Source organism: Copadichromis virginalis, linkage group LG19 (genome assembly GCF_057382275.1).
Source record: "Copadichromis virginalis isolate Kocher_CV1m ecotype Utaka linkage group LG19, C_Virginalis_male_GT1.1, whole genome shotgun sequence".
NCBI classification, from domain to species: Eukaryota; Metazoa; Chordata; class Actinopteri; order Cichliformes; family Cichlidae; genus Copadichromis; species Copadichromis virginalis.
The window spans coordinates 34,298,858-34,370,946 of record NC_140636.1 but is presented as its reverse complement, the minus strand read 5'-3'; the positions used below and the strand labels follow the sequence as shown (position 1 = coordinate 34,370,946).

The 72,089-nt window shown below is 43.3% G+C and overlaps 1 protein-coding gene and 1 long non-coding RNA gene across 3 annotated transcripts in view; one reads left to right on the top strand and one right to left on the bottom strand.

Annotated features, from left to right (window-relative positions):
• The window catches only part of LOC146686640 (uncharacterized), a 2,503-nt gene extending 580 nt beyond the window's left edge, over positions 1-1,923 (top strand). The window contains exons 2-3 of the long non-coding RNA XR_014916708.1: positions 893-1,024; positions 1,111-1,923. This is a non-coding gene — a long non-coding RNA (uncharacterized LOC146686640). The remainder of the gene's footprint in view (positions 1-892; positions 1,025-1,110) is intronic.
• A 25,698-nt stretch (positions 1,924-27,621) lies between these two features.
• On the bottom strand, positions 27,622-71,384 carry esrrb (estrogen-related receptor beta). Of its 2 annotated transcripts, none has more exons than XM_085441303.1 (8): positions 71,060-71,384; positions 67,471-67,539; positions 57,970-58,379; positions 52,247-52,372; positions 43,335-43,445; positions 42,688-42,849; positions 33,789-34,058; positions 27,622-30,899 (listed from the first exon to the last, which is right to left on the bottom strand). In XM_085441303.1, exons 1-8 carry the CDS (start codon positions 71,107-71,109, stop codon positions 30,655-30,657), a joined length of 1,443 nt encoding a protein of 480 aa, XP_085297429.1. In that variant the 5' UTR covers positions 71,110-71,384; the 3' UTR covers positions 27,622-30,654. The 2 variants fall into 2 exon arrangements, with proteins under 2 accessions (XP_085297429.1, XP_085297431.1); XM_085441305.1 differs by having other exon boundaries at positions 52,256-52,372.
• Between the last annotated feature and the right edge of the window lie 705 nt (positions 71,385-72,089).

The following is a 72,089-nucleotide window of genomic DNA, read 5'->3' as shown; positions in this document are numbered from 1 at the left end:
TAACTTAAAATGTTATTGTTTGGCTTTTTTTTTTAGTATTTTATTTGTTCCTGAGTAAATCAGTTTGTCTGAGATTAAAGTTATAGTTTTTACACAGCTGAATAAACGTCAAGCAGACAGCTGATTATCAGAAGTGTGAGATGCTCCAGAATATACTCCAGTGTCCTGTTATATTTTAGATAGCAAGGAGTTTATTAAACTTCACCGAAACAATCTGCAAATTTCATTAAAATTTAATAAACTATCATCTTGTCTTTATTTTTAGTTAGCACAGACCTTAAACACTTAAAGCTGTAAGCTAATGGATGATGATCTGATTAGTCGACTAATCGCAAAAATAATCGGTGACTAGTCGACTATCAAAATAATCGTTTGTGGCAGCCCTACTGGGCACTATTGATTGACTTTGTTGGTGGAAAAACTGCATGGGCACAAAAGCCAGCTTGGCACAGATACTCCAATTCTCTCCTTGTGCAGAAAAACGCATGATTAAGGCCCAAGTGACATGTCTAAAAAGTCCTGGAGAGAGAAGAGGAACTTGCTCCATATGCTGCCCCACATCCAGAAAGTATGGCACTATGTGGTTCTGCATCACATCCAGCAGCCTCTAATCACTAGGGTCTATAAACAAATGCCACAGCAGAGTAGAGCGACTTAAAAGCTGCAGTGTACACTGCTTTGAGCAGTTCAATATACAATATACACTTTTACATGTCTATCATTGCTCCAGGCTTTCAACTATGTTGTCACCCATGATATGCATCAGACATGGATCCAATGCTGTGTGAGATATAACCATTGGGTAAAGGATGGGAGCCCTTGAGCTTCATGATAAGCACTGTCACAGAGACATAACATATGTATCTATGCTATGCTTTGCTTAACGCTCCAGCAGGCTTTGGCTGGCTTCACCTGGGGTGGCAGGTGAATTCCCCTGTTGAGTACCAATCCCCACGGGAGAAGGGATCAAAGCATGGTGTCTGAAGTAATGCAGGGAATAAGCGGGCACGAATAGCCAAAACAGGTACATCTCTAGGACTCCGAAGTCTCCAGGGGGGGGATCTCAAACCGCAGATGGACTTACTGATCATCTGACTCCTTCCTCCTCAGGGTGATGGAAACTAAGCAGCCGTTAGAATGCAGCCTTCTCTCCAGATGGGTGGATCACAGGTCAAATCGTCCCAGACAACTGACTGGGGACATTTGGGTGGCTGGTCCCAGGGGGACAGCACGGGACAAGAGGGAACCTGCCTGAGACTGGCAGCTGCAGCACTCCCTCCTGGCCTAACACACCCGAGGGTGTACCTGCTGCTCGACTTGTGCCCCAGTGGCATGTGACAAATGGTGACATGCTTCCGCTCCCTGCTTTGTTAGATCGGTGGCCCTGATTGAAAGCAAAGCAGCAGGCACCTCTCACACCCATATGTCTGCAGAGGATCGGAGAGAAAGGAACGCAAGAGGGGGCAGACTCATCTTCAGCTTTAGCGAAAGGCTCAGACAAATGAAAATAAAGTGATATCATTCCAGTGCATAAACGTATGCAATTTTCTGCAATAATGGGGTAGTGAAGATGAGCATATGCACTGCCATCTTTTTATTTACATATGGATGAGTCCACTTTTGTTTTCACGCACACTACTCTCTTCATTAAAATGTGCAGCTCAAGTGATTCAAAGAGGGATCATATTTCACAGAGGAATGAGGAGAGTTCCAAAGGATTTTGAAGAAATAAAACAAGAAAGGAGACAACTGAGCCAGGCCTTCCACTGAAGTTCAGGCAGCCTTTATTAAAAGTGCAGCATGATTGATAACCTGTCAGTCATTGGAATAATCACCACCAATCCCAACTCTCGCAGCCAGCTCAGCTTCCCGCCCTCATCCTTTATGCCCCTATCACCCCGAACACATCCACTTGCCATTGAAAACCTGTAATTGAATGAGTTTTTGTCATTATTGTGATTAATCATATTAATTTGAACTAATTAAGAGATGGTTCGAAGTTATGACAATTAGATTAATGAAATTAGTTTTAACTTTTTTTTCACCCAACCCAATAAAAAAGGGAAAATCAGACCACGACTGTTATGAAACAGTTGGCAATCTGGATTTTGGGACTAATTGAATGTCTGATTTTATTAATGATGAAATTTATAAAAGTCCTTGAGGGGGAAATTAACGCGGATTCAGCTGCTAAGAGTGGAAAATTAATTAAAATTCCTGGAGATATCCCTGTCATTAAAGGCACAGGCCCTGTTAACCCTGGTCCTACTGTGAATAGCTAGTGTATACACAGGGGCTCTCCACTGTGAATGGAAGGAGATGTGCATATATATATTTTAGGGATGACATTTTTTTAACCTTTGCATAGTTAGGCTTCTGTCTGCATTAGAGAGCCATTACATCCCAAATGTAGAAGACTATCAGTAAAATCAGGCCATACTTAAAACTAAAGTACCATTAGCTATAAATGTCCAATACCAAAATCAATAAGAAATTAAGACATATTTAAATTGAAGCTTCTCATCTAAATTAGTCTTTGTTAGTTGTGCATTTTTAGCCATATCATTTACTTGGTTTAGTGCTCTGATTTAAACTCAGTACCTTAAAAAATACAGTAAAACACAGCAATGAAATAACAATTGCTATGGGATTTTCTAAGGAAGCTGTATACAGAAATTCATCCATAAAACATAAATCAAAATTCTGGCATCTTTGGTGTTTGATTCCAAATGTCTCCCAAACCATTGCCCTTAGCGACTTATTTTCTCATTAGCTCTTATTATCTTTGCTAACAGGCTAAACCAAATAAGATAAACAGTGTGAAAAACAGCTAAGCCTGATGCTAATCTTGTGTTAGCAATTAGCTCAAAGCCCTTACTAAAGCAGCTAGCAAGAATGTAAACTTAGCATTGTTTTCTCTTACCTGTAATATCCCATGTGTCTTTTTAAATGTTGATTTATGGTGCTTATATTTGAAGTACATTTCTATTTAATTAAAATGTACCTGCCGTCTTCCATTCTGGATGTTTAACATGCATTTAGCTATGATTCAGGTTGGATAAAATGCCTGCAGACAGAAGAAAAAAAAAGTGACTGGCTTGTTACAGCATCAGTTAGTCATGAGAAATTAAAAACAAGCACTGTACAAAGATTGAACTATCCCTCCTTTCACCCTCGAGTCTTAATTTTTAATATTCCAATATTTACGAGGTAAGGATTGCACTTACCTCTGCTCACTGTCGTCAAATAGAAAAGTTAATTTCTGTGTGAGTCAAACTGCAGTTTTTTGGGTCCTTTCCAAGCAAACTCTGTCCTGTTGCTTGGCCAGTGCTTGTGATTGACACCCAGGTCAACCCCTGCCACTCTAGGTGCAGTGGGGGTCTGACACTTGTGTTGCACGGGCTCTGCGCGCTCCTTCAGCTCTGCATATTCACTAGCCTGTCTCCCTCGCTGCAGGCCAATTCATAATTAACAGCTGTTGGCTTGTCAAGAGTGGCCCTGGCCGTGGCACACACACATATATTTATATTCACTGTGAAGACCCCCTTGCCATGGATGGATTTCAGAGGCCATGAACCCATTCTCTTTCCCTGAATGATGGACACTCACCTGAAAGCTCAAACACATACTCAGTCAACCTGCTCTCGCCATCCCACCTCCTCCACTCCCATCCCTCTCACTTCCTCTCTCTCCTTCTCCCTTCCTCTTGCTTCCTTTCTCATTCAGTTTCCCTCTCTCTTTTTCTCTCCCTCCCGCTCAGCGCCTTCTGCCATCATGTCAGGAACTTTTGCATTAGGTCCAGTCTGGCTGGCTCGTGAGGAGGCAATATGAAAATGAAGCGTGGCCATGGCTGGCCCTTTGCTGTGTGTGTTTGTCATACCTGTTTAGCTGAAGTTGAAATGTAAATATAGACCGCGGGAGATCTCAGCAGCGATAGGCTGCTTGAAATTCTAATAAACAAGTAGCTGTCCACCTGTAATAAATGATACCCATAAAAAAAGGGTGATTCCTTGAGCAGATAAAGATGAAAAGTAATTGTTTGTGCTCACACAAAATTAATCAGATCAAAACAGGGGCAATCATTTTAAAGAGACACCAGACCCATAAAAAAGGCAAAGCTGTGATAAAATAGTGGCTATCAGGCATGCAGTCTGGAGGTTAGCATTACAATAATATGGAGGGCCGGTATTCATGTGGCTGGAGATAGGATTATTGCATATATTCAAAGAGGGGGGAAATGTTTATGGTACATACGTATACAAGCAGAGGGTCGCAAAGACATTCAAGGTACAAGGTCATGAACAATAGGGAGCTTTACTGCAAGGAGGATATAATTGTATTCAAACTGATGCCAATAAAGTACAATATTAATACAAAACAGTTCACAGGAATAATATTTAGATCCCTTTTAATATGATTAAAAATGACAATCTAGCTTATTTACGACTGAGAGCAACTGATGAACAAGGATCGATGCATTACATAAATAAACTTAATGATTATTAGGGGGTGATCATTTATCAGGTGACTTGCAGTCAATAATTTATCAAAGGGTAACTGCAAGGTTATCTTTCTTAGTATGGTGATATTTGTCCATCAAAAAATGTTCAATTATGTAAAAAGAAGCCTAATTTGAATGAGGCTTTTGACATGTTTGTTTTGCCATGGCTGCCATCACTTCTATTGAAACTACCACACTTGCAGTGCCAGCCAGGGGTGTTCCCCTTACCCAGATGCTATATTGATCAGCACACACAGCTCGTGCCATTCGGTCTGAGGGCCCAGATATGATAGACCACCTGGAAAGGGAAGAGGCAATGCAAACACGGTTATTTTCACAGCTTTGATATGCTAAACACACAAAAAACCCACTGCAGAAAAAAGGGGCCAATTTCTCAGTGTTTAGCAATACAAATGGTGAGGACATAGAGGAGCTCTGTTCAGCTCTTATGCACTGGCTGTGGTCCTATGCAATGTGTTTACCAGGGCAGTGGAGAGAGACCCTGATGCACACAAATAACATAGAGCTCTGTGCCCACTGGCCACCTTGGAGACCATCCATAATCTATTTCTGGCATGTGGAACGTTTATTTTGTACAATATTGTCTATTTGAATTGCTACGTTTTTCCTGCCTGAACCTTCCTTCTCCTGTTGATGATCTTTTGCTTGGGGGTCGATCGGCAATTTCCAGGGACAGCTTTTGAGCTAAGATGAACCTCAGAACGAATCGCAGCTTCCCCAGAACAATTCTGACCTACTTTTTTTGCCCTTTTGCGTGCAAAGCTGCCAAACTAAAGTACAAAGAACTCTTAGGGTGTCAAATAGAAGAGATCAACAAGTCCTCCATTTAGCAGCTGTCATAACTGAGTGGGTGATGAGGCTGAGGTTCCTTGGGAGGGTATTGTACAGTATGCTTTGGCAAGTGTCTCTTTTAGTTAGAGGGAAAAAAAATTTGCGCTTGAAAGTGAGCGAGCCAGCACCCGAAGGCAGCACTTGTGTGAAACTCTTAACATCGACCAAATTCCCTGCTCTCTTTATTCTTGTCTGGCAGGTTGTAATGGAGTTAATTGTACAATAAAAGCTATTCTCTAAATCATTTCCTCTCTGTCCATACAAGATTGATCACGGAACCAATCCTTTCTACTGCTGTAATTTTCATATTTAATGAGCGTGACTCCAAAACTATTACACTAATTAGTCAAATCTCACATATCGGTAATGATGCTCGCAGTAATTAATATTGTATTTAATTAAAAAATGACCCATTTCAATAGCTTGCATGCAGGCATTGCCGGTTGCCTGGTTTGCCTGCGGGTAGGAGGGGATGTTATGGGTGTGTGTGTGTCTGGGGGTGGTGTGGTGGTGGGGGTTGGGCTGTTGTGCAGGGGCAGTGGAGATGGATAGAGAGCTTGAGGAGATGGGGAGAGATGTGTTGGGGTGGGGTGAGTGGGTTAGACAGGTGTAGGTGTTGTGAGCTGCTCTCCCTCTAGCTGTGCCATTGCAGATTTCCACTTTTCTGCAGCATATGTCTGTGCAGTTAGCATGCGCTCGAAACCCCCTCTTTTTTCTTACTGAGGGCAGCCAGCCCGCGTGATTTATGTGGGGCCCCTGTTCCACTGTGCATACACTGGAAAATCTCCAGTTTACACAAGAATTGCCTGAAAAATGAGATCTGTGACTGCATTCTTTTCATTAGCGGCTTACGCTAGCGTGGAGCCCGGGAGCCTCTGAGCTCCTAATGATGCACACGCCAGGCCCGTAGCCTCCCAGCTGCTCTTGGGCTCTCATTACCTCCAACATTCATGTCACAAACTCTCTTATTTAATTTCCGCAACAATTAAAAAGGAAAACAGTTGCTAAACTTGTCCTGCTTGAGGCCTCTCAGTGCGGCATGCTCAGCGGCTCAGGCAAATTGTTTGTGGAGCAAATACTCACAGATGCAAACAAACATTCGGCTGCTCATCTATAAAGGGAAACTATAAACAACAGCTGTATTGTGATCTTTTATTCCGTGCAATACAGAGCCAAAAAGAGCTCCCAGGTAGGAAATGACATTAGGATAGATATACTGCAATGAAATTTTATTACCATGGGACTGACTTCACAAATGCACACTTGGAAAGCAAAAACCACGCCTGTCTATCTCTGTAGTGTCAGATATCATTCGCCTGCTCTCCTGCAAACACAAAAACAACATTCAATCTCTCTCATAGCATAAGAACATGCAAAGACCACCCCCCTCCCCCCGCCCTAAAGCTCCCCATACTCCTCCTCCTCTCCACCTCTCCAGCCATCAGTAACAAACAATGATGCTCTCGTCCCGGGCAGCAGTTCAGTTCTCTTATCTAAATAAGATTTAGCCTTCATTTAAACAGGGCCTCCATCAGTTTGGAGAGATGGCAGAGGAATAGTCAGCGGGATAGAAGACCTAGGGCACCTCGTTTTATCTTTATTTATGTCTCTCTGCCTCGCTCTTTTCCCAGCAACAGGACTGGGTGCGCACATGCCACCGCGAGACGCACTCAACAATGTAATTGGGGTGATGAAAAATTATCGTGATTGGGGGCATTGCCTCTCTCTCCCTCTTGCCCCCCTTTTCCCGCCCTGTGCTCCCCAGCCCGCGCCCGCTCCTCCCGACACCCCCACCCCCAACCAGTAATAACATCTCCGGGCCCATCTGTCACCATCTAATGTGACAAAGTTTTTATCGCATGTATTAAGGCGGCCAGATTAAAAAGTAAATACGGCAATCTCACCAGGCCCCTGCGCTGGCAGGTTATGGTGCATTTCACGGTGGCCTGAGCACCTCATCAGTGTTCCACCGCCTGTGCCCCTGGCAGGGAAACAAACAGGCCCCCAGGGAGCAAAGCCTGAGGGGTGGGGTGGAGGTAGAAGGGACCGTGTTGGGTTGTGGTTGGCTGCGAGGGGGGGACGACACAGGGGATGGGAGGTGCTCCAAAAGCAAGAGGATTGGGGTTAAGGAGATGTTAACAGATGCCGTTAATGTTATATGTCTTCTTCCTCAAGAGGTAGGCAGCAGCCTGTACTGTTCCTTTGTTCCTTCCACATTTTCTTCTCCTAATATCCATGGGTTAAGAGCATGGAGGAAACTGAGAAACTGCATGGAAGCAGAAGATGCAGAGGGTCCATGTAGCCAGGTAGAAAAGGTGTTGTATAATTTTAAATAAGGATTTCCTTCAACCTCATTCACAAAAGTGCTGAATTGTGCGTTGATTCCCGCAAACATCTCCCCCTGACCAGGTAATTCCACGATGCTATCAACTGTCCTCCTCCTCCGTGCATCGCTCTGTATCCGTGGTCAGTAGTTTGTTTCCAAAGTAGAGTGTTTTCCATCTGGCCGATCCATTCCAGCTCTGCACTCAGAAGGAACACAATGTGGCTCTCAATACCGCGGATGGCAGATGGGGAACTGAATGCAGTGTGCCTGTCAGATTAGCTTCTGTAATGGCTCATTTGGGCTCCTATGAGGAGATATTAGCACATGTGTTCCATACGTCTGTGCTGAGCTCCACTGCACTACCAGGAGAATCCTTCAGAAACACAAAACGTACATCTCAGGAGCCGCCACAACAAGGGAGACCAAGTGGAACAGAGGGGGTGAGAATTTTCTCAAAATCTAACACCCGTACAAGATTACTAAACAACATTGACTCTAGAAGCCTCTGAACAGCAATTCAAAGCTTGTAAAGTGTGTCCCGCACACTTCGGTGTGTTCATAATGAAGTGGCCGAGGCTGCTTTGAATAAAGCCTTAATGAATCTTAGTGGCAGCAGGCTTGGCAGAGAAGCCGACAGAACAGGATGCAGAGATTGTCAGCTGAGCACCTGGGATAGCTAGGCCGCGTGCTGGGCTGCGTGGCTGACAGGCTGGCTGCTGACAGCACTGTGACAGGTCAGTGTCTGTGCCGGAGCGCTATCTGTAGCCTCCTCCAGAGGGAGAGCCAGCAAACATGTGTAGCTGTCTCTCTGCCTGTCATTAGGGGCTGCTTAGCGAGAGGGCCCCAACGCGCCACTCTAGTTCACAATTAACTTTGCGTGGTGCTGAATGTGACAGACAGTGGACGGTGTGGGAGGATGTCGGACCAGTAGCGAGGACAGGGCGGCCGCTGTGCTGCTCCTGTCCGCAACAGATGCTAGTTCAGATGCCCGAGACCTCGGTGTCACTGACCATTCTCAGTTCCACCACACTCCACAGACCTGAGACGGCACTTGGACAAAGACCAGGAAATTCAGTGGCAGCAAATACTCTATACATGTGTCTTACACTGCATAATGCATTAACTATGCTGGGTAGAACTATAGGCTAGAGTCCAGTTTAATAGGTGTAGGTCAACAAAATAAATTCAGTCGTATGGCACTCTCATGCAGTATCTACACACACACACACACACACACACACACACACACACACACACGTAGGAAAATATTTAGTATACACATCCAGAAATGCATACACTATTATATATTGTACATATATTTATTAGTTTCAGGTTGGCCATTCTTGTATTTTGCTCGTTTGTGTTGTTGTGTTTGCACATCTCTGTTGCTTGTGGGGCTCGCACACAAGAATTTCACTCGCATGTGCTGTGCCAGTGTGCCTGCACATGTGATGTGACAATAAAAAGTGATTTGATTTGATTTGTTTTCTGTCTGCCTGCAGCTGGATTCACTGTATCAGCCTTATACAGACATACTGTATTACTATACAGTAAGGCCTTCTGTGTTATGCCTCAGCAGTTAAATGCACTTAGCGTGTGAGAGTGAGCGTGCTTGCATTTGTAAGGGCGAGCGTGACGCGCTGACAGGCTGCTGATGTCTGCCAGCCAGGCCACACTCTGCAGATGGAGGACACCCATGGTGCTGAAAAGGCCAGGGCCAAACACTTAGTAGTCAATTCACCAGAAAGGAGTCCACCAAGAAAGGTCAAGTGGACACATTACTGCATTCACCGAGGAAGACATCAGCTTTATAGGGCGGAAGAAATCAATTCATAATCTCCTAACTGAAGCTTTTTCTCTGTGTGTGTGCCAATACCTGCAATATCTGTCTCTTTTTAGATGTGTGTATCACTGCTACAATATCGAATGACCTATTGTGTATGTAGTCTTAACGCACACATTTCACAAACACACATTTCCGTCACAACACTCTCCACAGCCAGCTCCTGAGCGTTGCACTGAGAATTTAAATAGCATGTTTGAGTTACTTGTCTTACCTGTATTGACTTTAATACCACAAAGGTAGAAAGAAGTGATCTCAGGTGCTTTTAAAGGTCTCACATGTATATTTTAAACACTGCAATGCAACACACTGAATTGCACAGTACAGAGCGGGAATATCTTTTGTTTTGTTTTTTCCCAAGATCGAGAGGTCAATTGTACTGCCGATTAAGAAAACACCAGCAAATATAAAAATGCTGCAAAGGCACACGAAACACAACTGAAGTGTTTCTGGGGAGACAATAATGTGACGGGACAGCTGCAGAGGTCTGCACTGATACTTGCTCACAAGAAGCAACGGATTCATTGTTGTGAGGTAGAAAAAGATGCAAGGTAATGTGTGTTTTAATCACAATTTAATTTGATTTTAGCCATTCTCTGTTAGCATGTCTCTTCTGCAGTCACATTATTTTTGTTTCCCCAAAACACTTTTGTTGTTTTTGTTGTTGTTGTTTTTAATTTCCTTTGTATTTAAATCAATTTCCATTGTGTTTTTTGTGCCTTTGCTGCATTTTTTCTGCATTGTTGTAGTGCGTTTGAGCTCCATGGGCCACCGTACTAGACAATTTGTTTTAAGGGCTACAACAATGCCACACTAAGATTTGGCAAAGTGTTTTGTGGGTAATGTAGAGGCCACATTTTAACAAGAATGAGGCAAACTTGGTGTAATAACAGTATTTATGTCTTTGCTGCATTATTTTTTTCTATCTGGAGTAACCAGAAATCTTCTAAATTACACAAACCTGCAGTTTGAAATGAGTTTCCATCCTCTCTCAGCTTTGTGAGCTGTTATGTCAAATTAAAATTCTAAGATACGTGTTTATGGCACTTTTGATGATTCATGCCATTTAAAAAAAATCCAAGAAAATATAATAGTCACAGTCAGTGTTTGTTATGTTACATTTTAATGTTGTGCTAATATTAGTCAAGTAAATATACAAATGTGTGTCTCTGCTGGCCACACATACACATTAGATTTCTAAAACGTGTCCAGTCTATCTACATACTGACTACTGATATTTGTCCTCATTCAGCGGGTACATGATTATTGATGGGCAGACAAGGTCAAGAGTCGTCAGGCCTTCCACTTTCTTGTGCATGGCAATTAAGAGTGAATCAGCAGGAGGGAGCGAGGGAGGGGCCTGATTTCAACTAGCCAGTCAAAGTGCCAATCACCTCTATTTGGTTCTCCTTCCTCATCTGTGGATGCAGCTGGTAAAAGGGTGAGACGATGTGTGGTTTGAGTGGTGGGGGATGGTAAGGGGGGGGAGGCTCCTAAAATATGTTTGGCGAGAAGGGGGGTGTCTTTAGGCTTTTAACCTTAGCTTTCTCCCGCTACCTAGCGTCTTTGTTTAGCAAAATGGTATTCCTGATTTAATCAACGCTTCAATTAGATGTGATTGCATAAACACTCCGCTAATAACAGCAGAAAGCCGCTTGTAAGCGGTGCAACATTTGAAGGAGTTTTTCTCATTATGGCAATGAGAGCAATCTTGTTACACAAATGATAATTAGGTGTCATTAGCACATACAAACTGGGTTAATTAGGGAATGGGAGCACAAACACTTGAGGTGGACTGATCAAAGTTCCAGTCTGACATTGTTGGGAGTAAATTCAGCTAAGGCTAGGGCTACAGAGTTATCACTCACATCGGCCATAGAGCTGGACCAAAAACAAAATATGATTACACAGAGAACCATCCATTATGGAATGTATTTTATCATACTCCCAGGCTCCCGCTTATCGTCACAATTTTTTTCCCCTCTTTATTCATGGAATATTCCAGTGGTAATCTGTAGCTGCTCAGAGCATCCCCCACTGCTCCAGTAAGACGGTAGACTCACACCTGAACTTTGATACTCTTTAGAATAATTGCATATCAGCATACAGCATCACTGTGGAGCACACCAAACAAGCTCTTATGCATGGCAAAAACCCCACTGTTTGCATAAGCCCATTTATTATGAGTGATAGCACTGCCTTCGCTGACATTTCGTAAACTGGAAGAGCCTAATCTTGTTTGGGCCTGATACTTATTAAAATACCAGAATAGTCAGGCAGGCGCTGTCCAAAGCAGCACTGACCATGTCCTGATAGCCGTTGTGTTTTTGGTTACAAATAAAAATACATTTGTCTTGTGGCAGGCTGGCTGGCTGGGTTTGTTTGTGTCCGACGTGCTGTCCGAGGTGAGAGGAGCCCCGTGGCTGCCTGCCTCAGTCACATGATTTATGATCCAAAAGCAGCAGTTGAATATGGAAAAACTTCCCGATGGCTGGCCAGAGAGCGAGCCCGTCTTCCAGTCACGTAACCCTTGAATAACGGGCCAGAGGAAATGCTGTCAATATCACATAGAGACGATCGGATGTGCGCTTCTGCTTAATAAAGGTGAGAAAAGAGATTTCTGAGATGGTGGTGTGGAGGTTAGCAGCTAGGGACAGGTGGGGGATAGCTTTGCCGAATAATTGAATTCTACAATGGTTGGCAGATATCTGAATGTGACTTTGTGCGGCTTCAATCCTTTATCCCTTCCCAGTCCGAGTATTGACAGCTAAAAACAACAGCCATTATCTGTTAATTACATTAACATTTTATCAGCAGTGGGTTGCTGGGGTGCATGTCCCGCAGCTGGAAGATAGCTGTCAGTCAGAAGCACAAGCATAGGGGGGAGTGGAGAGGGGAGGGGGCTGGAGGAGCAGACCCTGGAGATGTAGCCCTGCTGGAAAAAGGCCTTCTCTCTGAGCTGCCCTACTGCCCCCATGCCCCTGCCCCTTCAGGCCTAACAGGGAGGGGGGCTGACAAGGGCTCATCGCTACCTCCTCAGTTGCCCTGTCCACAGAAGACAATCCAAGATAACCGCTGACACCTGCCAAGCTATCCAACCCCGAGGCTAGAGGCTCACCGATTTAAGCAAACTACTCAGGACAACGGCTTCAAACACATACGACCTGTGCTTCTCTACGGTTCCCGGTGAAAACCAAAGGTGGAGCCGTTGGCTCTGCAAGCCTTCTGTTACATCTGTAATTGTATCGGACTCCTTTTTAGCTGTCTCTCTGTGTGTATCAATGGACAGTGCACCCTGACTCTGTTGGCCCTGCAACTCTTTTCTCATTACAGCTCTCATATGTTTTATTTATGCCGTTTGTAGAGTGTCCAGCTCTGTCTGGGCACTAACATGGGTGGCAGTGCCAAGCCAAGGTCTATAAGAGCGGGTGCCAGCTAGTGCTGCAGGACTTGGCAGTGTACTCAGTGTGACAGCCTCAGTCAGGGAGCAGAGAAGTAGCTTCGGCTCTGCCGCAGGTCTTTGGGGTGATCCGCAGACCTCAATCGCATTACCCCCTGGCTAGTGGGGACCCTGCTGTGCAGACTCCACCCCTCCCCTTCTGTCTCTGTTTATTGATTGGAAGTTGACTTATAACTTAATATTTTATCTTCTTATTTCCCCCACTGAAGCTGCTTCCTGTCAGAGGGGCGACGAAGGGATCAATGGGAACCTTGTCTGAGCAGGGGAAGGTCCCGGCAGGGGTCAGCCACTGATTGACAGGAGCCCTGCATCCAGCTGGCAGCAGGACAGCTCACGGTCAATGAGAAAAGCCATGTCACTCTGACCATGTTGCGTTTCTGCGTAATTAGGAACGTTTTTACATGAGAGTGTGCTGCAGTGTCTAGTCACTGAGGGCTTAAGGACCAGCGGCTTGACTGAATACACACATACACCATACACCGAACCATATACACACACAAAAAAAATGCTAAGAACCACTGCTGACAAAGAGAGAGTAAGAAAGAAAGAGATATCAAGTGTAGTAATCAAAATGAAAAATGGGTCTCCAGCTACTTTAAACAAGAGCTAATTTATCACCAGAAAGTACGGATAAGTAGCCGAGTTGTTGCCGTTCAGTAAGTACCCGTTCTGCACCAAATTATTCCACCCCTGCTTGCGTGCAACCATAAATCATACACTTCCACACATCTTTTCCTATTAGCAGGCGTGCTAGGCATGGGCGCGTGCTCAGCTACCAAACACAGACTAATAGGCTACAATTTTTAATTTTGAGAATGCAACTCCCCTCCTCCAATCACTCATTCCAAGCACCCACACCCCCAGCTGCTCCTCACATCACAATATTCACATTATCACAGGAGTGTTACACAATCGGGTTTATCACTCCGGAGCTCGGCTGTAAGTGCTGTCCTCCCCCCCCAGGGTCCTCGTTTTGTGTGGTGTGATTGGGGGGCTTCACATTACAGACAGGAGCACAGCCCATGACTATAGATAGAGCTGATCTCTTAGCTCGGGACACAAGGGGAAACACCTGCTAGCACTGCGCTGCACGGACTACACCCATCAATAGAAAGGACCGACAAAGTGGATTTAAAACATCATAGCAAAAACAAACATTAAATCACTAAATGGTATAAAGAAGAATATGCTAAATAATTCTTATGCATCTTAAACTTGAAGTTTGCTTCAAATTATATTTTCATACTTTCGGGAAATAATATTTGTTTGCTTTCTAAATATTACATGATAAGGTAGATGGTACTGTCACAGCTGTCCCATTAGACTGTAAATAAAAGACAGGTGTAACAGTCATCGCTCTTTGTTTTATGATAATAATCAGGGTGCAAGATTTTTGTTTAAAAAAAAATCTTAGCAAACGTTTTTTGTTATTTGCGAGGAAAGTGAGGCTGAGAACCTGAGTACCCTGCATGCACATATCCTAGACAAGATAGCGACACACTAAGGGCCTTTTTATACCCATCATGCAGTACCTCACACAGTACTGTCTGACAAAGGTCGTTCACCTTCCAATTTTCGTCTCCTGGCACGTTGTGCCATGGCTGCTGAAACTGATTTGAAGAGTGTCTCTTACCGTGAGCCTGGTTCTGCTGGAGGTTTCCTCCTGTTAAAAGGGAGTTTTTCCTTCCCACTGTCTCCAAAGTTCTTGCTCATAGCGTGACTTATGATTGTTGGGGTTCTCTCTGTGTTCTTTATATTATTGTAGGGTATTGACCTTACAATAAAAAGCACCTTGAGGCAACTGTTGCTGTGATTTGGCACTATATAAGTAAAATGAAACTGAATTGAATTGAAATAGCATATGAATGCCATTTTACAACATTTCTGCCCTGGTTTCAGTTTTCAGACCACCAAATATGTCCATCTTTTATATACAGTTACTTGTTTGGCTTAGCTTACAATAAGAATAAGAAATGGAGGAAAAAATATAGCCTGACTGAAAACCCATATCTGGCTACCAGCAGATTCAAAGCTCACTAATCAACCAATGGGATGGTGACCTTCTCATCTATCTAACAAATTATTATTAATACTTTAAACTGACTCAAGAAGAGACACAATAGGTTTTTAATTTTATCTCCTGTGTTTGCATATGTTACATGAACTGTTCTGCACACCCAATTCACAACTCCCTCAATAGAATAACAACAGAAGCTAAACAATGGGCAGGGAAATAAATCCATCACACAGGCTAGCAAGTTAGACTGGGAAGTCCCATGGAAGACAGCAGCGCCAGCCCCAGTCAAATGCTAAGGGGACGTTATATGTGATGGATGGAGTCTTTGACTTCCAGTAGAAGTGGCATGATGGCCTGGCATCTCTCTGAAGTGCTCCGTTCGCATTGTGACCAAATCCTGTTATGTCCCTGTTTCATTGTGGTGACAGCATGAGGAATGCTTGGTTTTGTTCTCCCCACTGTTGCTATCCATCATCTGTGGAGAGAGAGAGAGAGAGCACAGTGGCACTTTGCTTTCCACCCCCATCCCACCCCAGCGCGTGCACACACACACACACACACACACACACACACACACACACACACACACACACACACACACACACACCTACACATGCTCACACCTACCCACACATGCACACACCTTTCCCGGCACATTCCTCTCTCGAACTCTCTGTTGAGACATCCTGTCTTTGCCACGGCGCTGGCCCCCTCCTTTTCATCTACACAAGTGTTGTTCAATTACGGGCGGGTGACAAATTAAAGGAAAAAAACCAACAACAACATTAGGTGTCCTGCTATGGTGTTAAGGCCAAAGCGCGACAAAGGAAGAGCTTCAATATGCCTTAGCTCAGATGCTCTACCTCTCTGAGGGTATTTTGAAGGGAACATTTGGAACAACATGGTTCCAAAAGATAGTTGCATGCACTATCAAATTTGATAATCGTTGGTCGAGGTCTCACGACAATGGTGACCACAGCCTTTTAGTCACATGATTTTCATGTCTTGAAGAAATTATACTCATTAAAAAGGTTTTGGACTGATTTACAGTACACCTAAACTAGGCTTGGAAAATGCCCCACAAAGCACAACAAAGCTGCAGGATACCCTCACTTTTTAGGGTCATGGATTCTTCTCCTTCTTTTTTTTCATTAAACTGTAAACATCTGAATCACTTCTGTTTTTCACATACTCCCCACTCCATTTGAGCGGAGCCCTTTTTTTATGGGGGAATATGAAAGGGCAGTAGAGGAGATATATGCTGCAGCTCTATTCAGAAATACTTAGCTTGTAAAGACAGCCTATCCTTTCCCCAATCAATCCACTATTTAAAGGCGGATGTAATTTGAGCTCAGTCAATGTGCTTGGTGTTGAAAGCATCCTGCCTGGGTTTTCCTAACCTGGGGAAAAAAAACAGTGATGTCCAAGCGTCTAATTAAAGCTTGAGTCTCACTTGATCACATTCTGGAGCGGTCATTGGGTGCGTGGGGGTGTAATAGTTTAATTACCCCCCTTTTTCCCTACCCTCAACGTGGTTAAAGCTAATATTTAATTACAAAACAAACAGAAAGCAGAGACCTTGGTGTGCAATCGTGAATCAATGAAGCACAGCCAGGACCTATATTGTAATAATAGGGGAAACTCCCAGCTTATATTGCCGCATAAAAGACTCATAATTAGTCAAACGTAATTAGCAGAACATTACGGAATTATTAGGCTGCAGAGCAATGCCTTTCATGCTTGTGTGAAGAAAAAGCAAGGAGACGACTAATCAATGAGCTAGTCATTGCACAGGCTTATGCATATAAGTGGTGTTTATATACTGGGGAAAACCATCCAGCTCTTTACTGTAATGCAATCTGACCCTTCATAATCATAGTGTTGTCATTTTTTAAAATTAATTTCTTTAGCTTGTGCAATCTGATTTAAAGGCTGATGCTTTATAAAACACCGTCGGAACATTTGTTAGCATTGTCAATAAGGATAAAAGTGATAAAATCCGTCTGTGGATGTTTATTGAGGAATATCACACCTCAGGCAAAGTATACAGATATGCCATTATTCTGCTGCCTAATAAGCACCGAGAACCTGGCACTGCATGCGAGTGTGTGTCAGCGTGGATGATGCAATCTCAAGTGTTGAGATCTTATCTCATAAAGAGGCTTATAAATGTACAACTATCTCATGTCATATAAAGGAGCCCACTGATTTATTCCTATTGATCAACTGCCGGAGGCCGAGACAGCCTCGTAACGGAAATCAACACTCCCTCAAAGCCAAGGCAGTCTGACTGCACAGACACATGTGCACGCAAGTCATCTGTTGGACTGTAAGGATTAAAATGGAAATTATGCATGATTTATCACGCTCCGCTTGCAAGTAACTCCATGGAAAGAATTACAGGATGCATTGCAGAAAGACTGGCGGACAGGTGGACCATACAGAAAGGCATGAATATTGCAGGTGCACGCTACACAACAATCCCATCCCCAACTTTGGTGAGCTTTAAAAAAACAAACAAGTGGAGTAAACTGACAGCCAAGTTTACGAAGTGTTTATGTGACATCACAGCTGACCAGTGCTAGACAATGACCCTCAACCTGTCTCTGTATGGTGCCCCAGAGGTGTCATAAAACCTGGGCAGGGAGCTTTGCTTGGGATGACAGAGTGCCAGGCGCTCTCCCACCAGGACCTAATTTCCCCCTGTGAAAATGGATAGCACGTCCATAGCGTAGCTTAGTTTAAAATGCAAAATGTGGACATTATCTGGCATGGAGATTCAGCGGCATCCATCACACTATGCTAATGCAGCCCAGTGGTTAAGATATTCTAATGTAAGCCACCCTGGAGATGTAGAGGAATTAACACAAACAGAGCAGGGCGGCGGGAACACAGAGGGGTCAGGAGATAGGACAGGGAAGCTGCTCGTGAGACAGGCACTGCCCCACACATGCACAAACACACACGCAACACACACACAGGCTTAAATAAAATGAACCCCATTAATGTTTCTGAGCATGTACACACACACACACACGTTTGCAGGTGCACGCGCTAATACACCTTTGAGGGAATGTCACCTTTGATAGATGTAAACACTCAAATTGATGGAGGAATATTTCAATAGACATAAACATTCTTCAAACCAATCGCCCGCTTATGAATTTCCCTAATTGTACAGGAATTAAATATCTAACAGGATTCGTTTCTTGCTGTTGTATCCGATTCCCTCTCCATTCACATTTTTCCTCCCTTGCCAGGACTTTCTTTCCATTCATGTTCCAGCTGGAGGAGCAGTGAGGTTGTTTCCCTATCCTCTGGGTTGTTTGGGGCTGTGCAGAGTCCCAGCAGAGTTCCTGTCCTCAGCTCTGCAGCACTCATGAAAGCCCTGTCCCAGTATCCTGCTCTGCCTGCCAGAGCTGTAAGGGAAGGCATTATTATCATTATATTAATGTGACATTAATTGCTTTTACTTTTTCACTCCATTAAGTGTGCTCTATCTCTTTGGGAGCCTGGCCAGATGGTTTATCACTTCCCATGCTGTTGGTAGCACCATTAATGGGCTAAGACACTGGGCTATAAAATAATTGTGCCGCAGTGTTGGAAATGTTCATCGTGCTAATTGAAAAGTAATTGCGGAGGTATAGTGCAACTGTCACACCATAAAAGCCTGTCATAGAGAGAGGGAGGAGTGCTTTCTTGTAAAAAGGCTATTGTTTGCAGTCATACAGTACAGCACAGCAAGTGGTCAAAGCAGTCTTTAGGCTAAATGTTAACAGGGGCAATGATCCATTGAAAACATTATTCTTTTTTCCCGCAACACCTCACATATTAATGTAATAAATATATCACCGCAGCTCTCTTTTATACGCCTGTCGTGATTAACTTCATCATAGTGTTTTGTTATGTCTTTAAGCCGTGTCTATACATAGTAAAATTAACACTGTGAGCAGGAGTATATGAGACAGTTAAATGAGAAAAATGACAATTAACAGTTGGGAAAAATTACGGCACTGAAAGGTGATTTCCCAGCAGGAGGCCATGCAATGTAAACATCTTTCTTAAAGCAACGGAACGAGTACGTAAGTGGTTAAAAACCATGCATGGAGCACAGACACACGGCCGCCCTTGCTTTTTCATGTGCAATCAGCATAAGCGTGCATTAAGTTCCCGTGGTGTGAATACATGCTGTGTTGCATGTGCACGCTCATGCGTAGTCACCTCTGATCAAACATTTGCATCCGCATCCACGGCTTTTCTTGCTATACCGTATATCTCGGTGTAATATAAATCAGAATTACAATTTCAATAACTCCAGCATGATCAGTAATGAGATATGATTTACTTCTAATGAACTTTGGATATTACAATGCAGAACCAAGAGTATTAAATCGTTAAAGTGTTAATGTAACATTATAAAATGCCATTAAGCTGGCAATTAATCAGCATGAAAAATAAAAAGGAAGGGTTTTAGTGCTGGATTTCTAATTTCTTAGTTAGCGCTGAGAAATAAGACCCTGCAACCCTTGATCTGGATGAGGACGTTGTGAACTTTGGGCTTGACACTTTAAGTTGCATCAAAATAATATCTGAAGAGGTTGTGCAAAACTGCGTGTCATAAATGTTTTAAGGATGAAGCCGTACTAGAGATATGTGTTATTGTCCCTTTATTGATGTAAGCTTGTTGTTTGAGTTGAGGCTCTGGTTTAACGGAAGGGCCGACGGGCGTTCTTTTAAGCCGTCATTACTAAAACAAAGCAGCCTGCTTTTCAGCCCCTCATCGACTCCCTTTCGAGCCCCTGTCGCCCGGACAATCCAGCTTATTGACACTCATTGACTGGGTGTTGAAGAAGAACGGGATGGTGAACTTGTCTAACGCAGATCAGGGTCAGGGCAAGGGACAGGGGAAGGGAATGTTTGTGTGAGACCCCCACATTCGGCTTCATGCATTCAATAGTGCTGCGTTCGTGTTTAAAATCAATAAAGTGCCGCAAAAATCAGGCCAGAAAATGGAGTGATTGATTCCAACAGATTTGGTGCCATGTTCTTGAATGTGATGTTATTTGCACTCCTTTGATTCCACAAAGGTTGCAAACATCATTGAGACTGTAAACTATGTGTGTGGGCCGCACTGAGATGGCCTAGCTGTAGGTCAAGCAACCGGCATGAACTGTGAGCCACCTCAACCCTTCACCCAATTTCCCCTCCCTCGTTCTCTCCTCCTTCCCAAGGTCAATATCCTCAACAATTAGTCCGAGGAGGAGGAGGATTTGAAGCATGGTTGCACCCTCTACAAATGCCCCCTCAAGGGCTTTAGGGGGCAGCAACGGTATGTCAGGCTAAAGTGAAAAGTGTACCCATTCCCTCTTTATGTCTCCATTTGCCACCCTCATTAGGGCCATTCATGAGCACTTAGAGGCCCCCTGCACATCCACACATCACCCTGGTGGGGTCTGCCCTCTCCTCGATGCCCCTTTCCCAATCAGATAACTATCATTAAAAGTCCATGTGTGCTTGTGGGTGTGTGAGTGTGGAGAGAGGCATCCACCAACTCGTATCCATATCAAACTAATACAGTATCGATTGGTCCCAGTCACCATGGCACCAGGACAATAGTCCAGCCTTGCTGACCACTCAGTCTCACGCCAGTCTCCTCCTCCACGTGGCAGACTGTATGATCCATGCTTCTGGCATATCAAAAGGCACGGCTCTCTGCATTTAACGTTGTAACCTATAAAGAGGACAAAATCATAAACTTCATAAACTTCATCCTCCGGGTGGCAGATCGATGCAGCCGTAAATCTCTGGCTCATCCTCTTCGCCGCTCTTTTTTTTTTCTTCAAGAGGGACAGATGCCCGCTGGCCTGTCAAGCCTCAAAGGAAGAGAAAACAAGACGGGGCAGTTGTCAGGGAGCAAGAAGAGTGTGAAAATACAGCGAGGTGAAGGAAGTACAAATGTTGAGCTCAGAGAAACCAGTCCCCCGTGAGCCCATGTGCACCGTTACAGAGAGAGAGAGAAAAACATGGGATGGAAGCACTGCATTCAGCTCAGGTTGTGTTGTTTGCTCCCACAATAGACTCATACACTTTTACTAAAGGGGAAAAAATGTTTTGAACCAAACACAGCGTCGAGTTGACGTAATTTTGAATTCCTAATATCTGACACTGTTCCTCAGTTGTTTTGTCTGGACAGCTGTCCCCTTCCATCCAGCGGACCACACATTGTCTCAGAAACGGGGTGGGCTTGCAGAAACTGTGCACAGAAGACAAGAAGCTTCTGATTTTCTTGATGCCTCAGCTGCCTGAAAACAAAGAGCACGGGCCTTCATTTTTGATTCAAGTGAGTGATTTGCATAGAAAAGTTCATAAGCACGGGACATAAGGATATGGTCGTAAAAGAGGGCAATAAAAAATTTAACTATGACAGAATATTAAAAGTGGCAGTAAATTGAAGGCAGGGTGCAGAATGACCCTTATAGAGTGACTTCCTCGGTTGGGACTGCTAATCTCAGCGTGTGAGAGGGGGCACTCACTGTACACAGAGAATAAAACATCTCCTGCCGACCCCTGACAGATATGGTTGTCTCTCACACTTTCATCCTGCTGGATAGTTAAGATTTAAGATAATGACACAACGACTTTCACGTTGATGCCGACATTGAATCTTTTTAAGAGGCCTCCTGCTGCCGAGCCGGGACGGCCTGTCAGCCACTGGCAGTGAAAGAGTTGAATGTCTTGCGCATACTCGTTTCCCGATGTCAGGAAGAAATTGTTCGTAACACCGGCCCCTCACACTTGTCTCAACTCATTTATTTCAGCCAAGGTCTGCGGATATAAATAAAAGGAAATGTTACTGGAGCATTTAAACTCGGCGCCAGCCTTGAGACCAGTAATGTAACCACATATCATCAAAAGTGCTGAATCTCCTTTTGTCACCACACATGACATGCAATTCCTCCAAACATATTCATGTTTGTTGCATTCATACAAATAAATAATCACAGGAAGCCAGGAGGGCCCTTTAAAGGCTGACCTCTACAGTAATACTGAGTGTCCATCAGATTTATCCCGTGGCTGCTAAAAATAGAGCTTTGAAATCTGAAATTGCCCCACACAAGCCTTTCTGCTCCCCCAACACCAAGCTGGGTTTACAGGATTTTATCATGAATGCAGTTCAACAGGTGGTCCATAGATGGAGCTCTTCTCATTAGAATATGCATTACATTACATTACAAGGCTCTTCTCCGGTAACTGTGCGCCGTCCATCATCCTTAAACAGCATCACAAGAGCTGTGCTGTGGTGTAGGCTCAACCTTTACCTGCTCCATGTTAAAACAAAAAACCCAAAAGTGTTGCCGTTTTCAGGAAGAAAAAACATTTAAACGGCTATAGTGACCATTTTAGTTGTGTTTCTCTGCCTTACTTAATACACTGGACCCCTTGTGGGTGAGTGTCAAACCACAAACCACCGGGTCCCTGGAGCGGTATGACTTAATTGAGCTATCCTGGGAAATCTAATTACAATAATGCACAGAGGATTGTGTAATATTCCCTCTGCTTCTGCTCTAACACCTATCCCTCACACACATGAACTCTCGTTACGCTCTCTCTCACTCACACACTCACACACACAGATGAAATGAAAGGGGAGGATGAGAGAACATGTACAGACACTTATAAGTTAGGAGGTTGTGGGTACGCGCGAACTGCAACAAGCGTAAAAGATATTTCACAGGAGATGTTTTCATCACGATTCATGAACCAGTAAAGCTTTAAATAGCAGGCAGGCAGATGTGCTGGGCACTGAGGACAAAACAATGTGATGTGATCGCAGGAAAAAGTTTCATTTAATTTTTCAGATTAAGTTTTTCTGTCTGTCTTTGAAAGTTTGTGAGAAGCAGTAAGAGAAACCAGTTTCCTGGGCAATGATCATAGCCGTGTCACTGTAGAGAGCTGTGAGCAAGTCACAGTAATTCAAATGCAGGTATGTGCGGTGTGTGTCTGCGCTGCTGGGGCCAAGAGACAAGCTGCAGATCACACACATACTCACCGATGTGGTCACAGGGATTTCTAAAATTATTCATCCTCTGACTGCTCACTCATTAATTACGTTGAATGTGTCCTAAAACGCCTCGCAGATACATGAGCTCTTACTGCACAAAGAAAAAAAGAGCATGTACACTAAAAATATTGGATGTTTGTCAGGCTCGGGTAGATTTCTGTTTGCCTGAGTCTGACAATAAGAGGCGCTTTTAATTGCTCCATAAAAAAAAAAGAAAGAAAAGAAAACTTGCATAAGTGGCACTAAACTAAAATGAATATATGAATCTTTTTTTTTTTATTTACCCCAGAGTTTCTTTGTGTGCTGTGGATTGTGTGCAGTTTCTCATGCTGTCAATATGTGTGTGAAGTCTGTTTGTGATTGAGTGCAAGGTCAAAGGGACACAATGGAGAGACGGGGGAGCGGCAGTGAACTGAGAGGGGGACTGCTACTGTGCCCAAGGCCATACCCGTGCAGACGGACACCATATTGAAATTAGCAAATGGACTGCAGAGTGTAGCTTGCTGCCCCATTTGTGGTCCCCTTCCTCCTGGTGATATACCGACGCACCCAGTGATGGGACATCACTGTGTTAGCTGGGCAGCAGGGTGAGGTTTTGGGGGTTGGGCCGGGTTGGGTGTGGTGGTGGTGGGGGGGGGACAGCTGACCTCCCCACTGTCCTAAAATGAAACGGGTCGAGTCTTATTTATTTACAGCATGTTTTGCACTCGTCCCATAACACTGTAAATTACCTGCATGGTCAAGGCTTCTTTCTCAGGCAAGGAGAGACAGGGGAGAGGAAAGGACATAAAACGTGCGATCTGGATGATATTTAATTCAGGAATCACATATGATCTGTCAATTTCCATAAATCACACTTTATGAGTCATATTTTAAATACAAAATCACATTTATGAATACAAATGTGTGAATTACAAGCGGTCATATGTGTTTGTATGATTTACAATACGTCTATAGGCCCCAGACAGAGTGCCTTACCAATATTTATGAGATTTCTATAGAACATCTCATCAGAGGATAAGGGATGGGCGATTTCCTTGCTGGGGGTCTTACGTGGCTGATCACGTATCTATTTCAGACTTCGCATGCGTGCTTATCGTGATGTTGACTGTTTGACTCCCTGTTCATCTCCTCCTGAGATGACACGAAAAGGATGGCCATAATGTGAAATATGATGTGGCACATTTATCCTTTGGAAAGCATGTTGAGTTTTGTTTGCTTGATACAGAAGAGCGTGACACTTACTTGAACGTGATTATATGGCAAAGCAGGCGGCCGGAGACAGCAGACTCAGTGTATGTGTGCAAAGATTTCCATCAGAGGGAAGTCTCTAAGGACCAGACCTGGTCCTTGGCTCAAAAAAGGTAAGGGGCCTCCTCCATTATGGCAAACAAGTGCATTTGTTTTAAGGCCAATGGAGACTTCTAACCTTTGCTTGACACACCGAAAAGGTCAGGCCTATCCGTGGTTTCCTTCCTTCTGGAGTGAAGACGGACCATTTTCTCCCTGCTCTTAGGACCGCTGGAAACCTTTGGTACAATCCCAGGACCCACACTACTAACAAGCATAGTGCAGATAAGCAATCTGCACACAGTTTTAGCCTAAAACATGTAAATAAATAAAATAAAACAATTAATGAACAATCCCAGCTCTGAAACTGTAGAACAATCCCACCTGCACACTCGGATGAAACAAATGTCTTAATATAATTCAGAACACAGGCTGGAAACGCTCTAAAAACACTGTAATTGTTTTAAACGCCTGTGAAGTGAGCACACACAGCACCCAGTGTGAGTTTTTCTCCATTTGATGGACGTATCCATGCTTATCAATGTTCCTTATCTCCCTTCATTACTTCCTAACCAGTGGTTAAATTGGAAAAGCCCATAAGAACGTGTGAATACATGGCAGAGGCAATAAAACAGTAGGAAGAAGAGCCCCCGCCTCCAACACACACGCACACACACACACACAGACTGTACATCCCACAACAGTGTTTTTCTTGGGTGGAGGCAGATACATTGAGCAGATAGTTGGAAATATTTCTACTCCCTCCACAGCTTCATATCAGTGAGCAGCACAGATAAAGATATAGGTGGGTAAATAAATCTCAAAATGAAGGAACAAAACCCTTCACAAGCAGTTATCAGTGTGTGTGTGTGTGTGTGTGTGTGTGTGTGTGTGTGTGTGTGTGTGTGTGTGTGTGTGTGTGTGTGTGTGTGTGCAGTTTATTACCTGTTCTCTCATAGCACTTGTGTTCCTGCAATGTTTAAGTGCTGGGAGAACACAAGTGCACTGATTTCCGCTAAACGTGGCATTTTCTCTGCAATACTAGCAGCTCAGTGTGGTCTCATCCTCACTCTTCTTGTGTGGTGTCGCGTCTCCGCAGGGACTTGTTCTCAGTGGATTTTTGTGGGTTTGCTTAATTTCTACAGTGCTTATCAGCTAAAACGGTGAAAGACCCGAACCGCAGTTTGGCCCAGAAACAGGCCGCCGTCGTTTAAGAGACACAAAGCTCGATATAATATTTCCCGTTTTCTTTTTGTTCCAGATTTTTTCGCTCTGACACTTAAGAGTCTGCTATCGGATTAAAAACGGGGATTTTAAACGTTCACCTTTCACTACATCGTTGCGTAATGGCTCTGATGAAAAAAAATGTAACCAGAGTCATTTGACAAACTGGGACAAAGGTCTGCTGATGGCCATTGGGTTTTTAGGACAGCAGCTCAGCCATGCATTAAGTGGCGAGGAGCTCAGGAGTGTAACCTGATAAATGCACTTAAAACAGTGAAGATGGACAATGAGAGGGCGAAATCTCAGATGGTCGGGCCTGTGTGCCTGCTAGGCACTTTGACAGCCTATTGATCAGCCAAAGAGAGTATTGTGTGGGGTCAGAGGTGTGGGGATGCATGGCTCAGATACTGTTAGTGGGACACATACAGCACAGCGTTAGGATTTATTAGGAAACAGATCCACTGTCGAGCAAATCACATTGTTCTTTTCGTTGAAGATCAAACCTGTTGTTGACTTTCACAGTCCTCCCTGCAGAGATGGCTGAAATTTCTCCTCCGATATAATACACAACAACAATATAGCAAACTGTCTGCCTTCTCAAAGTGATGTGACGTAACGTTTTCTGTCTGGCACCATTGATAGCCCAACGCTAGTGAAAATGCCCAGCTCCTGTTATTGAATAGTAATAGGCTTGTCGGCCGGTGCCTCCAATTTCACAAATGGAGCAATAAATACACATAACAGAATCAGTGGAACAATAAGAACGGCCATAAAGAATTGTTGGGCAAAAACAAGGAGCACGGGTGGGGAGGAGAAGGAAGGAGTGGAAATTTGACAAAAGGAAGAGATGAAAAGTGTGAGCGTGCGAGAGTGAAACGGAGAGGGGGGCCAGGAAGATGGTGGCCCACTCTTCATTTCTGTGCCACCAGCTCTCCTGGGCATTTACGTGCTCCGTTTTCAACCTAAGTGTAATTTGAGCCCTGGGTTGATACAAAGTGTATGCAGCAGCTCTGTTCAAACCCAATCACTCACCCTGACGTGTAATCCTTTCCCTCACCATCATCAACGTTGCTTTGGGAAATAATGAAACACACTTAAGCAATACGCAGCAGTCGTACAGCTGCGAGCGGGGCCGCATCTTGATGAGATGCCTCGTAACTCTAATGAAAGGTGTTTTGACCTGTCAGTGGAGGTAAATGATTGCCTCGCTACTGTATCTGTGCGAAACGTATCGATGGCAATAGCCGGTCCCACTGGATGATTTGCATGAGAAATGAGGAGCGCATTACTTTAAAAAATAAATAAATAAAAAATAAAAATGACAGCAGCTGGCAGCAGCGCTCTACATTGTGTTTGGCCTCCAGATCTCCTTTTTTCTTTCCCTTTCATCCTCAATTCATCTTGTTTCTTGTCTTGTGATGCCATTGTTTCCACATAGAGGATTATCACGATTAATTGGCTAGCAAGACGTTATTTCAAAAAGGGAAATTGGCTCTTATAATTATATAGTGAAGGGAATACTTTAACTCCCTGTAATATCAGCTTCCTGAAATAATGGCGCTCCAGCCCCTCACTCCCCCCCTCCCCTCCTACTCTCCACCGCCGCCTCCATCAGCGTTAACATGTCTGTCTGCCTGTTTCCTGTGACGGATCCATTTTCAACAGTTCCTGGCCCTGCAGAGGCTGCGGTTGATTACTGGATGGTTGGGTGGCCTGCGTGAATCTCTCACTGGCTTGCCTCACTTACTGCCACCAATCTCTGGTCTTCTGGGAGCTCCTGTGTGCTCTTTGTTTTGTCCCATCGCCGAACTCGCTCTCAATGTGTGTGTGTGTGGAAAGGGGGTATTTACACCAAGCAGAGGACAAGGTTAGGAGAAGTTGCTACACTGAATTAAGTAGATACACAACAGCGTCAGTGCTGCGAACACACACACAAAAAACCCCTGTAAAAAACTGTCACCCTTAAACATTACCATCCATGTGAAATTTCCTTCAAAGTTTTACTCGACAGACTTTTTAAGCCAGAACACAAAATAATCACAGAGGTCGGTGAGTATTTAATTCATTGATCCTTTACCTTTTTGAAAATCAAAACATAAAAGTTACACAGATATTGGTGATTTCAACGATCAGAGATATCAATGTACACCATCGCCAAATGATATATTTCACATCATAAATACTCACAGCGCAGAAGCAGCAAATCAGTCACCTGCTCCTGTCTGCAGTTTCATCATCGAGGGACCAATTCTGACAAACTGATGTTCATATAAACACACACTTGCTTAGTAACCAAAGCGTGGGGGTCATGCCCACTGACGGCCAAGTCGTATGGTCGATGTGAACGCATGCTTTACCTTTACAAAGAGATCTATGAAGAATGACGGGGAGGAGGAGATGTACAACTACAAATGTTTTGGCAGGAGCACTGTGGGAGAGAAGAAGTCTTTGATAAAAACATGGATGGCTCAGGTGTGTCACAGACGTGAGGATGATAAAGACCAGAAAGTGCTGAATCAGAGAAATATTGACAAAATGATAATGAGGTAGTAGTCAGCAGGGCGCTGCATACTTCTTTTTTTTAAAGTGGTATTTCGGCAACCTACTGTATTGACGCTGATATATTTACACACTTAGACACAGCTTCTAATGTAAGACATGTTGTCTTTTCCTTAACATAGTGTCATATTGCAAGGTGAAGAAAAAAAATCGAATCGAGTTTCTTATGGCTGATCATCTTAGGCCACTACAAATTTCTATTTGTCGAGATTTTCTGCAGATGCTTTCATTAATGCCGCGCTTTCACTGAAACAAGCACAAAAGTCATCAGTGGAGCAAATCAAATACAGTTCTGATATACAGGATACATGTTACTGATTAGACGGATTTAGAATATGTCACTTGATCGCTTACAAATTCTCCAAAACCTAAGTAAAAGCATGCTTTTAGCATGGTTTCAGTCAGAATTGGTCCCTGTTGTATTGCACAACAGTTAAAACAAGTCAAGTTGGTAATGTCACCCTTTACAGCGGAGCTCGTTTACTCGATGGCGGCTAACTCAGGTTTTGGAATTGGGCGGGAAAATTTGGAGAGGGAGTGGGCGGTCAACCTTGGATGCACGGCCAATCAGACTGCTACTTAAAAAAAACCGTCATGGCGGCGGCTGGATCAGTGTTAAACACTGATATCACAAGCGTGGCGGCAACTCTACCCTCCTGCGATGTCAGGGATTCCTTTGATCGCGGTATCATATTGTTGTGACAGCGCCACAATTTATCACATCACATAAAATCCTTCAGCAGTCTAAGCATTCCCCCTTCAACACGTTCCCTCTCACACGAAGACCAGTGGCATGACTCCAGTGGACTGGACTACAGTGTTACTCACACCCAGCACAATGGACCTACAGCTAAACACAGTGGGGGTGGGGGATCTCTCTCCCACCAGAGTCCACACCTTGCACTGACACAATGATGGGCTGCTGCTACCCGTTGTAGCATACTGACCCTCTATTTCTTGCATAGCTATTCACAGGTACATACTTGAGCACCCCGATGTCTTTCTCACTGACGTCTACCTGCCTCTCGTCCGGCGGGAGGGGTGCTGCTGGCCGTGGTGTCAACGCGAGGTCAAGAAGAAGTGCTCCACGTGTCTATCGTGGTGCGACACTGCGCACACAACAACCTCCTGCTGGCTTAAAAATAAACCCAGTGTGAAACGCCACAACCGCATCTCTGCACCTGCCATTTACCTCTGTTTCGTCGAAGTCCTATAAATGCAGGCGCAGCTATTAAAAGACAGGAGGCGTCTAAAATGGTGAGAGCAGATGCTGGGCACCTTGCTCCCAGTGTGTGGGATGACTCTGCCACAGGCTTAAAGGAGACCAAAATAGAGTGGTTGACATATGGGCCTCTGATTGTTTGAACACGGAATCTCCTGGACCTCTGCCACTCGGCATAAATCCTTTGATACTGCCACACCAAAACCCGCTGATTAACTTTCGCCTAGCCTGAATCAGGTCATCCATTTGCATGTAAAGAGGCAATTTTCAAAGGCTCAAACAATGACCAAATCTGAGGTTCAGTCTGGGGTTCATTGGCTTGCACGAGCAGCAGCAACACAAACCGCTTTGGAGAAGGAGAAACGGTGGTTAACCGAGGTACAGCGGCGTGTTCCACCGCTGAGACGGGGCTATGCAAATATGGTCTTTTAGTAACAGCAGCACTGAAAAGCGCACAAAAGATAGGATCTGAAGCTTGGCTCCCCAATGGCTCGCTTTATTGCTGAGTTACTACAGAATAGGAACAACTGACTATTGTACCTGCCTACGCTAGTTTGGTTAAACATGGGACCAGCGAGTCTTCCAGTCTGAGCATAGATCCACGACGATCACACGGCATAATGCTCTGGAGAGGTATATCCAAGGACATTTAAACTGATAAGAGTTCACATATAAGTAACCACTTTCATTCTTTTCCCCCCCATTAGAAGAAGAACAAGAGAAAATGGCCACCAAGTTCACCAGACTTTGAACTGTACACTCAGTCTTTCAAATAATAAATATTTACAAATATTATATTCCAGACCACAAAAAAGAAAATCAGCTGTTAGACAAGTAGGTGTGTTTATGATGGTTGACACCTCTTCAGAACGTTTTTTTTTTATTTTTTTGGAACTTTAAATTTTCTGAAAAAAAAAAAAGTCTTGTTATCAAGATCTGGCAACTACTTGCTGAAGTAGTTGCCAGATGCTGAGCGGCAGAAGGGTCCTTCTTCATATACAGCATGACAACTGACAGTTAATTAACAAAAAAAATTATTACTGTACATAGTATTTCTTATATATTTTAAATTAATCTGCATCATTTTATATTTATACTAATAACCAAGTTTTGCATTTGCTCTTTTTTTCCCTTTTTTTTTCTTTTTGTGTCCCGGGGTTCCAGGAAGAGGAGGAGTGAGAGAGGTCAGTCTCCATCCTGCCTAGCAGATTCAGCAGGGGTGTCTCCCTCTCTCCTGAGAACCCTCAGCCTTGGTTCAAGTCACTTTCTGTTGCCGCAGCCAATCAGCCACCCTCCGATCAGACCTTGGCTTCCAGCATCTCCAGGAAGAGTTTGTGCATGGGCACCTTGCCCTGCACTTTGATGCTGTAAAAGTGCTGCACAGCCTTTGTGGCTGTCTGCCTCAGCAGGGGCAGGGTCATGAGCAGTTTGCCAGCCCGTCGTGGATCCTCCTGATGCTGGCTGCTCTCATAGTCCTGCAGGGCCTCGTGGAGCGCGTCCTGAAGCTTCTGGACTGCCTCCATGTCCTCTATGTGCATGGAGTCTGACAAAAAAAAAGGAGAGAAAGAAAAAAAAAGAGCATGAATATGATGGATTTTTTACATTTGAGACGAAGAGGGAAAAGGGAAATTGTAAGAAATACAGTTTGCTCTTCTAGACGGTGGTAATGTAACAGCAGTCATGGGAAATAGAGTCTTCTAAAACAAAATAAAATCTCATGAGTGATCTTAACTGCTCGGTCAGTTGCAGCAAGGTTAGGAACACATTATCAGTATAACTCACACCCTGACAAGATAAAGAATAGATCATAAAAAAAGAAAACACACACACACAACAACAACATCTGCTTTGTTTTATTTATATATTTATTCTTTGGTGGATTGGGTAGGGTATTGATATGGCCCTTGACCAGTGGGACTGAAAATCAATGTTATCCTCCAGTAACAATAGCATGAATAGCATCCAATCTTTGCTGAGTGAGTACACATTAAACACCTGACTGTTCCAAAGGACAGAGTGTTTTCCAAAAAAAACAAAGGAAAAAAAGGGAGCTCCATTAGAGAATTGGACACCATAAACAAACGTGAGATGAATGCAACACTTCCTTTTGATACTGTCTCCTGCAAAACGGATGCGAAAGCGATGAATGTGGACATTTCTCCACGAGTTTGCGCTGTATTATCGAAAAGTGTCCACTTCACTACATTCTCCTGCAAACAGCTAAAATATGACTCTCTCACTTTCTCTCTCAGCTTCAGATAGTCCAAATCTCTCCCACCTCACCTCCTGGCATTTCTTTTTAGAGCTGTCTGCAGTTTCAGTCTGGCTTCCCTCCGGTGTTCTTCGCTCCTATAACGTTTCGCTACAGTGCCACTGTTTTTCAAGCGATCCTCTTGTACATGGTGTTACCGTACTCCCCTCTCACTTTCGCCTTTTTCTGCTCCCACCTCTCTCAGGGACAGTCTAGGGGTCGCCCTTTCTTTCACTGGTTAACTGGCATCTGGCACTCAGGAGGCAGCATGTCATTGGCTGCCTGACTCGACTCACCTTGGCGGCGCATATTTTACCACACGGGACAATAAAAGGCAAAACAGATTTCAGGCTTCGCCCCAAATTCATTGACTGGAACAACTGTATTCCCAAGACCTTGAGACATTTCTCACCCGGACGGTTTTCAAATCCACAGTGGTAAAATGAAGTAGGTCGTTTTGTAAAGTGAATGTGGGAAAAGGAGGGGGGGTGAAGGAGGGAGGGGATGGAAGAACAAAAGACTCCGATGAGGATGTGGTGTGACATAATTATCTCTTGTTCTTTTCACACAGGCTGCATTTTTACAAATCAAACCAATTTTTTTTTCTTTTCTTTTTCCTTTCTAGTTTCTCAGCAGCAAAGGCATGCGCACACTCTAACAACCGACCTGACTGGCGCTGCGCTTTAAAGGAAGGTTTTGTCGAAAGAGTGAGAAGAAGAGAAAATAAAAACAGGGATGGAGACATCTCGACAAATGGGAAAGAAAATGGGGCACGAGAGAAAGCGAGCAGCTTACAAACACTGGAGGAGGGGGCTGACTAAAATGTAAAAAAGAAAACAACAACTTTGAAGAAACAATTTCCTCGCAATCCATCAGTGAGCCCACGTCGATCCGATTGATAAACTGCTAATTACAAAATCAATTGCTATGAATTTTCACAGCTGTCAGACAGAGGGGCTCCCGGGAGAGTGATCTCCCAGAGACCTTGTTCTAACGTTCTGGACACCCTCCGCCTCCCCCTCCTCCCATCTCTCCTTCCTCCTCTCACCTCACCTCCCTACCAACGCTCTGTTATCTGAAAGCAAAGTCCAAGCATCAGCATTTTCGTTTTTCAGTCCCGGACAAAACAAGGGAAAAACTGGCCCGGTGACCCAGGCGTGGATTGATCAGAGGAGGACTCCTCAAAAAGGCGCCTGTCAATAGCGGCGTGCCGGCTTCGCACTGGAACAAACGAGCCCCATCACGCCCTGATACTCATTCCATTTGACTTAACACATTTTATTGACAGCCCCCTGCGCTCCTAATGAAATGCTAAATTTATCTCCCGTGGCTGCCGTGCCCTGCAGCTACTGTTATGGAGATGGAGAAAGAGGAGGGAGAGGGAGCGCTGGAGAAATACCACAACATTGAAGGTGTTCAATTAAAAAAAAAAAAAAACTCCCTCCGTCCCTCTTTCTCGTACACTGGCCTTATCTTCTCTCCATCTCTCCATCTCACGCTCCAAACTAAAGGTTACACTGAAAAACTCATGAAAAACTAAGAAATGTCATTTCTGAAACTGTGTTAGACAAAACCCATATTACACTGACTAGTGTGCATTCCTCAGAGGTCCAGTCGGGAAAAAGTAAAATGTCCTGAGTGAGTAATGCCCATGAGGATTTTTTTCAAGAATATTTTTAAACCTTCACTTTTGTTTAAGCCCAGAGATTGTGTCCTTTTTAGGATAGTGTGCGTGTATTCATTTGTTTTAATTCAGGTGAATTAAAAGCTTAAAATTTCATTGCTTCTTATTACTGTATGGTTCATTAGTTGTTGTATGTCAAATTTGCATATTTACACTTTTTAAACAAAATGCAACAAAATATTTTAATTACAGACATGGCTTTTATTTTACAATCGTTTTTAAATAAGTGATTAAACTAAAGAAAGGTGATTTTTTTTAAACAAAAATAGAGGAAATGTTGGATAAAAAAAAAAATTAGTTTTAAAAAATTATATATTTGGTTTCCCCAAAATTTTTAAATCAAATTATTAAAAACTCCAATTTTATTTATATTGTAATTTAACTCTTTTGAGGATTCTCTTTTAGTCTACATTAGTATAAAATAAAATGTATTTCAATAAAAACTCAAGCGCACTCCGTGTCATATATGATGCGTCACTGTGCTGAAGATAACCCACCTGAGTTGGCAAGAGCAATGGCTTTGAGGGTTACAAACTCCTCCTTCTCCACTTTGAGCTTCTTGTATTTGCGGACCAGCTGCAGGATGGACACGTAGAGGTCGAGCAGGCCCGTCAGCCGCGAGTGCTCCTCATCCATGATGTAGTCCTCGGCGTACACCAGCTCGTCTTCGTACGGCAACGAGCGGAACACGATGCTGAGGATGAGGATCTCCATCCAGGCGCTCTGCAGCAGACTCATCTGGTCTCCCAGAGAGAGAGTAGAAAAGCCTGGGCAGGAAGAGAAGGGGAAGTTGAGCGAGAGAGCCTGAGCACAATCTGCAAGCTTATATTTCTAGTCAAATGTTAAAGAAAAGGACAAAAAAAGAGCAATTATGTGATGTACGTAATTTTATCTCTTCCACGATTTAGAAAAAATCTTCTTTATTAGAGGGAAAGAAAGCTAAAACCGTAGGATGTCGGAGACGCGATCAGTAAAACAAATACACATGTACATGCACATGTTAGCGAGTGGTCTTTAATTTCAAATGCACAGTGCAAGGTCCTCTTTGAAGCTGGTGTCAGAGCACTTGAGTGGGCTTTAGTGTAAGTGAGGACAGTAAATCGGTGCAAAGGTCCGGGATACACAAAGCCATGTGGTTACCCCTTGTATCCTGTCACTCTTGTATTGGTGTGAGGGGGGATTAGCACCAAGACACATCCTCATTGGAGGGGTTGAGGACATGACACGCACTGTGTAACAAGAGGAGGTGATGAGGGAATGCACACACACACACATCCACGGAAGTGCAAGAAAACAGACATGCATGCATATTCAGATAAAGGCATCTACATGTATGCACATGAATGCATAAACGTAAAACGACGCACATCAAGAGACACAAACGAAGCCGGGGTCACATGGTGCAAGTCATGCCCAAAGGCCTGCTTAAACCCAGGGCCAAACTCTTCGACAGCAGTAGAATAAAGCTGAAATCGGCACGAGGACAATACACCTCCGTCTCTTTCTACCCCAACGCCACGACATATGCTCAGAATAGAACATTAAATCAAACAAAGTGTGAGATCCCTGAAAGATGAGCCGTGAGAAATTCAAACAAATTAATAAGAGCAAAAAAAAAGAGAGCCAGAGAGGAATCGTCTCGTCCCTTTTCCCCTTCGTAGCTCCCTTTAGCTGTCAATAAACCGCATGACATCCCCCAACACTCCCCATATTCATTCCCCCCAATCTCCCACCTCCCCTCCTCCTGCACAGCGTTCCTGCAGGCGCCTCATTCTGACAGCATATTAGGCTCTTCGGCTCCACCCCCGATTAATAAGATTGCTTTTACAAGTTTGCTGTTGCCACACTTGCGTAGCCGTTGTGTGATTTAAGGGCGATAGATTACAGTATTGACCAGAGCGCTCACTGCACCCGCATTCCACATTTTCTCTTAAATATAAATGATCTTACTAGGGTGCAGCCACCAACCTGATGTTTATCTCTTTCTGCCAGGACAACATAAACGCATAGACACGCACGCACACACGCACGCATGCAGCTTAAGAAGAATAAGAGACATAATGAGGAAGCGTCAGAGAATGCGAAAAAGAAACGGGACGATGAGAGCGAGCGAGGGAGACGGGCGGAAAAGAAGAGCTGGGGAGAGAAGTACCCGAGTGTTCAATTTCCCTTATCGTGGTGATGACCACTGCAGGGGAAGAGCTGGAGGATACATTAATTAACAGATTGTGATCAGAATGTGAGGGCCTTCACATTTTGAAGGGGAATCAATAGTCAGTAAAATAGAGTGCTAACTGAAAGGTACCAGTGCCCTGCTGGACTGGTCAGAGGTTGTCTCTGAAGAGTCCAAATTAGACCCAACAATTCAAACTGCCAGAAGCACTCACAACACTTTACTATTATCAGTGAAGGCAATAAGCCATATTTTAAAAAGGCCTGTGCCATTACACACATATCCAGACAGCATCTTAAAACTCTTTGTTGTGTTATTTCCTTGTCTGCATACGTGGCCATTATGTCGGACAGAATGTGGACTGGCCGGAGCAAAATTGTCATGCAAGCGTGGACGTGGTCTTGATTGCCGCATCAGGTTGGCATCACAATCACAGGAAAAGGCTTTGTGTAGCCTTTTAATGCCAAGGAGGAGTGAAGCGGAACTAAAGCGCTGTTCCCAATATGACAGCTCGTGTGAAGGCCTTGTTCAGGGCTCGCTGAAGTGGCTTTGGAGTTGTTCTGATACAACAGACACCTCTCAGCCATATGCACACATGCGGCTCCAGCAGCCTACAATTACCTTTGACGCTAAAAGTCCTTGAATTTAATCCAGTGTTGTGAGATGGAGAGGTAGTGTTTTTCCTTTGCTCCATTTTCTCTCTTCAAGGCCTAAATTATCGCTCCAAATGGGATCTCATGTCGTTGCCTCGCCTTTTTCCACTCAATTTAATCGAGTAATGAAGTGACTTCCCGACTCCGCAGGTCACACGCCGCTCCGGCCGCCGCACTCTGAAGGTGGCCCGGTTAAGTGCCGTCGGAGTGGGTGATTTCCTCTAATGAAATATCAATATTTACATCTTCATTTCCAGCCCACTGCCTTGGCGGGGTTTGACCAAACATGACACAATATTGACCAAATCACAGAGGCCTGTCGGTGCGCTTGAAGGGCCTTTTCCACTCCACTGCTGAGTGCACCGGCAGCTTTCTGTCTGAAAGTCTTTGCGGCCGAGGAGATAATAACAATGCAGCTCTTGAGTTTCTCTTTGTTCACTTTGACTTAAGCACCCCGCTCAAATAGGGAGCATTTATATCTCAAAGAAAATGTTCACTTTCAAAATTCTCTGCTGCGACTTTTTTTTTTTTTACACTGCTTGTGAATGAAAAACTCAATCGAGACAAAGGAGCACAAATAAATACGAGTGATAAAGAAACAGCACCGCATAATGGCCCACCTAATCGTCAACTGCATCATCATTAATAGCTCAAAGGGCAAAAATCAGACCACTAAAGTCCAACAACAGAAGCCAAAACCATCATCTCCTCCTTTATCTCCCCAAAAGCCCTCAGCTGTGAGCAGGAGGGGGCAGCCCAAACCTACAGACGGCTGCTTTAAACCCCTTGCAGAGATTAATCAGAGCACTGTTTCATCTGCCAGAGCACAGGACTGTCCAAAATGAAATGCTGGAGATTTCTGTTGAGCTGGAGTTCATATTCTATTAATTTATTATTGTTTCCCTCTCCCCGAGGGCCATTAGCGTGGGTAATAAAAAGAGATGTAATTACGAGGCACGGTGGCCCCCTCCAGCTGCAGCCCCCTCGTAACTCAACCTCAATCAGACAACAGAGCAGACAGAGCGAGGGAGAGAAAAAGAAAAAAGATGGCAGGCGGGAGAGAGGGAGGGAGAGAGCTAGAGAAATGGGGGATAAAAGAGAGGAGAAGATATGGGCCAGGGAGGAGGGAGATAAGGAAGAGAGAGAGCAAAGGGGGACCAGAGCATAAGGGAAAGGCAAAAAAGGAGATAGAAAGAGGAAAGAGAGTAATTCTGGCTGGACAGGGGCTGATCTATCATGGCCAGATATCAGAAGGACAAGCAGGCCCTGAAGACTTCTGCCCAGCGGCAATCTCACCTCAGCCAAGTCAAGTGCTCTCCGGGCTCCAGTTAGAGTAAAACTGCCCCTAACAGGACCCCAGAGGTTGAGCACATCTTTCTTTTTTCTAACCTCAAACTGGGCTGAATGATCACACTGCCATAAGCTTATTCTATATCAAAGCTTTTTGTTGTTGTTTTGTTTTATTTCAGATAACAGTTTAAAAGGGGGAAAGGACTGGGGAAAATGTGCGTGCACCTCTGTTTTGCATGGATTCTTGTCACTTCCAAGTGTGACACACAAGACATACAAGCAATATAGGAAGAAATGTCCATTTTGAGCAATTTTACAGATGGCGCAAACTCGTCTTCATGGACCTTTGTGCATATAACTCGCATGCCGACTATGACCCTTTTTTGCATTTATATGACGGCGTCAGGAGGATCCAATCAATAGCAGCTTGGTAATAAATTGCTGTGCTTGACGTAAATAATTTGACCTGAAATCCAGCCACATGTACAACACAGACAGCTCAGTTTGCTGCGAGCTTTCTCTGGACATTGATTTGATGACACGAAATGCTGCTTTTTTAAAAAAAAATTATTGAGTAAAGTCTAGTCAATACAAGCTGACTAGGTGAAAAAGAGGTTGATGACTGAAAATTAATTGCGTTTTCAGGAAGCGCCTATCAGCCTTCTTTTGACGTGATAACCAGCCCATTATCCCATTGTAAGTAGCTGGAGAATGGGGTGATTTGACCAGCAGCCTGTGAATGTTATGAGGTTGAAAAACGTTAAATACAGTAATCCCCTTGTTTTAATCTGCACCCTATAACCTCCTGACCCGGGCAGCAAAGTCTTTAGCTCTCCCCAGGGTCCCACTGGCCACTACTGACTTTACATATCTCTTAGCCCCAAAGACCAGGACGAATCAGGCTTTAATCATTGCTATAATTACACATAATTTATCTCCACTGCCATCAAGTAACACTGCTTAATGAGGTATGTCTCTCTGCTGATCATCACTTAAAGGCACATCGGCAAAAAAGATTTCACACAAAAAGATTATGCACACATGTTAAAGTTTAAGAAAGTATTTAAATTTGATCTATTTTTGTCATTAAAAATATGTATATAACAGCGCCGGATGTACCTAGCTATACATCTGTCACAATAACTAAACAAGCTTGGCTTCCTGGTCCTGCACACTGTTGGCTTCCTGTCCCCCATCTCAATCTCCCTGCATGAGATTGGGGGGTTCTGCCTTCCTTCCACTCTCTGACTGGGTTCAGGCCTCAGCATCCACCTGATTGCTCAATCTGTCTTTATCTCCTGTGTTGAAGCCTACGTCAGAGGGTAAATTGAATATACTAAGAGCTGTCTGTTGGTGTCTATATTTAATAAAGTGCACTGATGAGGTGCTGATTTATTGCCAGGCAGTATTCACACTCTATTACAAGGAGATTACGCAGCTCGAGTGGGATCAGGCTGGCAACACAGTAAGTAGATTTTACAATTTAATGGCAAAGAGAAAACAGGAGCCCGGGAGGAGGAGGGGTGGGGGGGGGGGGGGTGAAGGAGGCCAGGCGACTATAGTGGAGGGTTGAGCTGACAAAAACAAGACAACGTACAAGAGGCACAATCTTTTTTCGACATCGGTGCCTCGGTGCTAACAAATAACGCGCCAGGCAGTTGTGTGTCAGACGCAGAAGCTGATGAACTGAAATCCAATAAAGCACAGACGATGAATATTCCCAAAACACCAGCGATGAAAAGAACAATGCAAACTAGTCTGATTCATTAGGTTCCTCTGGCCTGAATCTAATACGAGAAAATCCTTTGCGTGTATATTTTATAATAATTCATTATAATTAAAGCTGTGTGACAAATGAACTTCTTAACATTACAAATGTAAACAGACCTGAGAAATAAACAATCCTCACTCAGTGTCAGCCAACATCACTTTATTGTTCAGATGATACCCATTTATGCATCCAATTGGCACCGTCACACTGCGCACACTATTTAAGTTCCTTTAGTCTACCTATACAATTGTCATGCATCTGCAATCCGCTTTGCAACTCACATCCACCTTAAATCCTTTGACTATATTGGTCCTGACTGAAACGTGTTTTCTTTGTATGGTGCAAAGTAGGACAGTGTCAGTGTTTGCTTGGCCCTTTAGCCCTGAGAGAACTCCCAGCTGAAAACACTCGGAGCTGGGAAGCTGGGAGGTGAGCTGGCAAGCACCAACCAACGAGCACCTTTTGTATAAACAACAGGCACGGCACTCTTTACATATGAACACATGACATTCCCACTGCGGGTGTGAAGGCATGTGGGGAAAGCACAGGGTTATGGGGGGTTACACTTGAAACTCACTGCTGCTGAGGAAGGCAGCAGTGTCAAGTTGGTAAGCAGGTTCTAGTGTACTGAAGTGGTCAGGGCACTTAGTTGCTCACTAAACGTCTTGGACAGAGGAAAATGCAGCTCTAAATTGATGGAAGGGACCAGAAGGGGTGGCCAGAGGATTGCTATGTGTGTCGAAGGTTGTTAGCACCTTAGGAGCAACAAACCATCTGTCAGCGTTGCCCTAACACTATTCCTAATGACCCCGTGCCCCTAAGGCAACAGCCGTGTTACTTTGTGCTGCCATTTGGAGCAGTGACACAAGTGTCTAAAAGCTCAGCGGTGATTATCAGTTAATTAAAGATGCTCTTCAGATGAGGGCAAGGCTGCAGTTTTGCAATGGCAAACCTGTTAAAAAGGACTGATATGTGACACCACGCTGATCTGAACAACTGAACGTGTTCTTATTTCGCCTAAAATTGCAGAATTCTGTAACACCTGAAAAGAACTTCACGTATGTAAGCCGACCTTTCACGGCCAAAATAACAAAGTCGACATCGGAGCCTGTAAGGCAGATATCGGCTCCACTAATGATACAGCTTTGTTATCCTCCAATTGTCCTCCCATTAAAACCCAATAGGGCTACTCTTCTCAACATTACGCCACTTTTCAAACTCGTTCCAAATGTTAGCTGAAAATAGGAGAAATTAAAAATCAATCGGGAGAAGGTAACTGCCAATTTTCATGACATTTAAATTGTTACACTCAGACTTCAGTTGCTGGCCCATCTGTCAGTGGCCTAATCAATGTGGTCTACTTCATAATGAACAGTTAATCTCTTTAATTCCATTGCCCAAGGCCACAAAAATCTATCAGGATACAATCAGTAGGTTTTTTCCCCTCCTTCTCTTCCCTGTCGTAGCTGGAGAAGAGAAATATAGTAGGAGCGGAGCGTGGTAGGCTGCCCTGAGGTACCGCTGGTGCATGCAGTGTTAGCGCATGGAGTCTCGCTCAACCAGTGAACCGTCTCTGATCAGGTTCAGCCATGTACAACTCAATTATGCAGCCATTTCATGGCCAGAGGACACCCACTGCCCTAATGCAGACACGGACCGAGCACTTAGTTGAAGTGGAACTCCTTTTTTGCCCTCTTAAATTGTTATTTAACAAGAATGAGTGTGGTTTTACGAACAAAAGCATTAAAACGTGGCCACAAACGAAACCAGTGTCGAGTCTTCTTCAGAAGCAGATGAGAAAAATCTGCTTCCGTCTTGTCAACGTGCAGCCAGTGCAGATTATTTAGGGCAAATCAGTTAGTGCAGCTATAGTTCCACGCGCCGGCTCACAGTGGAGCACACAGTCGGGCTTAGTGCTTCAGGTTTTGGGTTAAATGATCATTATCGCCACATTTGGAATGACGAGTCGTCAGCTGCAATCTATGGGGCAAATCCCATTAGCGTTATGAATCTATCCACTGTACAATACGTGTTAGTATAATCTGATTAGCAACGTTTCAACACCACGACACACAAAATCCGAGTAAGCATGTACACATATTAAAATGATGAAGCATTTCAGGGATGCGAGATAAAACCTTTAATACTTGTATATTAGTGTTTTTTAAATAATTGGCTAAAAGGACCATCTATGAAGAAGAAACATTTCTGACTCTGAACAATACAAACTAATGCTCTCTTTATTCTCTCTAAATGCAAGTTTGCACTAGTGACGATTCTTCCTGTCTGTACTCTACAGTCAGCCTGGGAATGCTGTCAATTTTGTGCATGTCTGCGCCACTGGTGTAATTTTTGGGTCACAATGATGAGAGTGTGTTATCGGGTCAGCTGTGATCCAGTCCTGAGTAAGCTCCTTGGTTAAACTCTCAGTCTGCTGACCATGCATGGCCTGTGGGGAGTGATCCAAATGGTTTAGTCGCGTAAGGGACTGGGGCTGAGGCCAGGGGCTGGGACCGTATCCATCTCTAATCTCCTTACTATCAGATCTGTACCTGATTAATACCCCTTCTTCTGAGAAGTACTCTAATACCTATCGGTACACAATGCACCACCCCGAGGTCACTAAGAGTCCACTTTGTATCAGTGAAAATAAATAAACTTTTCATGTGTGTGCCATGCGTAGAGTGTGCATATGTGTCAGTGTTGTAATGATGTCGTGCATTTCCTGCATGCTGACAGATGCATGCCTGTCCAAGTTATGCTGATGAGAAGAAGAGGTTATGGCGTTGGCACCGAGGGACACATTGATTTAGTTTGTTACCGCTTTGTCTCTACAGCACTGCAGTGCTACAGAGTTATGGGGGTCGAGCGAAAGATCAAGCGGGAATCTGCTTTAGTTGCCAAAAAAGAACAGCTAAACAACATGTACTCTGTCAAAATCAGAGGAAAAACTCTCGAAGGAAGCAAAATCTCTGCTGATGTGAGGTGGCCTATCCTCAATTCAACAGCCTCTTATAACCTAACACCTCCTCTATCAGAATGTCTATGGGGCAAGGAAGAAACATGATTATGCCCATCAATAATTCAATATGTGTGTGTGCTTGCACTTGTGTGCATTCATGTGTGCATATGTGTGCCTGTGTGTGATATGATGTCTTGTTTGACTGGGCAGGTCCCCAACTTTGCTCTTAATCTCCCCGGTGATTACAACATACAATGGCACCGGGTCTGTGTCCCCCCTTCTCCATTGAATGGAGGGATTTAAAATGCACTCTATTGATTTGTTTCTCGCACAGCGATGTCCATTTTGCACACCCCTCAATCCTCCACGCACCCGGAGGCTGTATGAGCTGCTGTCATTAATTATCTACGTGTGAGTGCATGTTTATTTTCACAGAGCAAGTTTAAAACTGGGGGCAAAGAGAGATGAAAGAGGAAAAATAAAACAGTATTGAAAAGGAGCATGCCTTGAAATAAGACAATAAGAGAATATTTTATATGTATTGTACCTGGGATGTGTTTAGCCCAGCCGATTATGACCACCAGCTCGCGGTCAGCCAGGTCACAGAGCGTGGTCAGAGCCTTGATGTCACTCTCCGGCATGGTGGGGTCAGGCATGGCATAGATCTTCTCTGGCTCTGCCACCAACAGGTGAGACACTATCTTTGTGACTGGATTGAAGAGGAAGGAGGGTGGGGGTGTCAAAAAAAAGGAGAGGTCAAAGGTTATTTCACCGTAATGCTTAGAGAGGCACACAGATGTGCAACACTGATATGCATGACAACATGACGAAACAGTAGCATGGTGGTCCCACCTTCCCTTTTTTTTGCCTGTGTGTGTGAAGGAAACGCGACATTGTGCAAAGGAAATTTACAGTGTGCAAAAAACATGTGAGACAGGAGTGTCCTCGAGATCTCTCACTCTTTAATATCAGTCATCTGTTCAGAGACTTATCGTAACTCGGCTCCGAGCAGAACAATACGTGGCCTATATTTACGACAAACGAACTCTCAACTGTCCAAACATGCAACATGATGGAGGAACGCGAGTCTGTCCTAGAATTTTATCTCAGTTTTACTTGCTTGCTCGCCTGGTAGAGGAGAGGCAGCGGAAGAAAGAGACAATGGGCTATTGACGGGGGGTGGGGGGTACTCACGAGGCTTTTTGGTGGGAGGAGGGAGCGTCAGGCCCAGGTACGGATTGTTTTCTGTGTCCAACCTCCTCTTGTACTTCTGTCTGCCCCCTCGCACACGGTCCAGACGAACCCCTAAGAAAGAAAAGATAAGACCGCCGTGTAAATTGTGATGAAGTTGTAAAGACAAAAATATAGGATTATGGTTCAAAATTACACCCTCACATATTCTATATTATAATATATTAAAGTAAATGTGAGCTACAGTGCTGGCCTTTAGCTTGTATGTAAGGAATATAAAAGGACTACGTAGAGGTATAAAAATGTGTCCGTGTGTATGAGCATACTTTCAGTGTGTGTGTGTGTGTGTGTGTGTGTGTGTCTGTGTGTGTGTGTGGGGATGTGTCAGAGTCGCGGCAGGCTTCCCATATGTGGTCCATGCCTGGCTGGTCTACTGTGACACAGCTGAGCCCAGAGCAGGTCTAAACATATGAATATTTAACGCAGGGTCAATGATCTCACAGACTGGCCCTCTAATTATTTAGCTTTTGGGGTGAGGCAGACTGAATACTAATTAGCTGCCAGCCACTTGCCTCTTTGCTTGTGTGTGTGTGTGTGTGCTCAGGTGTGTCCTTTTTCAATATCCACAAACAGAAACTTAACCAGCCAACAAGCAAAGACATAGTCACACATACAGTGTACAAAGCATCCACTGTCATACTGCAGATAGATAACTAGGTATTGCTTTCCAATAAAAGACCCTTATTTCACCCCTCTTTCACAGGAGTAGCACCGAGGCCTTATCATCCGCAGCCACACCTAGGGGGCCAGGTTCCACACTGATACTGTAAATGTCAAGCTGGCCTCATCATAACATAAGTTATTTATTATCTCATTATTTGATAAGAATGTTTCTATTAAGATGTCTTTTCTATTCTATTAATTTTCAACATTGTAAACATATTTCATCTGCGCCGTTCTATTCATTTGATGCCACTCGGCAGGTATTTGGCCATTTAATGAAATTGTATGCAAACATTTATATCCTGCATGCCCTTATTTGGAATTGTGTCACTGCCACCGGACAGTCTAAACATACCGGCTATCTTAATCCAGCTGAGAAGGAGAATCTGTTCAATTTACCTTGTATGCATAATGTAACACCACCACCCCCTTACACAGACGTGCAAACAAATTTAATACTAAATGTTGGATGAGGAAAAAGGCTCAATGAAATTCTTGCGGTGGAGGAGGAGTTAATTTGTCAGCCTCCCGTGTCCTTTGAGTGAACAACACCCGCAGCTGGAGCACTTCCTTGATGATTTCATCACTTTATAACAGGGAGGACGGTGTCAAACCTGGGCATTGTGTGGCCACTGCAAATGAGCCTAATACAATTTGCCCATCAGCAAGTGCTCTTGGAGAGGATGAGTTTGGATGTGTCCCATGCGTGGCGATTGGAGGTCGCCCGGTGAACGGATGGGGAAAGGGAAAATCAGATGATGTAAGATAGAAGTGGTGGCCTTCATTTAACAAAGAGGAATTCAGCAGCAGATTTATGCAAAATAGCTGATTTTTATATGCAACAGACACAAAGCCCTACTCGCTCTCTGTGTGAATGGGGAGTCCAGTAAGTTGTATTAACATGTAACTATGAAACAAAGATTTTTTTCTACTTATATAAATTATTTGATTCCCTAGAAACACAAATCTGATTAGGACTGTCTTTCAATTTCCTGACACTGACAACCTACTAACCTAATTACCCCCAACTCCCAGCAGAGCCTATCCTTCCCAGTGAGTACCAGGGAATCATCTGACATCAACTACCTGTATTTCATGCACAAGCGTGGATACTTGGTGACAATTTATTTTTTATGTGCATTGTATCAAGCAATCAATTCTGGCAGTGTTGTGGGCTACTGCTTAAAAACTTTCTGCATTAGCTAAAATACCGTTATTCTTGGATGCATGTCCTGTCAAATGTGCTATCACCACTTTCTACAGTTTCTTCCGGCTCTCCAGATGAGCTTGGCTGCTGCCAGGTGGCAACGCTTCTGCTCTCCGTGTTCCTCTCTGCCGGTTGAGTCGTGTGGCTGTGTCAGCCAGCATAAAGCCAACTACGGAGGTAGATGGGTGCCTCTTTTAATTAGAACAGTCCTGGCCATAATTAACAGATGCTGACAGGAATTAAAGCTCCGCACTAACCTGTCTCATTTTACTGTCCAACAGGGCCAGACACAGGCAGAGAGGAAGAGAGAGTGATTAAGAGCAGCCAGACAGATTCATTCACTCATGCTGTCAGGTACTATAGCCAGGACTTTTATAGGGGCCTTTGTGAGGTTCATATGCCCCTTTGGTGACGCTTTAAGCGCTCCGACTCTGGCCAGTCTGTTGTGCTCCCTCCAGAGTAAACAGTAGGTGCGTTATAAATGTGCAAAGCGAGTTGAGTGCCACCTCATCCACAGTCATCTTGCTGTTTTATGGCCCACTACACAGTGCGGCAAGGGTAGCAGCGGGTGAGCTCGGGTATCATCTCTTCAAAGGAGGGTGCTCAGGGAGGGGGCTTTTGGCCAAGGCGGCTGGCATTTGTGCACGGATTAGCACAGGCCTCGAGGTGGGGGCTGGGGCCAGCTGACCTACAGCTCTTCTTTCTCTCCAAAAACAATAATAATCCCCTTCCGAGCACACTCCTACAAAAGGGCCTGTCTTCACTCACTTTATGCGGTAGGGGTCCTTATTTTGAGTCCCTCACCTGTTCTGGGTGTCTCTCCCTGGGGAAAGTGTCAGGATGTCTGGGATGGTTGGCAATGCCAAGGGGGGCTTAGGCGGTCCCTATTTTAGCTGGGAAAATCAGAAGGCCACATGGCAAGGCATGGTGAACCTTGCCTTTCAAGGAAGCCGCCCGCTAAACTGCCGTCAGCACTATTTCAAAGGGCCCTCGTTGCCAGCTTTGCATGCTTCTAAGTGCATCGCAGCATTTTTAATCACGAGTGGTGATGAGCAGGGGTAGCGGAAAAATTGTCACGCATTGCCCCCCGTCCTCATCTGCTGACCCCAGAGGCTGCCATAGTGACACCCTTGTCACATACTCCATTTACAGGTTAGCTACAGTATCCCTCGTGAGCTGACATCCTTGCTCGTACTGCTAATTGAAAAGACTAAACGGCACTTAAACCTCACTTCAGAGTCTAAATTAAACTGTTGAAAAAACATTTCAAGTGATGTTTGCCACAGTGGAGGCCTCCTGTTACTTACTTATTTCAATTATAGATCTTAGAAGCAGACTGGATTCATCTTACTGGTGCACACAACTTTGAAGAAATGACGTTTAGTACTTTACTTCACTAAACATTTTTTTTTCCATTTGTATGTTGTGCGTTTTACTATAACTGACTGTTAGAGCTTGTTCTCTGCATGAAAATGTATTGCATATCAGTACTAGGGGCTGCCACGATTTGTCGACTAGTCACGATTACGTCGACTATCAAAATCGTCGACGACTGATTTAATAGTCGACGCGTCGTTTGAAGCTTTGTAAGATCGCAAAAGACGCAGGAATAATAGCAGGATTTAAGAGTGTAATAACGGACTGAAACAGAAGATGGCAGCACAGCATGTACAAGGATGCCAGCTGCCGTTAAACCCCGAAGAAGAAGAAGCAGCTGTGTCCCAGAATTCATAGCGCGGTCCAGCTTAGTTTCCAACAATGGCGGTAGCTAGTTAGTTTTAATATTACTCTTATTATTCTTTCTGGGTCACAAAATAAACGTTTAACATATTTTCAGGCGAGAATGTAGCTGTGTAAACCTCAAATATCGGCTCAGTTTATCAGGACACCACATATTTTCAAAAGCGCTCCGACGTTTTCGGAGACGTCTGTTACCCACTAGCTCGATAGCTAGCCGGGGGCTAGGTCACTAGCGCCGTGAGAACACCGGACTCCCGGCAAATTGTTTTCAAACCAGGGGCGGAGCGTGGGGGTGGCTTACTGGGCTTAAGCCCGGGTTGTTTTGTCAGAAGTCCGGGGTCTTTTGGAGTGTAATTTTTTCATAGTTAGATGCCTGGCTGACAACTGTATAAAACAAAAAGTACACACAATATTCGAAGCACATAATGCACACAGTGGGAATTTACGACTGTGCGTGAATCCCCCCTGATATTGGTATGATCCGAGCTCAGGCACTAAGCAACTGAGCGAGGGGGCGGGGCTGCAGCCAGGTGCTCTTATGCCTGTGAGTGCGCTGTTGGAGTAACGGAGCCAGCCATACTAAGGAGAGCTTAAGTTTGACCAGGTACCAAAGCAAACCATTCATACCGTACAAATGACGGTGAATCACGAAAGATTGATATCAAACTGATCACTTGACCAATATTACGTTACTTGCTCTTCAAGTGAATCAACAAATGGCGAAATGAAAAGCCGAACAAATGCTTTTTTTTTTTTTTTTTTAATAGAGTCTTATCTTACGTGTGTTTATTTCATATTTTCAGTTCTTACCCTCCCCGACTAAATCGGTTTCAGTTATGTACTGAAATATAAGAATGGACATTAGAGGCTTCTTTCAAAGAAAAAACTCAGGTAAATGTTATTTTATATATTATGCTTTGTATGTTGTTCAGTATATTTCTATGCAAAACAAGAGGGATTTCAGTACACAGCAGGATATTCACATTTGTAACCAGATATTTACATACACTTTAGGGAGAAAACATAAAACATTTTTTCTGTACAACATCAATTTAGAGTAAACTTTTGTTTTAGATAAATATTGAAATATCTTTTGAATTGGTTAAATGTCAGAATAAAGAGAGACAGAGCTTCTATTTTTTATCACTTTCATCAAATTTAAGAGTACATATACACTAAGTTTGTTAATTAATAAGAAAACCAGACGATTCCATTCTGAGCTGAAGAAGCTTCTGATAGGTTAGTAGAGTCCATGTGAGTAAACTGGTGGCACAGCTGTGGATGCATATAAGGCAAAACACAGAGCCTGTTTCTTTGAAATGGGAAAATTAAGAGATATCAACCAAAACACCAGGAAAAGAATTGTGGAGCTCCATAAGTGTGGCTCAGTTTGAATACAATTTGGTGCCATTTGCAATTAAGAAATACAGATAGTTTCTCTCTTTACTCTTAAAGTTAACAAATATGTTTTTTATATTTATCAATCTAAAAAAATAAACATTTAGTCTGATTTGATGTTACAATTATAAAAGTGTTTTTATCTGAAGAGTTTGTAAATATCTGGTTTCAACTGTATATTTGATGATTGTCAGCACAAAGAGGGAGAGAGAGGAGACAGGACAGAACAGAGATGAACAAGAGCAGGTGAGACACACATGTTAGTCAAATGGTTGTTTACCAAAAGTATCACCGTATCATAGGTCCTCATGTATCTCGTACCTAGTGTTTCTTTTTAGGTTTGTTATTTTTCAAATTCTATATTTATTAAGTTATGCAGGCTTGTTTGCACAACAAGGCTAAATAATTATATAAACTTTTCTCAATCTAAATAGTGTACTTTGGTAGAATTAAAAAATAAGTGTAGTGCAGGTCTATGATGATTTTTAGTGCTACTATCATCTAGTTCTGATTCTGGTTCTGTCTTGGTTAAATCCTAAGTAGTCCTGATTTTGAACTCTTGTAGTCCTGTTTTAATTCCGGATCAGTTCTGGGTCTGGTTGAATTGGGGTTTAGTCCTCGTGTCTTGATGCAGCCCTGACCTTGTTCTGCCTTGCTGCTTAATTAAAAAACTAGTTTAAGGTGTCCTGTATATGTGATATCTTTTTTTCCCTATATGAAGTCATTCTTTTTTGAACAAAACTCAAAACAGAGCCTATTAATCTTTCAGTCATTTCTAACCCCCCCCCCCCCCCCTCCCCCCAAAAAAGAAAAAAAAATCCACATGCATACTACCCTTCAGGGCTAAGCCCCGGGTGTTTCAAATGTCTGGCTCCGCCTCTGTTTCAAACCCACCGCCGTCTTTCGCGACTCAGGTTAAATATATATGAGTCACTTAGATAAATTAAAAATGTTATTGTTTGGCTTTTTTTAGTATTTTATTTGTTCCTGAGTAAATCGGTTTGGCTGAGATTAAAGTTATAGTTTTCACACAGCTGAATAAACGTCAAGCAGACAGCTGATTATCAGAAGTGTGAGATGCTGGAGAATATACTCCGGTGTCCTGTTATATTTTAGATAGCAAGGAGTTTATTAAACTTTACCGAAACAATCTGCAAATTTCATTAAAATTGAATAAACTATCATCTTGTCTTTATTTTTAGTTAGCACCTTAAAAGCTTAAAGCTGTAAGCTAATGATAGTTATATAAGAGCAGATGCTGCTGGTGCAATAAGCTGTAGTTTTACGTCCAGTGGATGATGATCTGATTAGTCGACTAATCGCATAAATAATCGGTGACTAGTCGACTATCAAAATAATCGTTTGTGACAGCCCTAATCAGTACAGACACACTCCTTTGTTCAGCAAATCTTCACAGCTGTCGCACTGCTTCCTTGCAAAACCAGACGATTCCTTTAACACACAGTATTCCAAAATTAGGACAATGGAACAAAAAGCTATTGTCTTTGGTCAATGCTGTGGATGTGCAGATAAAAATATATATTAACTTTACAGAAATGGTCGATTTTCTTGAGCTCTGAGCAGCCAGTAAGACTAGAAAAAGCACTATGTAAAATATACCTGCCCATTCTTGCATGTGGAGGCATGTACAGTAGTGTGAGTGTGCGAGAGAAAGGAAGTCGTGGTGGACAGCAACTGCCACTGAATGATGTCAGTCTAATCTCTCAATACTATCTTGTCTTCTCTCTTGCTCTAAGCTCTGATCTGTTTCCATTGATCAGAGGAAAAACCTGTTGCATCTGACATTTGATTAGTCTATTGATCACTTCCTCCTTTACACAGTCAAGGGAAAGTACAGCTACTCAACACAAGGTTCAGGCAGGCCTCCTGTAATCGGACTGCTGATCTTCCAAGACCATTTTCCTTATGCCTCCTATCCGGTTTCCAATATTGAAGTGCCAAATGTGGCTTTAGTGGCTTTGCTTTCACAGGTGTACCCACACAGAACAGAGACGTGAAATCTTAAGTTGTTTTATTTTTTTGTTTAAATCTAGTGAAGGATTTAAACTTATGTTTCTTTGGGGGGTCAGCAATGCACTTTGTTGGGGCTATAAAGTTATAATTAGGCAATTTTCCATTGAGACACAATGTGACCTTTCTGCAGTAATGAAAGTAAGTTGCAACCAGAGCCACATGAGCGGTTGCCACCATTTCCTGAGCCGACGGCTTCATTGAGCTTACAGTCGGCACAGACCACGTGTCTCTCTTTCCATTTAGTCTTGGTGACACAGCCCCAAGACAAGAGCTCAAGCAAACGCTCGTTTTCTTGGTCACAGCCAGCATGTTTCATAATTTCGACTGTGACAAAAATCAGTTCTGTGAACTGGGATCTGTGAACACCAGCACATGACTTTAATCACGCACAGTGACAATAGCTGCCGTGCGGTGATGACAGCCACTATGTAAAGGAGAAGAATTATTCTTATTCTGATAATGTGCTGAGTACACAGAGGAGTGCATTAGAACCTCAGGCTTAGCCGTACTCTGCATATTCGGGTTTTACGCTCATTTTTAGCCTGACCTGACACCAGTCATTCATTTATAGCAACGGCTACATATTTTTGTAGTCTCTTATTCTCCAAGGTGATATATTGGCATAAATTTTTCATCAGATAGTAATGCGATTACTCTGTCATTCTGGCATTGAGGCTTTATCTGGCTGTGCACAGTCCAGCAGATTCTGTTACTGGGTTGGGATCCATACGGGCTACGACTCCGGCTTCAGGTCGCGACTGGGTATGTATGCATCTATAAATCCCCCACTCTCCAATAGAAGAGAATAATGGGATGAATAAAAGCAGAGTATATAAATTTCACGGAGTTTGGCAGAGAATTTAAAAGTGGACGTTTTAACTGGATTTAATTTATCTTCGATTTCGGAGCTCTTATCTGGCAAAGCATTTATACCACCGCCCAACCGTGAGGGATGAAAAAACCTACCCTTCCTGCTTTTATCTGCACTTAAGAGAGAAGCAAAATAAAAATGAGTGAAAACAAAAACAACACTGCTTCCCTCCAGATATTGTCATTTCTATGTTATTTGTCTATCTTTTATTTTATTTTATATTTCAAGCAAACAGCAAATGATAAACTGACAGAAACAGAAAGAGTAAGGGAGGTGAAAACTCACCCACTAGTGCAGTGGGATGAGGGAGAGTGGACAGGTGCCTCCGCTAGAAGAGCAGCCAAGGTTTGTGTCTCGGGGGAGTCAGTCAGTGGGGAAAGGGAGGGGGAGAGAAAACCAGCCAGACAAATCCATCGGAAGCATGTTTAATTGTCACTGAATTCCCTGTTGGCGTGACTTTAAAAAACCATCCGCAGGAAGAGAGCTGAGATGTTCGGAAAACATTTAGTGGATCAATATGCCAGGGAGAGCTGAGACTGTTGCGGGTGTGTGCTCAGGGACCTGGCCTGAGCCTTTCCAAGTGGAATACTGTTACATTTCTATTACTCAGAGGCAGGGATCAAGCTATTCAGCATATTTCTGTCCCCAACTCAACTGCACATTATTTACTGCTGTGTGGATAGGAGGGGGAGGACAAGGGGCTGGGAACTGTTGTGCCGGCCAGCTCGTTTTATGCATTTCTCACTGTGGAAATGCATAAAACGAGCTGCTGCAGGAAAAAATAACATGGGCCTTCTTGGTGGGTCATAAGACATCAGGCACGCGATGATGATGTATTAGACTATTGTTGATCTGATCAATTGTTTTTGTATAAAGTGTGTGCTTCTATGCTACAAGATCTATGCTACATGAGTGTGTAAGAATAATAAAAAATGTTCTTACTCTTCTTACCTTCTTTGAGCATCCCCACTTTGAGGCATTTCATGAAGCGACAAGCCTGACATGATTTGCGTCTCCGTTTTGTGATCTCACATTCATTTGTGGCAGGACAGCTGTATTCTATGTTACCTGTGAAGAAGAAGAAGAAGAAGAAGGAGAAGCACAGCTTAGCACCAATGCCATATTCAAATAACGAGTAGAGTATAAAGTACAAGCATTTTGGACCTGATGCTTAGCTGGGTGCTCCCAGTAAATGCAGAAAACACCATCATTGTGTTTAGATGGTCTATTATATAATAACCACTCTGGTATGGGCACCTGTTAATCATATAGATTCTTACAGAACCAATTTCTATGTGCCCTCCAGTGTGTGGAGTACCTTCTAGTACTGAGGTCCAGAGTCTGAGGAGAGGTGGTGGGGGCAAGGAGTAAAGGGCAAGAGGTTAGGGGTGGAGTGAAATCTAAAACAGTCCTTTAGGACCGTTCAGCAGATGCCACTCTACTGCAACACTAAATTGGTCTCATTAATTCTGTGCATGTCCCCTCCAGGCCCCGGGCGCAGGCCATGTCCCTCTGCGCTCAGAGGGGCCTGCCACTGCTTCAATAGCAGGCTAGAGAGCCAGACACACTGCCCCTGACCACTTTACATAATACTCCTGCAGACCCAAACCTGTTGTTACCACTGTTGCCATTGTTGACTATTTACATAGTGTACAGGCAAGAGGCCTTATGCATTATTCAGCTGCAGCGTCTGATTCCAGGACGGAGCAATGAAAAAGAGTTTCATTGCTACACAATAAAAGCGCCGGTTCCGCACTACTCTAGCATTAGCAATAGGAAGGGCAGGGTATGTGAGGCAGTTCCTCCGCTGCTGCCTGATTCCCTACATTTTACTGCATTCAGGGGTTTTCAATAAAGGGTTTCAGTGTAATGGTTGCTTCGGCCTAGGAATTTGAATTATCCTCATCTTGAGTGGGCTTTTAGCTTGAAGGATTTTGACATTGATATTTTCTAAACTTTTCTTTTAACCTATTGTTTGTCTTTTCCAGTGTAGTGCTGAAATAGATTGACATCTAATGTCAGAATCGAACCTAATCGTTATAATTCCCACAACATAAACATCCTTATCCATTAAAGTGCATCTAAGCAAACAGGACGTAGCAAACGTGCTCTCCACCCACCAACCTCTTCCAAAGGGGGAAGCATTTCCTTGTGTGTGCGCACACCGTCCAGACACATTCACACGCAAGCACATTAGGATTGCACCCCGACGTCCTGAAGCTGCACCCCAGCTCTGACCCTGAGTTCACATTTCTGTACAGAAAGCTGTGTAATATTCCACTGGCATTCCTATGCTAGCCCTCTAACATCCTTTGACAGCTTATGCAATTATGTTAACATTATTGGACAGATCAAGTAGAGGGTCCCAAGATGTTATAAATAATTAGAAATTCCTCTTTATATCTGGGTTAGAAATCATTATGCTAATTCTCCTCTTCTCTTTGGGGTTGGGGTAAATAAATGTGTGAGGCAAGTGGCTGATGAGCTCTGATTGTCTTTCCTCTGTCTGTTTTCTCTGTTGTCATAGCAGAACCAGACCATAATAATCCTATCCCTTTCTCATAATCTGGCAGGAGGCAATCAGTGCCGCCCTGCACAGAAGTTAATCTTCTGAGGCTTTTTTCTGTTTGTGTTTCCATTACACACTAACCAATCTTTAATTTTGATGTAAAGCACTAAATCTAAAAAAAAATATATCTTTCATTTGAATTTCACTAAATTATACAATTAGGAACTTGTGGACCGCACACCACGATATGTTGCAGGGCTTATACAGCACAGCTGACCCTGTGTGGTGATGCTTATGGGTTGTTGTTTTTTTCTTCCTCCTCTCCATTTCGTTTCTCAGGGGATCCCAAGGACACGTGCACAAACCGCACAAACCACACCTGGCACTAACTAAGTTAGCCCTTTGATATCGCACACTCCAGAAACAAAAGCAAACATGCGAGCCCACACTTCTGCGCTACCGTATTCACCCCCCCAGCCGACTCCCCCCCACCCCCACGTTCGTCTGATGTTCTGTCAGAGGGGGCTTCTCATAGCGCAAGGCAGAGTGAGAGGTGGATTAACTCATTTTTCATCCCTACATTTGATTTATATTTAGAACAGGGATTGTTTCAGTGTCAGCACACACGCAACCTTACCAAAGTATCACTTTCTAGCATGACTGCTGCTTCTGACCTGTTATTTTAAGTCAATATAAGTGCAGAAGAAAATGCTAACGGACATAATAAATGAACGTGAATGTAGACAAAAATGTAGCTTTGCAATCATGTTTAAAGCACAAGACTACAGCACGTTACGAGTCCCAAATCTATGGCAGATCTTTTTTATTACACGTAACTCATTATATTAACTGATTGCGTTAAAAGGTTTGCTCCCATCAGCAGTTTTGTAAACACAGACGTGAAAAGCATAAAGCTTCAGTTTCACTTGTATTTGGTCATACTCTTAACCTACATTATATCCAAAATAATGGCTAATTAGGTACTGACCCTTAAATAGTCAAAGTGAAATGAAGTCAACTAAAGTTAAAAGATTTAAATATTTAATTTACTTGCATAGACGCCATAACTGAATTATTATCGTCTTTGCTTGAGTTGTCTTCTTAAAAAAATTAATAAAGTATTTTACTGGACTGTAATTCAGCGGACTTAACTGTATTGAGTTATACTGAAATTAACTAAACTGAACTAATATCAGGGCTCAGAGGGTATAAAAGAGAACAGATGGCTGAACGGCTCTAACAGTCTCTTTTGTCTTTTATCTAATAACAAATTGCACTATACTGAACAGGAGTTAAACACAGACGGTGACAACAGATTTAATGGTGTGCTTGTAATAAATGTCATACAACAGATCTGCCGTTCAGAAACGCTGCACAGATACACTGGCTGCTAGAGCGACTGTATGGCAACTTTCATTTTCTAAAACGAAGCGCACTGGCGGGAACCCCTTTAACCCGAGGGCCATGCTCGGGGGTTTATCTGTCTTTAGAGAGGTTATGGTATGGTTACCAATAACATTACAGAGTGAAGGGAGAAGAAAAAGATTTGCCTCCTTCTTCTCTTGATAAGTATCTGTCTCAATCTATTTTATGGCTTTTCAGGACCCATGCCAGGGCACAGAGGGGGAAAGTCAGGTCTTGTAAGTAAATTACAGTAAAATGGCAGGTATTTCTCATCAAAATCTAAACTGACTTTTACAGGCTTACTGTCAAGGTCTGTTACTTCATATAAAAGAGGGCCACTGAGTTCAGTCGGTTTTCAAGCAATTTTGCACTTGGGTTCAAAATGGGAAGAAAACACGGTTCAATAAGACATTTATGCTTTTGATTGGTGGGGCGCGCGAGGTGCAGGGCTGGAGGTATGATTAGGGCGCATTGAGAACAGGGGTATTTCTGGGATGGATGGAGATCTAGGTTGACTTTAATTTGGGTCTGGCCTTGACTAAAGCAACTATCTCCACATATGAGTTCAAGGGGCTTTTAAACTGGATGAATAGGTGGCAGAAGATGGATGTGCCATCCGTGTTTGTTGAAAACGGTAGGGACGTGGCCTTAAAAAAGCACAGGCCATAAGAGAACTGAAGCAGTCTGAAAGGACAGGCGCACACATTTGTGCACACACTCACTGAAAATAATATTTTATTTATATAATAATAATTTAAGCCTGCGTTTTAATAGCATTGTCAAGAATAAGTTGCTAAATCACAGTTACACAAGGTGAGCACAAGGTGATAAAGAAATTGTCGTGTACACGGTTAACATTAACTTCACATGTTTGCCCTAAGTGTTATAGAACAATGTGAGAAAGGGCTGGGAAAGACAGCTCCTTTGTTTTCTTCTCATTAGAGAGGGCCGTCTCACACTCCACCCTTGACTGCCTCGTTATTCCTTTAATTAATCAGTTCTCATCAACGGCACCCTCTCATTCTTTTCAAGGGCTCTACATCCTGCTCTTTACCGCTTCCATTTTCCTCTAGCAATCCTGCATGTGTTTCTTTCATCATTTCGGAAGGATTTTACCGCCCCCCCCCCACCCTCCCAAAAAAAAAAAAAGAGCCCTGCATCCTCTGCCTGGGACCCCTGTCTGATTATTATGCCATTAAGCCTCTCCTCCGCTCCTCTGAAAGAGCAGCAGGCTCCCTCTCCAATCTAAAGAAGTCCTGGGTTTTTTTCCCCTCCTTTCCCTGAAATTACCCGGCGACGCGTGCCTGAGTTTCTAATTGGCATGCCCGTCCCTGGAGACGGCCCCCTCCCTTCTTCCTAATGAAAAGCCTCGGCCTTAATTACACTTTCCAAACGCTGATTGTTATTGACAAAACTCCTGTGGCTCGGACAAACGACGGCAGATTAGCTCCATTACAGGCAGCCCTCCAAGAAGAGAAAGAGAGGGATTTCAAATTGACAATGCAAAGCGAGGGGGGAAAAAAGAGGAGCATTCAATTTTTTCTTTCCATGTACCTTGCTCTTAATTGTTTGGGCCGTTGCTCCACTTAAGACATCTCATTCTTTCCCGATGCCTCTTTTCTGTCCCATTGTGTCGCCGTCAGTGTACTTTTAGTGAAGGGACAAAAGCCCAGTTATGTTACTTGAGAGAAAATGTTCATCTTTTGTCAACAGACAGGATTGCTGATGGCAGCATGGGTAAACAGGAGGATTTGGCCTAATGCTTTTGTTTGCCTGCAAAAGGTACATAGACTGTCTAAAGCTGATAGGGAAGTAAGGTCCAAAATCAACACCTAGCATCAAGACAGGCAGCCTGCTCTCCATTTAATGCCCGCAATTATTTGCTGATGAAAAAATTCCCTGAAAGCAGCGGACAAAATTGTTTTGTTTCACCTTAACCAAACCCTTAGGTTCATTTGATCTGTTTTATCTAGTTTGTTTTTCACTGAATTTATTCCACGACTAAGCCAGCACAGCTTAGTTCTGGGCAGCTGTGCCTGTTGTGCAAATTTTTTTTTTCTGCTCAACAATATCTTCGTCGCCCTGATTAATCTGGAGCGGAGCGCACAGTTTCACAGTGGGGGGCCTTTCATTGCCTCTCCAATGAGAAGCTGTGATACATCATGCCTTGCAGATAGAACAGTCTCACACTAGTCCCGTCCCCCCCACACACACAAGTCAGAACAAGAATAATAAAGCATGCACTCTGCACCCCCCCAAGGCATCTGGACAAACAGCCCCCACCCTCCACCAAATCTGCCCTCTGAGTGATGATATTGCCTCCATCAAACTCCACCCACCATGACAGATGATGTCATAATCTCAACAGTTGCCTCCTCTGTGTTCAAGTCTCCCTCTTTTTCTTTTATTTCAGTTTTATTGTAAAGATTCTTTTCAAAACGCATAATTATTTGTTAATCATTAAAGAGAATTTTATTTTTCTGTTTTGTTTTGTTGAGTTGTGAATAAATTAAAAACAGAGCCTGATATGTTTCTGGAGGCTACTGGTCCCCTGTGGTATGAGGCATCTTCCACACTCCAGTGATTTTTTTTTTTTTACATAGGAAAGTGTTTGGACTGAGTATGTTTCAGTGCTGTTGTGAGGCCAAAGGTGTCTTGTATGGAGGGTGTTTTGGTGTTCTGTGATGCAGCGACATGGGATGAAATATCTTGTATTGAGTGTTTGTCGGGCGGGGTGAAAGAAGAAAAATACCTTGTATTGTCCTTTTAAAAAAGGCTTTGCAGGCCTCACAAGAGGCTACCCCATAGTGATACCCCGAGGCTATATCTCCACAGACCAGGCACAGCCTCTTGGGGAGGGAGTTCAACATGTATTCGCACTTTATGGACGAGTCCTCCATGATGGTGCTGGAGCAGTCGTCATAGCGCTTGCGGCAGGTGCCAGCCCCAAGCCCGCTGGGGGTGAACATAGGAGGAGAGTCCAGGCCGTTCGAGTGGCTGTTCATGGTGCTGACATAGCCGCCGCTGGCGTCCGAGTTGCCGCTGGGGCTGTGGTGGCTGACCGTGTCGATGACCGAGGAAGGACTGGATGGCTCCGTCTTGATGTAGGACCCACAGCTGGAGGGTAGATGCCGGTCATCAGCGGCCATTCTATTCAGCAGCCTGGAAGGGGGTGGGGGGTAGGGTTGATAGGAAAGAGGGTGTGGAGGGTGGAGAAGATGAAGATGATTAGCAGAGGTCTTCGGAGAGCAGTAATGAATCTCATCAACCAGCCAAGTGACAGAAGTGCAGGAGACAGCAAATTATTAGATTATATGGCAATTCAGAACAACTGTAACAGAAATGCTTCTTTCCTTTAACGAGAAATTTGGAGTGAATGGAGTGTGAAAAGATGAGCGCTAACATACTGCTTATTTACAACTACAGAGCAGAACAACTCACTCTCTCAGCTTTTACAGTGGAAAAACATGTGTTTGATTTTCTTTTCACAAAGGAGAGGAAACTGAAAAGAGGACAGATGATAAGTTTCGTGTGGTTGCAGCCTTACGTTTAAAATTGAAATTTAAATATGTAGTCATCTCTCTTTTTTTTAATCTTTCCAACCTGTCTGTCTACACCACTGTGCCCTAACAATCCCTTTACACCAGTCAACCAGGGGGAAGGGAAGTGCTTCATTAGCCACACATTACAGCAGCTGCGAAAGCGCTTCAGAGCAAAAATACACACCAAACACGGCGGCACAAGTCCGTACGCCACACAAACCCAGTGAAAAAAAGGTAGTTGAAAGAGAATAAGAGGAGGAGAGAAAGGGCACTCTGAAGACTTAACACACAGAGCGTGCACACACATCAAAGATGGGGGCATCTCCGTAGTCTAGAGAGCACAGTGGACCTTGGCTTGTCTCCTTGAGTCAGCAGTCAACCAAAAGGAAACATGATGGGAAGATATTGACTTTTTCACTGTCTGCCTAATAACTGTATTTTGGAGTACATGCAATCTGATGCTGTAACGTGTGCAGACTAAAGTGCAGTCTTTTGACTGCGGCCACAAAATCCTCTCTGAAGCCTCTCCTGCCCATATAAATCTACTTCAGTTCAGCTCTATAACCTTTAACTTGAAATTGCACTAAGAGAACAACGAAGAGGGGGAAAAAAACTTATCCTGGACACACTCAACTCGTTTTTCCATCTGCAAATAGAGTGTATTGAAGAGGTGAAGTGGTGGAGGAGATGAATAACTCAATCTGCTGGGGATGCCGTGTAGACACAGTAACCTCTTAGGGTCAAGGCGAGGTCACACACTAACATACGCACACACCCCTATGCATGAGGGTACCACTGAAGGGGTGAAAGGTTACCTGCACTTGCCTACATTAACAAAATTGAGCCTTGCGTGGCTTATGCAAATTCAGTTTCAAGGGTTTCTCATGAGTGGCAGCTAGAAAGCCCAAGTTGTGCTTTAGCACATTAGTTTCATTAGCATATTGCCAACTAACGGTAATGTTTACATATTTGACATGTCAGGTTTACCATCAACACGGGGAGAAGATGCTGTTTCCCACTTGGGCTCCTATCTTTTGGACTGGACTGCTCTCAGAGCACTTCAGAGGAAACAGGAAGCGAGAAGCGTATGCTGTGGTGTCCGCCGTTGGTTGGCCACACTGCTTCTCGCTCTCTGAGGCTGATTTAATTGTGAAGATGGGTGACGGAGGGGTTCAAGCCCAGGGGTCAGTGGGTCAACCTTATTTTCTCACCCTGGATTCCAGGGCCCGTGGAGATGGGGGTCAGCGTGTCAAATTAAATCTCATTCCCGGGTTTCCCCTCCCTGCTGTCATGTATATTCATTGGAGCTCCAGGTGCCTAGCACTTCTGGAAATTCACAAAAAGGTTAACTGCTAAAATAAATAATAAAAATAAAAAAAACGTCCCCTGTTAAAACCGTTGACCTTGTGGAATAAGCTCTTTGCCCGAGCTCTCCTGGAATCCTTCTTGTGATATAAAACCTCTCAAAATATAAAACTGACACACAGCCGCCATCCTGTTTCGCAAAAAGCAATCCAATACATGCTTTATTTCCTCTTTCTTTCACTTACTCTCAATTTAACCAATTCATGCAATAACTGTATAACGGGTGGTTGTTAAGAATTACCGTTTTTTTTTTAATTACCTACCTCTACTCTTAAATGGTTTGCAGAAAAAAAAGTGAATCATGTTCATGCCTTTGTAAAATAGATCTCGCCGCTCTTAATAACGAATGCAGATTACATACCCATAAATTAATGCACGCTCTGTGTTCATCTGCTTTATGTTCTCCGTTTCAGGATGGATATGTGCACCTGCGCGACAGGGCACCTGCACTTGGCTTATTAAAGGCTATATATTAAAACATAGGAGCACAAGATGGCTCCATTTAGCTTTTATTTCAGAAATTCAGAGTAAGCTTAACCCAAGTTCAAAGGCCACCTCGAGGGTGACACTTAGCATAATTGCATAAGTGTCTTAACTGTTTCCCCTCCAGCTCAATGTGGTCATTTATAATGAATGTGCTGGCTAGAATCCCCTTAACTCACACCGCTATGACACATTATATCACTGCTATGCTTATATTTTTAACAAGCCTGCATATATTGATTAATGATACTGAGGGAATACTAACCATGAGAACCTGGCGTATTAATCAAACAGTCGAAAATATTTCTATAAATATTGGTAATCTCTAGTGGGACAGGGCCAATTTAAATCTATAAATACAACTGTACGGGAAAATGAATTATGAACATTAAATTGTTTGACAGCAGCAATAGTCCCGATAAATAATTCAATATGTGGGGCAGGTGCTAATTAGCTTGTGTGCCACAGACAGAGCAGACAGGAAAGGGTGTGTTGAACTGAGACTTGATGCTGTAAAATCTATAGTTCTTTCTTCCTTCCTCAAGGTAAGAGCTTTTTTCTCTCTCTCTTTTTTTTTCAAAATCTGCTGCCTGGCTGCCTAAAGGAGCAGCACTCATCTAAGACACAGTATCTCCCCCTCTCCCATTTTCTCCCTCTGTTCCTCCTCCTTTTGTTCCCTTTGTACCGATCAAAATTCATGCTGAGTAGTAGGTTATGGGCCCGCAAACGCACACTGCGCAGTTTGGTTTTAATCTGATTCCACCTGGCCCTCCTAACGGCATTTCAGATCCCTAATATCATTCCACCAGTGCTGCTGTGACTGGGATTAGCCGGCCTAATGATGTGGCAGCTCGTATCACACTCACCGTTCCGCGATTTCCGAGAGGAGAGCCACGGAGCGCTCTTTCCTAACATCTCCACTCTTTCCCTTTGCCTGCGAGCGAAATTCTGAACATTGGATGACACTGTTATGAGAACGGAGAACATTCAGGATCTAATTGAGCCAATTTGTAAGTATGCCTGCTGAGAGCTAGCAGCTCTCTTCAGGAGGATAGTGACATCTTCCATTTTTCTCTGTGTGACTGCCACGCTCTCCCTGTTTCATGTATAAATCCCAAGCACAGAGTACAACCCTGCGCTAGAGACTCAACTCAAGCAGCGAGTACATTCCTCATGTCCTTTTCACTCTCAAGGCCGCCAGATGCCAAAAAACACAATTTTTATAACATTTGCTCACCTCATCTTAGAGTGTCACACTCCTGCTACCTGATCAGACTGCACAAGCGAAGGGGAAGAACGGGTAGGCGGTGGGGGTTGACATCTCAAGGCAGGGCGATGGTGATATCAGATGCCCCAGTAGGGGCAGATCTGTCTCGTGGGCCTCAGGCGATGTGGCCTGATAAGCCACTGGCCCCAGAGTCAGCGGTGGTAGGACGAACTCAATTAGCTCCTGACAGACCCCCTTGCAGCCCAGCGCAGCCTCCTCAGCACAGCCAAGAACCCGCTGGCAGCTGCCACGCTGACCTCTCCTCCAGGGGCCACTGCCACCTTTTACCGCTCCAACACACACACAGAGCCAGGGACTCATTTTTTTGTAAAAGCGAAAATCATGGTCAAAATCTACACGGCCCCACAAAAGTCACAGAAATACGCACAGAGGCTTGAAAGCCACCAAGGGTGCTCGCCGCACATTCACACGGGGGAAAATGTAAATGAAAAAGGACCGAGGCTCAAGGAGGGGTTGGTTTGGCCCCTGGGAGAAAGGAAGGGAATGGAGATTCCAAAATATGGAGTGTGCCTCTCTCTGTCTAACTGGCTCCAGGTTAATGACCACCAGGGGAATAAGGGCCAAAAGACTCTTGGGGCAATGAGCATAAGTGTGTGTGTCTGTTAGATTGGTTTATGCGCTCATATGCGAGTGTGTATTTGCACTGCAGACAGAATATGAAAGATGGAAATTTGGGGGTTGGCGGTGTGTCGTGTGGCTGACGGCGGTGGTTTGGTTGGAGGCAAGACCGGCACTCCACAGGGACCCATTCTAATCTATGAGGAAGAGGCCCCTGATTTTGGAGTTTCTCATTCATTAGTCCTGCTCTAGCAGGGAGACAGGGAGAGGACTGAGAGGAGGGGGTGGACCTGAGGAGAGGGGAGGGGCATCTTTATTAACGGATGTGCCAGACACTCAGAAGACGCTGACAGAGATTTATGATTTGCAGATCTATGGAGGCAAACAAAAGGAAAGCGGAGGGAAAAAAAAACAGGAAAAGAGAGAGTGAGTGAGGGGCTACATTAGAAGAAACAGAGAAGAGAGTGTTTACTGTTGTGATGGGGAGTGAGGGTCCCAGATCGATAGTCAGGAGGCTACAGGGGCCAGGGCAGGGTTACCACTTCTCAGGGACTGCGCTGCTGCTGCTCCGTGGTGCTCTAGCAAAGGATTATATTTAGCTGCTTCACAGCGATGTTACTGTAGTCTTTATAAAGCCATGAGCTCACTCCACTACGACAACATGAGCCCCACGCTCCAGCAGCACCACAAGATAGAGTCGACCAAGAAGCAGATCACATCTATCGATCGCCCCTCCCGCTCCTTCCTGTTCTAGAGACGCTGCTGGCAGAAGAGAGAGGGCCTCTCGTGACACAGGCGCTGCTGTTTGTCTGACGTAAACTGTCTGGGCCGCTCTGGGCAGATCTTGTTCTTATAAGGGGCTGAGTTCAGGATGTTGAGGGAAGCAACCGGCTAATGACAGAGCTTCTGTCAGTGGAAGTGTGGGTGGGGGGGTCGGGGGGGAAGTAACCGCCGTCTAAACTTCTTACGACAGAAAGCAAGGAGTTAACAATCTTCTATGCAGAACCAGTGGGAATGGCTCTCTGCAGAGTTGGACAGCTCATCACGCTGTATGTAAAAAAGGAAGTTCAGGGATAATTCCGGCCTGCCGTGCCGTTACCAAAGATTACTTTTCATTACATCCATTATGTGGCACAGTCATGGTATAATTTAGCAACATGAATTTACAATGGCTCTTGATAACTACAAAAAGTAATTATGGTGCATGGCAAAAAAAAAAAAAAAAAAATTAGCCTTGGGGCCTAGAAAACTTGGGGTTAGGTGATGACATCGGACACAACCCTGTGTTGTGTGATATGTTACCGATACACAGGCAACAATATCACAGTACGTTCTCCTGCGATACTGTGACATGGAGGTTTCTCCCCTTTACTACAGACGGTTTAACTAAACCGTTTCTTTGTCATGTGATGGTTTTAAAAAATGTGAACATTTATTAAAACTGCTTAATTAAATTTGGCTGTAAAACTCAAATAAGAGCACGGTGCAAATAAATGCACTAACAACGAGTCGTTTTTTCTAAAATTGTAAAGGTAATGTATTATTCTCAGGAATGCATTATAGTGATATATTATGCAAATCCTCATGAACAGTGTGATTCAATACAATCTGAACTTTAACACTTTTTCTTAAAAAAACTGCACGTTCAGTTTTGCACGATAAAAGCCGACTGCTAAAGTTTTGCTTAACTGCAACAAATCCAGTAAAAAGCCAACAGATATCAACCACAGCACGCTCCATGAGGAGGGAGGTGGGATTATAAAATTTGAATAATGAAGAAAAGAAAAAAGTTTGCACATAACTAAAAGTCATGCATTGCAGTTCAGAGAGCATTCAGAGATATTTGTGGAGCAAACCAAGAGAGAAAACAGGGCTAATTTTCACAGAAAGTTGCAAGCTGTGCTGGATGATTTTTTTTATTGTTTGTGTGTCTAAGTGTGTGTGTGCCTGTGTGTGTCACAAACAGAAAGAAATATTTTTATAAAGGGTTAAGGCTATTTAACACAGTGCAATGTAAATCACAGGTTTAGACACAGTCACTGTGCGTAGAGGGGGACGGAGGCATAGAGCCATGCATGAAATTACTTCATTAATCTTCTTCTGATAGGCCGTCCTTGTTTAGGAGGAAACTACCTGCCTAAAACAAAGAGCCAATCCTGCCTCCACCACAAATTATCCCCTTTATCAGAAGAGGACACAAATATAAACAGACACACACACACACACACGCGTACATACACAAATGCTAGAGCAAAATTAACAGGTCAAAAATCGGAGGTTTATCAGGTGTTTCAGATGTGACGGCGTTTGCAGAGGCTCACGGTCAGTGAGCAATCACAGCGCGGCGCGCGATACGACATCTGTGAGTTAAAGATGTAACTTGATTCCTCGCGTTTAAAGCGTTGTTCGAGGCACACAATTCAGACGACTCCAAAACGAATTGCTGTTACTCAGAAACACCATTGTTATGACTGTCACACGCCACAGCAGTCGACACAGTCACAGCAATAGCCTCTAGCTTTTTACAGGCTCATCTCTACCAGCTGCCACACATTCTCCATAAATAGTGCTGGTAATAAAAAGGCGGGTGGGCCTAACTGATTTATATGGTTGTGTCCACCACCACACCATTCAGGAATAATTAAACTTTGGGGATATTTCCTGAATTAATGCATCTCCTTCAGGGGTGGGGAGGTGGGGGGGTTGACATCTAAACGTGCGACGCGGTTTTTACCAACGTCTCGCGTCACAGGATGTAGTGGGAGAGGGGGCCTCTCAACATTTCGACAAGCAGCCACTCAGTGTGTGAACGTTTGATTGTACTTAAGGATGCAAGGGCGGTCTCTTAAGGTGACGTTTTAATGTGCACATGTTTTGTGACCAACAGGCAAATACTCATATAAGCACACGGTCGTATAAACTGAAGGCAGATGCAGTGGAATACACACACACACTTTTACACTAACAAATCTGTCAGTTATCAGATTTAATTATTATATGACAAGAAAAGTTGTAAAAAAATGTTAACCTCTAATAAAAACTGCCCTTGATGACAGTAAGGGTGAACAGCCTGATTTTCAGATTGAGTTATAATTTAATTTTCCCTTTGCTTCCATATTTGTGTCACTGAAAAGTTTGGAGAGCAGACAAGAATTTGGTTATTTGGAAACCGAGCACAAAAATTAGAAGCTTGTTCTGATTTATACAGTATACTGTATTTATCATTTATAATGACTCCACATTTAAAAAACTGAAGTCTAAACAACACCAAAGACTCAGAAGTAAATGTGTAAAATGTTCTTACATTTAAGACTTTCACTAACTCTTATTTGACAAAGACATTCAAATATTTTTGCGCTGCTTTTTAATTTATTTATTTTTTACATGAATTAAAATCTCAAACAAAAGTTGCTTTTATTTTTCTAATAGCAGGGTCCAAATATGTAAGCACAGAGACACTGACCGGCGTTTTGCACACTGTTCTGTTACTGGGTGATTATTGGTTACATCTAATTGCCCAGGGCAAATCTGGGATAAGCAATAGTAGTGCTCTCTCTCTCTCTCTCTCTCTCGTAGACACACCCGTAAGACAGCCTCTGTACACGCAGCATGTTTTCAGTTTAACAATTTCAGCAGTTCATGAAGCTGAGCCCTACAGCTTTCTTTAAGGCTGTGCTCTGCGTGTTTCAGCACATGAACCTGAAACATTCGAACAGCTCTCCAAAAAGCGATGACAAAAAAAACGTTATTCCTCTAAAAGCTGTAATGGGTGGAAGGCTCACGCAGACCATGCATAGAAGACCTGGTGAAGCTGTCAGTAGGAATCAGAGCTGCTTCAGTGATGGACGCTTCCAATATTGATTTCATAAATAAACAAAGCTAAGCATCGATCTTAATGTTATTTTGCATTTCAATTACTGCTCCGAAACATAACCTTCAAACAACTGACCGCTCAATACTAATAGCCTTCAATGATAAACACCCATATCGTTACCCACCTTACGTCATGTCATTTTTTAACTAAGTGTGAATTACTGAACCTGGAGTCGCACAATGTGACTGCAATCAAATAGAAAGCAAAATGTTTGCACAAAAAATGTTAAACTTTGTAATCACGGCTGATTTTGCTTTTAATCTTCACCGTGTGGTGTTTTCTTGTAATGCAACACTCAACAGCTCATGCTAACGGCTCTTTTCTTGACCGTGGTGTATTTCCCAATTTCCGCTTTCTATTGTAGGTGTGTGTATGTGACTGTATGTATGTGTGTGTGTGAGGATGCATGCATGCATGGATGTGTGTAAATGAAGAGGAGCCCTTCAGTGTTGGAGCAACAGGAAGAAGTGCTGACGCACTGTGTCAGTGATAGCACTCTGCTGCCACAAGGGCATGAGAGCCCATATAGGCTAGCATTATCCTTCTAGACTAATGGGCCTGGTTATTTTTAAACAGATTCTCACACTGCGGTGGAGGTGTCCAAGGTTACCATGGATGAGAAATCAGGAGGGACGCATGCAGTGACATTTGGTGATATCTGTGCAGGTGGATGTTATAAAATAGCCAAAGAGGTATTGTAAGTAATCATGAAGAGATCTAAAGGCCAAACATCAAATAGGCTCTCAAGAGAGAGCATGTTATTATGAAAGCATGATCTTCCAAAACTGACCAATACTAAAAAGAAACATTCAGAATCTGGTCTTTAGTAAGTTTTAGAGTAAAGAAATACAGAAAAAAGAACCAGCCTGGATCCTAAAACCTTCTCTTGTCCTTTTATTTTATCAGTTAATGACCTGGGAAATAAAGCAACACAAGAAGGTGCTTGATTTGGCAGCTCCTTAAAAGCCAGCCTCAGCACTAACAACTATGAACCCAAATACCTCTGAAGCTACAGAATTGAGACTATCTAGACATTGCCAACACACTCTGCATCACCATTTGGCCTGGAGAGAGACAACATGCTCCCCCCGCTCAGCTTGAGCTGAGTGACATATTTACAGTGAAAGTAATGATACTAGATACCAGAAATGAGAGGGCTCCAGCGTGGCCAGTGGACTCAGGAATCTCTCTAATGAATTGGACAACAAAGCCCTGTTGGTACAAGGAAGAAGTATTTAGAATTTGGCAAAAATCTGAGCTTAAGCACATTAGGTTTCTCTTTAAAAGGCACACATCCCAAAAAACCTCCTAACATTTGCTCTGGGAGAAGAGGAAAGTAAGAGCAGGACAGGTGGGTTGCCTGGGCTCCATGCTGCAGCTACAGAGGCCACCGGCTCCTGGCTCATAGCGGGGTGGCAATTCTCGGCCAGGAGCTTCTTCTGGTAATGTATTCTGAAACCAAATTACCGTAAGCTGATCCCATCTGGGTAGCGTCTGTGCACGGCTGCTTTGGTTACCCACCACTGCCTCTAGCCTGTGATAGCATCTCCATGAAGACAGCAAAAATCTGATTAACCCTATAACAATGAAACACTTGGTCAAAGAGCAAGGAGCTTTTAACTTAAGATACACTAATGCAATTCCCTCGCCTTGTTTTCTGAAACCTAATAAGAATCAAGTGGACGGACTGCTAGAGATGGGTGTTTGCAGGCTTTAATGCAGCAAGCTGGGAATGAAGTCAAATAAATTGAAATCTAATTCATCACTGTGTGTTAACTTCTTTCTGCTTCTCTGAAAATACATTAAAAAGCTCTTATTTCATGAAGGGAAATTGGATAGCCTAGTTAGTTTATTGCAGTGCCTCTGCCAGGGCTTAAGGGAAGCCTGGGTGTTGATGGAACATTTAGAAGCAGAGAGAAGTCACATCTCAATTCGCTGCCACTCAAATGTTGTGTTTTCTAACAAGCACTGAAAAACTTACACTTGCAATCCTCAACCAGAGCTGGTTTCTAAAGAGAGTGCAACAGCCAGTGCAACACAAGTGAGTGCAGAGAATCTAATTCCACTACACGATAAAAAACACTTGGATTTAAACAACTGAAGCAAAACTGTAAAACGGGGCGAATGTAATGGGAACATAAAACATTATTAGAACAAGTTGCAATAACGTCGACGTTTCTTTTCAATTGATTTCCAACATTAAAGAAACAAGAGAAGCATCTCTCTGTTTAAAAGATAAAAACTCTCCTTCCAGCTAATTCCCAGGCAGTATTGATGCCTTCGGTTCAGTATAGGTACTACAGTGATACGGCACTACACTGTTGTGCTAATAACATAGAGCACATACGTTCTACTAATCCTCTCACTTAAGCATCGCGGCCGCATCCAGCGCTCAGTAAGAGGCTGCAAATACCAGTGCATAATTAGCAGAGAGCTACTGCTGAGCCAAAATTACCAGCAGCACACAAGCATGTGCTGAAAAGAGCCCACAAATTAACTGTTTTGGGGGATTGATATACGTTCACATTACTGCTGAGCATTCCTTCATTAAGATATTTTAGGTTTACTGATTGCCATTTCAAAAGAAATGTAAACAGTTACTAATATGTTAAACACCTGTTCACAACTGAGCTTTGAAAGAGTAGATTTTCTGCTCACCGTCAAGTACAAATATAATTATTTATATTCAGCATAATCACTAAATTATATTTAATGTTTCCTATTATTTTAGACAGATTTTAAATCAGCACAACATAACTACATCTCTGATAATAAACAAACATAAAGATACTTCACTCTTTAAGTATTACTAAAAAATATCCCAGCACAGCTACATAAACTTCGTCTTTCACACCTGAAAAATGGAAAAACAAATACTAGATTATGTGTAATTTCTTTAAGAAATACAATGAAAAAAATCTGAATTCTGACACCTGAAAGATCAAACTGATTTAAACTAAAAGACTTACTAAGCAATTATTTTTCGACATAATTGAAACTGTCCTAAAATTTAAATGTTTAATGTTTCACCTTGTGCAATTCATATAGTTCAATTTCTGCTGAAAACTGGATTTTACAGGAAACCATTAATGAGTCCATTAAAAAATGAAAACTTAAATATGTGATTACATACTGGTGTAAATATGTAAAGCTCTTCTAAAAGAAATAAAAATTGCAGTGGTTTTCTTTTCCTAATTAGGAAATACAGACAAAAGAATACAAAAAAGACATTATGACTTGAGCCCATCGTACCTGACATGCAATAGAAATGTTCACTTTTTTAGGGTTTGTTTAATTTAATTTTAAGATGTATCAAAGAATGAAACTACACAAAATACATCTTAAGGGAAAAAAACAGAGATGATTCCATTTATTCCTTATTATTCATAAGTATCCTAGAAGAACTTTGAATTTGCAGTGATTAAAGCTCAAACTAAAAAATTCAAAAAAGTAAGAAACACTAAGAGAATTGAGCTCTAACTGTTTTCTGTTAATGATTTTCACATTTTTTAAAATCTAATTAATTAAAAAAAACTAAATATCTTATTTATGGTAAAACTGAATAATATGAGAACAACACTAACAAGAAAAAATTATTTACCAAAAATATTAAATTATTATAAAACACTGTCTAATTTGGGAAAAGCTCCTGAAATTTCTTTAAACTTCTACATAATAACCCTTATAATTATTATCATTTACAAAATATATGATTTATAACCTGCTTAAATTCATAACAAAAAACTTTAGAACAGCCAAATGTCTTAGAGGCTGGTTTTCATACTATATCTGTTATTGGTTGTTGTTAGATATATTTGTACCATAATGATAAAACTGCTTCTAAAAAAGAATAATAATAATTACAAAGAAAACTGGTGATACAAAAAATACCTTAACTAAAGGTAATTTGTTTTGTTTTAAATGTAAGATACTGGTTGATTTAAAAAGTTTGGTGAAGGCACTGTAAGCCCAGACTGTCCCAGCAGCCAGGAGCTGTCGAGACAGCAGCTTGCCCGGCACGCCGCTGACTGGGACAGACCTGCCGCCTGACTGAGGTTACAGGGTCCTTTCATTCGTCTTGCCTGGCTACAAATATATATTACAGCGTGTAATTTATCCTCTCCAGTTCTACGGATTCACGTTAATCTCTCCTCTTTATAATATCATTCTCAGTCTGCCTGGGTGGCCGGATCTAGGGACAAAGCCATCAGCAAACAAGCTCCTAACCAAACTGGACAGGCACCCCCCAAATTCTATAGAGTAAAAAAAAAGGAAAGAAAAAAGGAAAACACACACACGCACACACACACACACTGCTTCAAAGGGCCAAGTTAAATCAATCAGCCATGCTCTGAAAGATATTTATAAAACATACATCATGATGTGCCACACACCCATACACGCATTTACACAGTTGCACCTGCTCTGCTGCTCAATCCTGTCAAGTCCAACGATATTTAAAATCCCTCAAAACAACGAACGGGAAAAAAAGTGCAGGTAAGGAGTTTGAGTTGGCGTTAAGAGGCTATACAAAAAGAACAGCCAGGAATTAGAAAGTTAAAAGTTCAGCGCCTCGACTAGTAGAAAAGTAAAAGAAGAGTAGGTAAAGAGCAGATTATATTTTTTTAAATAGAAGAAAAATGAAAGGAAAATACAGGAAAAAGCAAAGGGATCAACGGCAGAGGTTAAAAAAGAAATAAAAGGGGGAAAACAGAGAAACAAGTGCACCTACTGGTTATGATAGCTGAGAGGGTCTGGAAGACAAAGTTCTGAAATGTCCATCAGTCCAGTTTTAGCATTCCAGGAATGAGAGGAAGAGGAAAGAGAAAACAATTGAGACCCGCTTCTTTCCCAAATGATAGCAAAGCACCCTCAGAGACAACGCTGCCGAAAACCCCCTCCAGCACCGCTTCCCCCCAGCCTGCACAGGTATGCTGGACTCTGATGGATTGAGTGGGCGTGTGTGTGCCTGAGCATGTGTGTTGTGTATGCGCGTGTGTTTATGTATATATGAGTGGGAGAGAGAGAAAGAGTGTGTCTGAGTGTATGTGTGAGAGGCAGAGAGGGAAAGAGAGAGAGTGAAGGGGGGAGGGACAGATCGACAGGAGAGGTAAAAAGGGGGTGGGGTGGGGGGGTGAGAGAAAGCTAGAGAGAGAGTGAGAGAGACAGAGAAGCGCAGGCAGCAGCGGGATGAGCGCTAAGATGGAGAGAGCATGAGAGTGCGAGCAAGAGGAATGACTCTTTCCATGGTCGGGATAGGGCTCTTTAAGACTCAAGGGCTTGATGAATATGGAACAGCTGCTGTTGGCTGGCTCTGAGGGGCAGGACTTAAAGCGACAGAGGGGGCCGGCGGTGCACTGGGGGAGGAGGGATCCAAACGCTCGCTCACACTCTCCGCTATGCACAACACGCATGGCTCACACGGACATAGACAAAACAAGCTATCGCATGAACAACAGCGATCTAGCGGTCAACACACAAAGTTTCCATCTCATGATATGACAGAGATGGGTGCTAGAAAGTTAAATAAATAAGATGATAAAGAGAAGTAAGGGGTTTTAAGTATCAGGGGAAGCTCCTAGTGTTCATAAAGCAAAAATAAATCAGAGTTTCAATACTTGCTGTTCTGAATTGAGTGGTTTTTTTAACAATATAAAGCAAGGTCTCTTTAAATGTGACATTTTACCTGCTGTATCTCTTTAGTTTTCTGTGTTATATCCAACCGTGCTGGGGTTAATTTGAAGTGGTGTCATAAAGCAACC

What these genes read in the sequence shown, in the direction of transcription:
- esrrb (XM_085441303.1), bottom strand. Translation starts at nt 71,109, where the DNA reads ATGGACATTTCAGAACTTTGTCTTCCAGACCCTCTCAGCTATCATAAC. An exon ending in TTTTAAAAGGACAATACAAG is followed by an intron (nt 52,373 to 57,969) that starts GTATTTTTCTTC and finishes TCTTCTTCACAG; the next exon opens with GTAACATAGAATACAGCTGT. An exon ending in TCCTCCCACCAAAAAGCCTC is followed by an intron (nt 42,850 to 43,334) that starts GTGAGTACCCCC and finishes TCTTCAATCCAG; the next exon opens with TCACAAAGATAGTGTCTCAC.